Genomic DNA, 72,089 nt, shown 5'->3' on the forward strand with positions numbered 1-72,089 from the left:
GACAGACAGACAGGTAGGCAGGCAGGCAGGCAGACAGACAGACAGACAGACAGACAGACAGACAGATAAATAATAATAAAAACAATGAAATTAGAAAGAAATGGGAATATACAATAAACGTAAAAAATGGAAAAAAGATCAACACACGATAAACTTCTAAATGCACAAAGACATAGAAAGCATTGGCAATATACAATAAACCTAAAATTAAAAATTAAAAAAAACCTCTGTATCAACAATTCATCCATTAAAAGAAATATCAACAAAGAACATTTGGCAATGTGCAGCAGTACTCTATGTCCATATTTACTATTCCTTCTTAAAATCCTAATACAGATTTTTACCAGTTACCACCAGTCTAAACTCCAACCTTTTAAATCCTAATTCTGCAACATTTTGCCCTCCTTGCGGTTCCACTCCCTGTTGTGGTCGTGCTAATTGATTGTTCATTTACTAAGTGACGGAGGTGCCCTTAACATTTTCTCCGCCGCCCCCCTTCCCTCCCCCTCCAGTCGAGGAGATCACCGACTACCCGGACATCGTGAAGAGCAACGAGATCAGCGGCCCGGGCAACATGCTGAAGACGCTGGACCCCATCCTCATCACCATCATCGCCATGTCGGCCCTGGGCGTCTTCCTCGGCGCCATCTGCGGCGTGGTGCTCTACTGCGCCTGCTCGCACGGCGGCATGTCCGACCGGAACTTATCGGCCCTGGAGAACTATAACTTTGAGCTGGTGGACGGCGTCAAGCTAAAGAAGGACAAGCTCAGCAAGCTCAACGTACAGAACTCGTACTCCGAGGCGTGAGCGGCGGCAACGGAAGTGCGTTTTTGGTGTGGCAGGGTCACTCGGAGATGGGTGCGCACAAGACTGGAGGCAAATCCTCTCACTCTTATATATAGATGTTTATCTATATATATATCTATGTATGTAGATATATATATATGGTGGGCGGGTGAAAGGGACTGCCGGTGCGCTCGCTCGCAGACAGGTCGACGGACAGGTTCAGGAACCAATGGGAGGTTTGGACCGACCCCACGCTTTTCTCAGGAGCTGCAGTAACAATAACCTACCAGTAGGGGACACTGTGTACAAAATAAATACGGACAGAGAAAAAAAACAAACAAAAGAATATGTACAGATGATTTAGATGATATTTTAATTTTCTATTTTGATTTTCATCCACTTTTACAATCGTATGCTGGTGTTGAGACCAATTTATTATGATGTTTAAAGTATTTATCTTTTTTGTTTGTTTGTTTGTTTATGCGGGGAGGGGGAGGGGGGTGGTGGGGGACCCCGTTTTTTGTTTTTTTTTTGTTTTGTTTACGATCAATTCTTAGAAGCTGTGTTGTCTGTTTTCAACGCTTTTTCAAAGAGATGAGTCAAAATCCTATATGAACCATACAGAATTTGTGGAATAGCCCTAACCCCCATGAGCCTCTACAGTACACTCCTCCGCCGCTGACCCCTGACCCCTTCCCTCTTTCATCGCTTCCTTTTTTTTTTTTTTTTTGTCCAAAGCGAGGCTTCCATCCGCGGCAGTATATGGTTCTGACAGTGCCTTTAGTACATCTTTGTCGGCCGTTGCTTTAATTATTGTTTTCTATTTTCAACGTGTGCATCGTTTAAGTTATGAGGGAGAAAAAGAAAAGGAAAGAAGTTGTTGTTTTTTTTTTTCCCGGTGAGGATCTGGTCCAACATCCGACGTAGCGCTTTGCGTTCCTTTTCGTTCGGTCCGCTTTCATTTTGGTCCTTTCTGTCCAAACATACTGTAAATATGTTTTAATATATTTTATTGCCGTTGTTTTTTTTTTCTTTCGAAAAAGGAAAAAAACAGCTGCAGTTTCCCTTTTTTCCTGGGCTGTGTCTGTGTGCGTGCGTGTGTGTGTAAATACAATCATGTCGACTGTTTTCTCGTGGAAGGTGCAGTGTTAATGTTTTTTGTTTTTTTTTTTGCTTTACGAAGTTTAAGAAGACGGAAAATTGTCGATGGCTCTCTAATTTCGATTTTTCATTTTTAAAGAGCCGTCCCCCGCCGCCATCTATCATTTGAACCGGCCACTGGTCACAAAAACAAAAAAAAAAAAGGCAAAAGCACTACAGGACCATTGAGGTGAAAGAGGGGAGGAAAGAAAGAAAGAAGGAAAGAGAGAATTCCCACGATAACGAGCCCGTTGCAATCACACGCTCACACTCACACACACACACTCACACACTGATCCAAATGCATTTACGTAGCTGAGCTCATATCGTCCATCGATCAAAGAAATTTCGCGGTGAATAAACGGTAAAAACCAAAAAAAATAAAAATAACAAAACAAAGGAAAACAAACCCAATCGTCACTTCCTTGGCTTTACTGGGAGCGGCCGGTCGGTTTTCGGGTCGTCTCCAAACCTCACTGTGGATTGTTCGCTGAAATTTTAACAAAGAAAAAAATGAAAAAGGCAAAAAAAAAAAATGCTGATCTGCCGAGTCTCCTCATGGCGGGAGGAAGGGGGGATTAAAAACAAAAAAACAAACAAACAAACTGAAGAATGGTGCTATCATTAGACTGAGGACTACCCCGGTGTGTATTGTACGACATATGCTGTATTGTAGCTTTGCGGTCCGCTCGGAGCCTCAAATACCACTTCCCACCCTCGTTGTTCCCCCCGTGTAGCAGCCATAGCGTGGTGATGGTGTTGGTGGTGTTGGTGGTGGTGGTGGTGGTGGTGACGGCGGAGCCGAATCAGGTCGCCCTGGCCTATAGGCCGCGGCTTTAGCAAAGGACGGTCGCCAACCTCCTACACGTCCCGGAAATAAATAAATAAGCAGATGGATAAAAACAGGCCGCGCACGCACCCCACACGCCGGGACCGCCATCGAACCCGCACTCGAGCCCCCCACCGACAGCTTCACCGACGACTATTTTCTATCGCTCTGTAAATCCACCCCCCGGGGCCGCCCCCTTCCGCTCCTCCGACTTAATAGAAATAGAGATAAAAAACGTAAACGCGTCGATGCGGTAAAAACGTAAACGATAGGCGACGACTGTGGAAGAAGAAAAAAAATAAAATAATCGCCCACGGCCTGTTTTTATGTCTATTTTTAAGCTTGACAAAAAAAAAAAAAGCAAAAAAGATAAACAAAAACAAATAAATACAACCAAGCCCTCGCTTGGAGAGAGAGACCAGCGGAAGGAGGAGGAAGAAGAAGAAAAAAAACGACAAATTTTCCTCTCTTTTTTTTTTTGTTGTTGTTGTTTTGGAATAAAAGAGAAGAGAAAGGGCGTGTACCCCGCAGGACGCCTACGGAATGGGGGGGACACGGAGGGGCAGTTTGGACTCCAGAACTCTTGGGGGGGGCGGGAGGTTGTTTTCCTTTTGGAGGGGTTTTGTTTTCTTTTGAATTTTCTTTACACCACAACAATCATAGACTCTATCCCGAGAACGGAATCGTCCCTTTTATTTTATTTTATTTTTTTCTCCCTACGTCAATGTTCTCGGTTCGTCCGTGTGCCGTGGTGAACACACGCTGGATTGTTCATTTCAGGTTCTCGGCCCGACTCCCTGCGAAACCCTGACCCCCCAGCTGGCGCTTTCGGCTGTAGGAAGACTGTAGCTAAAAAATACAACCGTCTGCGAAACTAGAGAAAAAGAGGATACTGTAGCGTGGACTCGAAAAAGAAACTATGTTGCACTGATGAGTATATTAAAAAACAAAAACAAAAAAAAAAAAAAAGTTTATGTGTTTATAGCGTCCATTTGCAAAAAAAACGTGAAAAGGTTAAAAATACTTTAAAAACAAGTGTTCATTTCTCTTTGATCTTTTTTATATATAGTTTCAGATTATGTGCTATAATTCTGAAATGTACAAAAAAAAACAAAAAAAAAAAATGACTATTGAGATGTTTTTCATTATTGAAAAAGGCATAACACATTTTTCCTGCAGTAATGTCCCCACCCCGTCCCAATCCCCGTCCATTTATTGCTTTGTTTTGTACGGTCATTCCAATTTTTTGTGCAGATTTCTTTTTTTTTTTTTTTTTTTTTACAAGAACAAAAAAAAAAGACTTTTATTTTCAATACTGCTTCTGTAATTTTGCTGTTGTAGGGGAAAAAAAAATAAGATGAATAAACAGCAAACCCTTAAAAAAGTAAACAGAACGTGTGGTGTTGTGAGCCCCCGAAGCTAAAAAAAAAAAATCATAATTATCGATGAAGTACAACGAAATCCAAGGAAAAAAGTCTAAAGACTAAAGAATTCCATTTGATTCAAAAATGTCATATTTATCCTCATCTTATTGTAGGGGAATTTAAGGCCAGGGCAAACAGAAAGAAACCCGAAATCACCAACTCAGTGGACTTAGCATACTCAGGTATTAGAAAGGCTGTGTGGGAAGGAGGCAACGGTATCACAAAAGTTTATTTGTAATTTCAGTTCCTGAGGCAGTGTTTCCCAAAGTGTGACCCGCGGGCCCCCGGTAGGCCGTGAAGGTACTGCAAGTGGGCCGCAGAGACGTCATTTACAATAAGTCAATAAAAAGTTTTTATTTTACGATTTTGTAATTAAGTTTGAAAAACCATAAAATATTTAGAACTAATAAAACAAACCATGGTATTTAAATGACTTGTTATCCTTCATTTATCGGCCTTTTTTTCGATCGGGATTGTATCTTATGTCTCGTCGTCGGCCGGGAATCGCAGCTTTGGGTGGTTTGGGTGGGATTTCAAGTTGCGGCATCCTTACGTTTGGGAATGGCTGCTCTAAGGAAACATTCCAGTGCAAATTCTGCTCTGATGCTTCGGCGACAAAATCAAATGTCGCCATTTCTTTGAGCGAACACCTCTATGCTGATCATTTGACGATATTTTGGTCCCTGGCTATTGGTGCTTCCATAAGATATTTACACACAAGGAAAGAGTCAGGGAATAAGGTGCAGCCGGCCGGTGGTTATTGCAAAATAACCCCCCGACAGGGTGACCAGGGGGGTTACTTTGCCATAATGAACAGCCGGCTGAACATTATCCCTCTTATAAGACTCAGTAAATGAATGGATACATTGAGACGGAATATGATTTGAGAGGGTTTTAAAAACTTGTAACTCTAGTTCGGTTAAGACTAAGCTAAGTCCACAACGTAGCGTAAACTTCAGTAAAGTAGTGAACTATCGGCCCTACTTAACGTCTCCCTGCAAATGACTGTTACAAATGTGGAACTGGAAATGGCCTCCACCTCATGTTAGCATTAGCTATTGTATGAGTGCATGTGGTGAATCCAGGCGGAGAAGCGGTTGCCCGTGGCAACGGTAATTATTGACAGACCAGTGGCCGTTGTCTAGAAATAACTCGCCGTTGATTGCAGCTCTGGGCCAATCGGAATCGAGTATTCCACAGAGCTGCGCAGTCATTTTAAGTGACGACTATGATCAAGCTGATAGATCCATAGATAGACAGACAGACAGACAGACATAGATAGATAGATAGATAGATAGACAGACAGACAGACAGACAGACAGACAGATAGTTTTCGTGTAATCAGGTTGAGTTTCTTCACAAAAAACGATGGTGTGTGTGTGTGTGTGTGTGTTTGTGCATGTGTGTGTGCGTGCGGACGTGCATACTCCTGGCACACGTATGTATCAGGCAAAACAGAAGACAGCCCTATATGTTTAATAATAATAAATTAAATATATCAAGAATCCATAGACATGCATTATCAAACAAAAAAGCCGTTCAAAGCCACTCTCACTGTATAACTAACAGTGCACCCACTAGACCACACACACACACACACACACACACACACACAGACACACACACACACACACACACACAGCTGTGAAAAATCCAAAGTGCAATTTTTTTATCAACAACCAAAAAAGAAAAAAGTACAATAACAAAATATGTGCAATACGCTTCATTACTCTGATTCCAAATTTATGTTGTTTCTACTTAGGAATTTATTTTCTACATATTTTATATTGCATATAATGCTTACCTTGCTTCTTACTTACTTTTTGGTCACTACGACTCTTTATTGATGCTTGATTGATTTTCTGCTGTCACTTTCTGCTGCTGTAACCGTGCAAATTTCCCCGTTGTGGGACTAATAAAGGTTTATCTCTCATGCTCGTCTCGTGTGTCGTTAATTGTTCACTTTGCAATTCACACATTCAGCGTGTGAAATAATAACCATGAAATAATCCAGTCATTGGATTAAAAGACATTACATACAGGTTGTATACAGGTTGCTAAAAAGGCTCCCGACCACAATACGACTTCAAGCTGCCGGAATTGAAAGGAAAACGCAGCAGTTGGCGTTCCAAACAAACGGAGGGCTGGACTTCCACAGCCGGGCCCCTGATGCCACGCTGCCCGGCCCCGTGTCAGAACTGTGAGCGGGGACGGCGGCGCGTGGCCACAGGCGGGCGTCGACCACTAATGGGAAACCGGTGCGCTTCGGCTTCTTTCTACGTCAGCCTGTCATTAGGGCCAAATTAGAAATCGCTATTCATCGCTGTTCATTGCCACGGTTTTTATTTTATTTTTTTTCTCCCTTCGGGTCTGAGGGCCACATCTAAAAAGGAAAAGTGTCTCGCCTGTCGATGGCACGCCGCTCCCAAACCGCCGGAGGCAGGTCACTAGGTTTACACACTGGAGTCATGTCTGTGTGGAACAGGGAGCGTACCGTCAACTCATTGATTCCTATTGGATTATAAAGGATTTCTCAGAAGCACAACCCTCTACTAGTTAACAGTTTATTTAGGAGCAGCATGGATAAAGGGTACTGATAGACAGTTATGGACGGGATAGTTGAGGTGGTCCAGACTGTGTCAATGAGACATAGGGGACGGCTTGTGTCTTCTCCTTCTGTCGGCTGCTTCCGTTAGGGGTCGTCATAACAGATAATCTGTCTCCAATACCTTATGTTATGCACATCTTCGAAAAATGTCAAAGTACAGATGTTATGTTGAAGAACATTCAAAAACGACATACTTCACTATGACGAAAAACGTCAAAATATACGATGCTGGAAAACATTGAAAAACGACATACTATACTATGCCGAAAATGTCAAAATATACTATGTCGAAAATGTCAAAATATACTATGTCGAAAATGTCATAATATATAAAGCTAAAAAAAAGCCATACTTTACTATATTGAAAAATGTCAAAATGCACTATGCTGAACAACATTGAAAAACGATATACTATATACTATGTCGAAAATGACAAAAATTTACGAAGCTAAAAAAGCCATACCATACTATGTTGAAAAATGACGAAATATACAATGCTGAAAAACAATGAAAAACGACATTCTATACTATGTCGAAACTGTCAAAATATACTATGTTGAAAAACATTGAAAAAGGACATACTATACTATGTCTAAAATGTCAAAATATACTACGCTAAAAAAGCCATACTATACTATGTTGAAAAATGTCAAAATATACTATGTCGAAAAACATTGAAAAATGACATACTATACTATGTCGAAAATGTCAAAATATACTACGCTAAAAAAAGCCATACTATACTATGTCGAAAATGTCAAAATATACTATGTCGAAAAACATTGAGGAACGACATACTATACTATGTTAAAAATGTCAAAATATACTATGTTGAAAAACATTGAAAAAGGACATACTATACTATATTGAAAATGACAAAAATATACGACGCTAAAAAAGCCATACTATACTATGTCGAAAAATGTCAAAATATACTATGTCGAAAAACATTGAAAAAGGACATACTATACTATGTCGAAAATGTCAAAATATACGATGTCGAAAAACATTGAAAAAGGACATACTATACTATATTGAAAATGACAAAAATATACTATGTTGAAAAACATTGAAAAAGGACATACTATACTATGTCGAAAATGTCAAAATATACGATGTCGAAAAACATTGAGAAACGACATTATTATACAATGTCGAAAATGACAAGAATATACTACGCTAAAAAAGCCATACTATACAATGTTGAAAAATGCAAAATATACTTTGTCGAAAAAAAATGGAAAATGACATACTATACTATGTTGAAAATGACAAAAATATACTAAGCTAAAAAAAGCCATACTATATATACTATGTTGAAAAATGTCAAAATATACTATGTCGAAAAACATTGAAAAAATACATACTATACTATGTCGAAAATGTCAAAATATAGTATGTCGAAAAACATTGAAAAAGGACATACTATACTATGTCGAAAATGTCAAAATATACTATGTTGAAAAACATTGAAAAAGGACATATTATACTATATTGAAAATGACAAAAATATACTACGCTAAAAAAGCCATACTATACTATGTCGAAAATGTCAAAATATACTACACTAAAAAAAGCCATACTATATATACTATGTTAAAAAATGTCAAAATATAAGATGCTGAAAAACATTGAAAAACGACATACTATACTATGTCGAAAATGTCAAAATATACTACGCTAAAAAAGCCATACTATACAATGTCGAAAAATGCAAAATATACTATGTCAAAAAAAAATGGAAAATGACATTATTATACTATGTTGAAAATGACAAAAATATACTAAGCTAAAAAAAGCCATACTATATATACTATGTTGAAAAATGTCAAAATATACTATGTCGAAAAACATTGAAAAATTACATAGTATACTATGTCGAAAATGTCAAAATATACTAAGTCGAAAAACATTGAAAAAGGACATACTATACTATGCCGAAAATGTCAAAATATACAATGTCGAAAATGTCAAAATATACTATGTCGAAAAATGTCCAAATATACTATGTCAAAAAACATTGAAAAAGGACATAGTATACTATGTCGAAAATGACAAAATATACTATGTCGAAAATGTCATAATATACTATGTTGAAAAATGTCAAAATGCACTATGCTGAAAAACATTGAAAAACGACATACTATACTATGTCGAAAATGACAAAACATACTAAGTCGAAAAACATTGAAAAAGGACATATGGAATGGAAAATGACATACTATACTATGTCGAAAATGTCATAATATACTATGTCGAAAATGTCATAATATATAAAGCTAAAAAAAGCCAAACTTTACTATGTCGAAATTGTCAAAATATACTATGCTGAAAAACAATGAAAAACGACATACTGTATACTATGTCGAAATTGACAAAATATACTAAGTCGAAAAACATTGAAAAAGGACATACTATACTATGTCAAAAATGTCAAAATATACTATGTTGAAAAACATTGAAAAAGGACATACTATACTATATTGAAAATGACAAAAATATACGACGCTAAAAAAGCCATACTATACTATGTCGAAAATGTCAAAATATACGATGTCGAAAAACATTGAGAAACGACATTATTATACGATGTCGAAAATGACAAGAATATACTACGCTAAAAAAGCCATACTATACAATGTTGAAAAATGCAAAATATACTATGTCGAAAAAAAATGGAAAATGACATACTATACTAAGTCGAAAATGTCAAAATATACTACGCTAAAAAAAGCCATACCATACTATGTTGAAAAATGACAAAATATACAATGCTGAAAAACATTGAAAAAGGACATACTATACTATGTCGAAAATGTCAAAATATACTACGTTAAAACAGCCATACTATACTATGTCGAAAAATGTCAAAATATACTATGCCAAAAAACATTGAAAAATGACATAGTATACTATGTCGAAAATGTCAAAATATACTAAGTCGAAAAACATTGAAAAAGGACATACTATACTATGCCGAAAATGTCAAAATATACAATGTCGAAAATGTCAAAATATACTATGTCGAAAAATGTCAAAATATACTATGTCAAAAAACATTGAAAAAGGACATAGTATACTATGTCGAAAATGACAAAATATACTATGTCAAAAATGTCATAATATACTATGTTGAAAATGTCATAATATATAAAGCTAAAAAAAGCCAAACTTTACTATGTTGAAAAATGTCAAAATGCACTATGCTGAAAAACATTGAAAAACGACATACTATACTATGTCGAAATTGTCAAAATATACTATGCTGAAAAACATTGAAAAACGACATACTATACTATGTCGAAAAACATTGAAAAAGGACATAATATACTTTGCCGAAAATGTCTAAATATACTATGTCGAAAAACATTGCGAAACGACATACTATACTATGTCAAAAATGTCAAAATATACTATGTTGAAAAACATTGAAAAAGGACAATCTATACTATATTGAAAATGACAAAAATATACAACGCTAAAAAAGCCATACTATACTATGTCGAAAATGTCAAAATATACTATGTCGAAAAACATTGAGAAACGACATTATTATACGATGTCGAAAATGACAAGAATATACTACGCTAAAAAAGCCATACTATACAATGTTGAAAAATGCAAAATATACTATGTCGAAAAAAAATGGAAAATGACATACTATACTAAGTCGAAAATGTCAAAATATACTACGCTAAAAAAAGCCATACTATACTATGTCGAAAAATGTCAAAATATACTATGTCGAAAAACATTGAAAAAGGACATAGTATATACTATGTCGAAAATGTCAAAATATACTATGTCGAAAAACATTGAAAAAGGACGTACTATACTATGTCGAAAATTTCAAAATATACTATGTCGAAAAACATTGAAAAAGGACATACTATACTATGTCGAAAATGTCAAAATATACTACGCTAAAAAAAGCCATACTATATATACTATGTCGAAAAATGTCAAAATATACTATGTCGAAAAACATTGAAAAAGGACATAGTATACTATGTCGAAAATGACAAAATATACTATGTCGAAAAACATTGAAAAAGGACATACTATACTATGCCGAAAATGTCAAAATATACTACGCTAAAAAAAGCCATACTATACTATGTCGAAAAATGTCAAAATATACTATGTCGAAAAACATTGAAAAAGGACATACTATACTATGCCGAAAATGTCAAAATATACTATGTCGAAAATGTCATAATATACTATGTCGAAAATGTCATAATATATAAAGCTAAAAAAAGCCAAACTTTACTATGTTGAAAAATGTCAAAATGCACTATGCTGAAAAACATTGAAAAACAACATACTATACTATGTCGAAAATGACAAAATATACTAAGTCGAAAAACATTGAAAAAGGACATACTATACTATGCCGAGAATGTAAAAATATACAATGTCGAAAATGTCAAAATATACTATGTCGAAAAACATTGCGAAACGACATACTATACTATGTCGAAAAATGTCAAAATATACTATGTCGAAAAACATTGAAAAACGACATACTATACTATATTGAAAATGTCAAAAATATACGACGCTAAAAAAGCCATACTATACTATGTCGAAAATGTCAAAATATACTATGTCAAAAAACATTGAAAAAGGACATATTATACTATATTGAAAATGTCAAAAATATACGACGCTAAAAAAGCCATACTATACTATGCCGAAAATGTCAAAATATACTATGCCGAAAATGTCAAAATATACTATGTCGAAAAACATTGAGAAACGACATTATTATACTATGTCGAAAATGTCAAAATATACTACGCTAAAAAAAGCCATACTATACTATGTCGAAAAATGTCAAAATATAGTATGTCAAAAAACATTGAAAAAGGACATACTATACTCTGCCGAAAATGTCAAAATATACTATGTCGAAAATGTCAAAATATACTATGTCGAAAATGTCATAATATATAAAGCTAAAAAAAGCCAAACTTTACTATGCTGAAAAATGTCAAAATGCACTATGCTGAAAAACATTGAAAAACGACATACTATACTATGTCGAAATTGTCAAAATATACTATGCTGAACAACATTGAAAAACTATATACTATATACTATGTCGAAAATGACAAAAATATACGAAGCTAAAAAAGCCATACCATACTATGTTGAAAAATGACGAAATATACAATGCTGAAAAACAATGAAAAACGACATTCTATACTATGTCGAAACTGTCAAAATATACTATGTTGAAAAACATTGAAAAAGGACATACTATACTATGTCTAAAATGTCAAAATATACTACGCTAAAAAAGCCATACTATACTATGTTGAAAAATGTCAAAATATACTATGTCGAAAAACATTGAGAAATGACATTATTATACTATGTCGAAAATGACAAGAATATACTACGCTAAAAAAGCCATACTATACTATGTCGAAAATGTCAAAATATACTATGCTGAAAAACAATGAAAAACGACATTCTATACTATGTCGAAAATGTCAAAATATACTATGTCAAAAAACATTGAAAAATTACATAGTATACTATGTCGAAAATGTCAAAATATAGTATGTCAAAATATACTAAGTCGAAAAACATTGAAAAATGACATACTATACTATGTCGAAAATGTCAAAATATACTATGTCGAAAAACATTGAAAAAGGACATACTATACTATGTCGAAAATGACAAAAATATACTTCGCTAATAAAGCCATACTATACTATGTTGAAAAATGACGAAATATACTATGCTGAAAAACGACACTATACTATGTCGAAAATGACAAAAATATACTACGATAAAAAAGCCATACTATACTATGTCAAAAAATGTCAAAATATACTATGTCGAAAAACATTGAAAAATGACATAGTATACTATGTCGAAAATGTCAAAATATACTGTCGAAAAACATTGAGAAACGACATTATTATACTATGTCAAAAATGACAAGAATATACTACGCTAAAAAAGCCATACTATACAATGTTGAAAAATGTCAAAATATACTATGTCGAAAATGTCAAAATATACTACGCTAAAAAAAGCCATACTATACAATGTTGAAAAATGTCAAAATATACTATGTCGAAAAACATTGAAAAATGACATACTATACTATGTCGAAAATGTCAAAATATACTACGCTAAAAAAAGCCATACTATACTATGTCGAAAAATGTCAAAATATACTATGTCGAAAAACATTGAGAAATGACATTATTATACTATGTCGAAAATGACAAGAATATACTACGCTAAAAAAGCCATACTATACTATGTTGAAAAATGACAAAATATACTATGTCGAAAATGACAAGAATATACTACGCTAAAAAAGCCATACTATACTATGTTGAAAAATGACAAAATATACGATGCTGAAAAACAATGAAAAACGACATTCTATACTATGTCGAAAGATGTCAAAATATACTATGTTGAAAAACATTGAAAAAGGACATACTATACTATGTCGAAAGATGTCAAAATATATTATGTCAAAAAACATTGAAAAAGGACATACTATACTATGTCGAAAATGTCAAAATATACTATGTCGAAAAACATTGAAAAAGGACATACTATACTATGTCGAAAATGACAAAAATATACTTCGCTAATAAAGCCATACTATACTATGTTGAAAAATGACGAAATATACTATGCTGAAAAACGACACTATACTATGTCGAAAATGACAAAAATATACTAAGATAAAAAAGCCATACTATACTATGTCGAAAAATGTCAAAATATACTATGTCGAAAAACATTGAAAAATGACATAGTATACTATGTCGAAAATGTCAAAATATACTGTCGAAAAACATTGAGAAACGACATTATTATACTATGTTGAAAATGACAAGAATATACTACGCTAAAAAAGCCATACTATACAATGTTGAAAAATGTCAAAATATACTATGTCGAAAATGTCAAAATATACTACGCTAAAAAAAGCCATACTATACAATGTTGAAAAATGTCAAAATATACTATGTCGAAAAACATTGGAAGACGACATACTATACTATGTTGAAAGTGACAAAAATATACTATGTCGAAAAACATTGAAAAAGGACATACTATACTATGTCGAAAATGACAAAAATATACTTCACTAATAAAGCCATACTATACTATGTTGAAAAATGACAAAATATACTATGCTGAAAAACGATACTATGTCGAAAATGACAAAAATATACTACGCTAAAAAAGCCATACTATACTATGTCGAAAAACAACGAAAAACGACGTTCCATACTATTGTAACGGGTGTGGTTAGGACCCAATTGCAGCACAAAGACAGGCAGAGATATTTGGTAATGTCTTTTATTTGTAGAGCAGACGGAAGACAGGCAGGGAGCAGGCAGGGAGCACAGGTAGAACAGGCAGGGAGCACAGGTAGAACAGGCAGGGAGCAGGCAGGGAGCACAGGTAGAACAGGCAGGGAGCAGGCAGGGAGCACAGGTAGAACAGGCAGGGAGCAGGCAGGGAGCACAGGTAGAACAGGCAGGGAGCACAGGTAGAACAGGCAGGGAGCAGGCAGGGAGCACAGGTAGAACAGGCAGGGAGCAGGCAGGGAGCACAGGTAGAACAGGCAGGGAGCAGGCAGGGAGCACAGGTAGAACAGGCAGGGAGCAGGCAGGTTCCATAACGAGGAGTGCAGACCGAAGACAGGCGGCAGGGTAGGCAGGGTACTTGGTCGGAGCGAGGCAGAGTCGGTAGCCGGGAATCAGTGCGGAGAACGCTGGAGAGTCCGGTGCAAGCATCGAAGACAATCTGGCAATGGGTGACTGGAGAGAGAGGCTTCTATAGTGGTTGGGCAGCTCTGGAACAGCTGTGTGCGCAGGTGAATAGAGTTGGGCTAAAGGGACAGGTAAGGAGAGGGAGGGGAAGGTAGAAGAAGGCGGAGATCATGACAACTATGTCGAAAATGACAAAAATATACTACGCTAAAAAAGCCATACTATACTATGCCGAAAATGTCAAAATATACTATGCTGAAAAACATTGAAAAACGACATACTATACTTTGTCGAAAATGTCAAAATATACTCTGTCGAAGATGACAAAAATATACTACGCTAAAAAAGCCATACTATACTATGTTGAAAAATGTCAAAATATACTATGCTGAAAAACATTGAAAAACGACATACTATACTATGTCGAAAATGTCAAAATATACTATGTCGAAAATGTCAAAATATACCAGGCCGAAAAACATCCAAAAACGACATACTACATATGAAGTACTTTGTTCGAAATGTCAACATATACTACGCTAAAAAAAGGCTATATTATACTATTTTGAAAAAGTTAAAAATATATACTAAATGGACAAACATCCCAAAACGCCCTACTAGCTTCTTCTTCTTCTTCTTCTTCTTCTTCTTCTTCTTTCGGCTGCTTCCACTAGGGGTCGCCACAGAGGATCATCTGCCTCCAATACCTTCTGTGCTGCACGTCTTCAAAAAATGTCAAAATATTCCAGGGCGAAAAACATCCAAAAACGACATACTATATACTCTGTCGAAAATGTCAAAATATACAATGCTTGAATTCATTGAAGAACGACATACTTACACTACGTCAAAAATGTCAGAATATAAAATGCCGAAACCTTTGAAAGACGACATACAATGTTGAAAGAGTTAAAAATACGCGACGTGGAAAAACATCCCCAAACGACACACTATATATACTATGTTGAAAATGTTAAAATATGCTATGCTGAAAAACATAGAAAAAATGACACGTCCTTAAATATACGACTGAAGGACCTGTTCAACCCAAAGATACAATCCAACACAGCTGCCCCGAAGAAGTGGAATTTGGTTTTGCCGCACTGGAATGGCAAGAACCGTGCCACGTGACACTTCCATCGTTTTAGAATTATCATCGGCGGCCTAACGTTGACCCGGGGATCCTCGCGTTTAGTCATTTGGCCTTGGCCGAGAGGTGTCTGGGTAAGGTCGGGTGTGTGCGCACGTGTGAGTGCATCCGTCTTTGGACATGTACGTGCACATGCGCGTGTTTTTGTCGTTCCCCCTCCGCTGAAGGACACACACAAAGGATTCCCCCCCAATGGGCAGCAGGGCTCAGCGTGGGGGTACAACAGAAGCGACAGTTTCCCATTATCACCACAGGGTGACGCGGTTGAGTAGCGGAGATTGTGCCGCTTGTGAAAATACGTTTCCATTTTCGAACTGGGGCCCTACATTTAATTAAATGTATTTTAAAAAATAATAATGAATTGACTAAAACTAGAAACTCTGTTTCTATAAATACAAGTACTGAACTCACGTACAAAACAGGAAATCGGTATTTGTTTTACAAATATAGATTACAATATTATTATAATATAACGATAAGCTAAATGATTATAACGTACATACAAATATTACATTTTAACATACTCTATTATATATTCAATCTGGGATATTTATTATTTTACAATCAAAACAATAACATTTTCTCACTTATTCCACAGAACACACGCTCGTTCAAACATTTTCTCCGTTTCCCCGCACTGACCAACAACGACCACTAGATGACGCCATAACAGCAGAGTTGAACCTTTCTTTCCGACTCGCTCGTTCGGTATCTTCAAATACTTCTCATTTTTGGCCAAGATTATTTTGGGGGTTTCAGCCTTGGGCATAAGCAGCTCAAGCTGAATGTCCATTGTGTCGACATCAAAGTAAAAAAAAAAAAAACTCTGGGGGTGCACTTTGAAGCCTCGAGAAGAAATATCCAACCACGTGGAATAATGAGTTTACCTGGACAAGGGCCAGATCAGATGGGATCCATATTTCCTTGGAATGGGAATATCGTGCAGCAGCAATATGGATCACATTAGTATTCAATATTTTCCCCAAGGCCACAGATGTCAAGCATCTGTACGCACGTCGGCTGGAGTCGCTCTGCTACTTTATGATTTTCCTTCTGCGCTTTCATTTCCTCTGACCGGGTCACACCTCACCGTTGCTTTGGATTCGCTTGAACGTTATCACCATATATTGCGGGCGATTGTTTTCTCTTCAATCGATCTGACCTGGTGACCTCCCCCCAGAAGAGCCGTGTGCCTCGGGAATGCATTCCCGGGAGGAGACAAAAACAGGAAGCGATGTTTCCCTCTCTTCCCCCAAAACGTTAAAACTACCACCCATCCACCCAAGACTGTGGGGGACGATAACTGTCCTCCCGCTGAGTCGAATGCAAATAAACAGCGGCTTTCTTGTTATTTTTCCACTGCAACCGGAGAACCAGAGCCCAGCAAAGTACAACCGACACCGGCAGATGTTGCCAGGCATGGAAAGTCCTTGTAAATGTGAACATTGTATATTTTGGATCTCCATGCGCCACGACACCTTTAAAAAAAACAAAAAACGAATGATGTCATTCAAATATACACGGCCGTGGGACAAGGAAAACATCCATCCTTCATTGCCCAGAGTGACGGGGGGGATGGAGGAGGGGGGGGGGGGAAAAAAGAAAAAGAAAGGTCCTTTCTTTGGTGAAGCACAAGCGGGGTCTTTACTTTGGCTCTGCAGCCACAGCAGCCGGGCTCTGGCGGACGGCCACACCCTGAAAAAGCCTGCACGGAAACCTGTAATTGTAGTCCAACCTGAAGCTATTTTTGAAAAAAAAAAAATATATATATATATATATATATATATATATAATTAACCAGCGAGGCAGCAGGAGACATATGTAATTCTGCGTTTATTTCGGACGACTCCCAATATTTCAGATAGGTAAAATGGCGCCGACGTGTGCTTTTGTGGGGGGCCAGAGCGCGGCGAGTGGACTTTCTCGTGTCACTTCAGTCGAGGAAGGCTCATCTGGGTCGAATTAAGCGTTTATTAGGTTCTGCGGGTTCGGTGCGAGTTCCTTGCGCTCGGCCTCCAGCTTCTGTTTGCTCTGCTTTGTTGGCGTTCTCCGGTTACTGGAGCCACTTCGAGTGTCCCCAGGTCGACCTTGACCTCGGTCCGTCTGACTTGATGAACATCTGGCTCCAAGAGTCTGTTGTTCTTTGTTACTTCTGAGGAGTCGATTCCCTCAATATCTGTGCTATAACAACATATGTATTCCAGCGTGTGTTTAAACCATCACGTCTCAATGTGAACGCATGTTTGTGCGCATGCATGCTGAAAAGCGGCATTGTCAGCATCCGGGGCTGACCCTCGTCTCCAAGGTTTTCCTTCTTCCGATCGATTTGTTTGTTTCGTGTTCCCCCCCGGTCACTCGACTCGGTGGGGCGAGTTGCCGGGGCCGTCCTTGCCGGTGAATGTTCATCCATGTCGAGGGTTCAACCCCGACCACAGCTGGCTATGCCTCTCCGTCAAATTCACAACGGCTGGCCGCCCGCTTTTGGTGGCGGACCCCGCCGCCCACAATGGAAATCGCATTATAGAGAAGCGCAAATTGAATGATTGTCTATTATAAAGTGCCAGCTAAAAAGAGTATGAAATATGTGGGGCTTTTTTTTTTTGTTTGTTTTTTTTACAAAATAATCTCACGGATTACCACTTTAAACCGTTATAGCAGCGGGGGCAACGCGTTACACGCCTGCGACGTAGCGCGGTATCCACGGAGGGGCGGAGTCAAGAGACCGTGGAGTCAAGCTCCGCTCTGCAGGAGCCGCGGACACCGGACGGGAGGAGCGGAGGTCCGCACTATTTCTGGAGGAGGGTTCTGCAATGCACCGCTCGCCTTATTTTGGGTAATTCGTTTTGCCGTGCCTCTCGTGGGGGGAATGACGGGCTGAGGAGGACCCGGAGTGAGTTCTTCTCGGGGGAAGTGTCTGAGGACCGTCACTGGGATTTTTTTTCCTCTCTGGGACACTCTTCATGTTGCATGGGAAGTAACTCCTCCACGCCAAGGTAAAGATGTTCATTCCTGGAAAGGAATCACTTCAGATCAGTTAAAAATGCCAGTAAATGCCCCCCCACCCCCTCCCCTCCCAAAATGTTTAATCTGTGCAAACATACACAAATTTTTACCTCCTTCTGTCTTCATCTACAGTTGATTAATTGGGTTTTCCCTGAGGCTGCTTTTCCTTCTTTTTTTGTTGTTAATTCTCTGCACGCATGCAGATGCTTTCAAAGGTGAATTATCTCCCCTGTGCAGCACGTCGTATTTCATGACAAATGGAATGTGCTGCATAAATAAAGTGTTGCTTTGCTTCCCCAAATTGTTATGAAAACACACTCCATGGTCTTGATTATTTAGAGTGAGTGAGAGAGAGAGAGAGAGAGAGAGAGAGAGAGAGAGAGAGAAAACACTAGTTACTGGACATCTGTCCAAATTCTGGTGAACAAAGTGGATGTGTCACCTCTTGTGCTCATATCCCCCTTAACCATCAGTGTAAATACTGTGCTCATCAGCAGTGGATTGTGAGAATACAAATGCAATGCAGACACAGCAAACATAGCAATCTAATAATAATGCATTAAGGTTATTAAATGGAGGAGCATTGATTTATTTTTCTTATTTTTATCGTTTTCTATATTTAGCTACTTCCCGCCACAGGAAGTGAGTTCACCATTGACACAAATCCCATCACTGCCAATGTGCGACAGCCTCACACCTCCCACTCTCAAGCCTAAACCTTCAGAAAGCTCGGATGGAGAAATGGAACTTGTTGGGTGTCGGATAAGGACGCCGCGATGACTGAAAACACATTTACTGCCACAAGACGGGTTTAACGCTGTTGATTTCCCATCGATTCAACAAACAAACGACTCTTTTGCAGGAGTGACCCCCTCGACCGCTAAGTCACTTCACACATTGGTTCACGACGACCGAATCGTTTGCGAGTCGTGCATCACTCATTGATGATGTTTGTGCTCCGTCTTTTTGACCTTCACTTAACAGCCATTTTGAAAGGAGAAAATCCTCCCCTCGTGCCCCCCGGACCACCCTCGACCACCCTAGTAGTGCGGTGACCTCAACCCCCCCCCCCCCCCCCCCCCCCATGTCCAACATGTCTAACGTGGCCCAAACTGAGACTACCTCTTTCACCACGGACGCCAAGACCGAGGGAGAGGACGATGGCGGAGGGAGAGAGAGAGAGAGAGAGAGAGAGAGATGAAGACCACCCCCTAAACTTGTAAATGCAGCTCACCACACTCACGGCGGCCTCGGAATCCGCGGCTCGGTTTAATTAAGTAAGTGGAGGGAGGAGGACCGGAGGAGGAGGACGTTACATCAGGAGGAGAAGGAGAGAGCAGGGCTAATTGAGGGAGGGAGGCTTGGCAAGGACATACGAGGGGGAGGAGGAGGAGGAGGAGGAGGAGGAGGAGGAGGAGTGGGTGGAAGGGGTGGTTTGAAAGACAGTAAGGCGAGAGGGAGGGGGAGATGGGGGGGGGGATGTAATTGAGGAGGTGGAGGTGGACGTGTGGGAGACGGGAGCTGCAGGACGGTGGCCGCCACCAGCTGAATGGATGTGACCTCTAGCCCCCAGCTAACAGCTGCCAGAGCGGGCTGGTCGTTACCTGATTTACAACACACACACTGACGGACACACCCAGGCCTCTCTGCAGGAGGTGTGTGTGTGTGTGTGTGTGTGTGTGTGTGTGTGTGTGTGTGTGTGTGTGTGTTTTCGTGTCAGTGAGTGGGACACAGACCGTATGTGTCAACTTGTCCCCTTTTCAGACAGAAGTGATGAATGTGCACTCTGTGCGTGCGCGTGTGTGTGTGTGTGTGTGTGTGTGTGTGTGTGTGTGTGTGTGTGTGTGTGTGTGTGTGTGTGTGTGTGTGTGCGCGTGTGTGTGTGTGTGCGTATGTGTGTGTGTGTGTGAAGGTGATAAATGTGCTGATAACTGCTCTGTGGTATAGAGGGAAATCTAATTTAGGAGGCTACAGTGCCATTACTGCTACAGTACACATATACATATACTATTGCCTACACACACCCATACCCCCCACCCCCGACTTCCTCTATGTTCTCTCCGCCCTAAAACTCGGGAGGCAGCGCCGGGATTTTTAAGGGCTGAGCAAAGTTTGCGACGGGCCGGTGGAAATCGGGCTGAAATTGTCAGTAAATGAGGAGAGAAGTTCAGCAGCCTCCTCAAGATGTTTATTATTGTGCCGAGTTGACGGTCCAATGGGGTGTGTTGAGCCAACGCCTGCTGGGCTCATTTGGATGGAAAAAAAAAATAAAAAACGTGGCTAGGAATGTGGAATTACTCGCTGATACGAGCGCTTCTGACACTCGCACGCCTGAACCTGACAAGTTCCGAGAATGACGCCAATGAGAGCTTTAAGCAGATTATTTGCGTTGATATGTGGAATGTGTTGATTTCCTTCTTGACGAGAAAATCTTTTTATTTTATTTTTCTAAAATATGTCGTTTTCCTGGACAAATGTCGTGTTTTAGCATCCTATCAAAACAAAAAAAAAGCATTTTGTTGTAATAGCTGTTTGAAATTCGTAATAACATCATCATGAACTGGCAGACGAGGAAGGCTTGGCTTGGACCTGTTGAACCATTAGAGACCCCTTTAGTGGTACCAAACAGCTTCTATCTTCTTTTTTTGGAGAATTCCAGAAGATAATTCATAAGTCCTTTTATGATCCTATGGGAATTTCATGTATTGTTGAAATAGTCATATTCAACTTAACTGAATATGCATGTATGTTTAGGGTGAAGTTATGTGGGCAGTTCATTAATAAAGCAATTATTCCTTTTTATGTAGCCTCATATGTCCCAGAGAATGAGGGACATTTTTTACTCAAAAGTTTATTTCAGGACATTGCATTTGACATTGTAAAAAAAAAAAACGGAATGTTCCCTTGAATTTAAGATTTATTTGGTTGAAATCCTTCCTAGTATGGTCCTACTGTGAGGTGGATCTACTGCCAGGCTGCTGTATACCTAGGCTCTTTTCATCAACTCATTTTTCACAAATATCCATCTCAGAGGCGGCGGAGAACAGGACTGTTGAGTTGTGGAAACTCCATGCCCTCCAAAGTACGCTCTGAGAATGGAACAGGACAGATATTCCTCCACCGTTCCCGAAAGGAAGTACATGCAGCTAAAGAGTGCTCAGTGTTTAAGGTCTGCATAAGTTCTCCCTGTCCCATGGTAGCGGAAAGGGAAGCCTTCATGGTTCAAGTGCTGCAGAGCCTGGAGCCCTAATGAAAGCCATCTGACCTCCATCAACATGCCTGTTTTTTTGGCATTAGAGCCTCAGCACCCTGGACGCCGTAAATCATCTGATGTCCAGGGAAATGGAGCTTTCTGGGGTTTTTAATCCCATTAGAGCCTCAGCGGAGGAATGATGCGAAGGTGTCCACAGCTGGTTTCAGGGCGCTACCGGGCATGGGATTAAAATCAGAATAAAGGTCCTTTTGACAAAAGTTTCTATATTCGGGGTGAAAAAGAGCTTCTGTTCATACACTTTGAGTATTCTGACAACGGCCACAAGCTGCCATCCAAGGTCATTTAGAGAGACAACGACATCGATGCTGCAAGGTGTCCATGCAGGCGTTGATGGATTTCTTTTTTTTAAATGCATGTTTATGTGCATTACTGTATCAAATCCCTTTGCCCTTGCACACACATCACCTTGTGTTTTGTTTTGTTAAAGCACTTTTTTTTGTCTTTGGCAGTCGGACTAGTGTCGAAGGTTTGTGGACTTCTTCCAGCAAACAAACCTTTGGGATCGTGCAGAGATTCACCGCAGCGATTTCTTACATATAATTTCAGCACCTGCAAGCTGTTGATCCATTTCTCTCTCACCCTTAAATATTCACGACTCACAGGGCGACCTCTCTTTTCTCCGGCCGTCTGAGTGACTGATGAGTTTGTTGATGTCTGGTAATTTTTCATGTCTTTTTTGAAAGAATAAGGATGACCTAGCTAGGTTTCTGGCAAAGGCGGAGGCAATATCCAAGCTCTGAGATACTAATTGCCTGGATTTTGGTCTCTGCATCAGACACAGGTTGATTGACAAAGACACCGTTTCGGCATCACGCCACATTTCGACCCCTTCGCAACAAGGCTGCCTTATCCTCTTTCTGCCCATCTGACTGTAAATTACTTCTCTATCTCCCTCGGCATCTCTTTTTCCTGCCGACTTTCAGTCTCTCTCTCTCGCCTGTTTTCTTCATTGAGCTGGTGAAATCTCATCTTCGTGCCCCGGGCTTCAAGGGGACCATCTGGCTGTTGGCCAGGCGACCGGCCATGGTCTTCCTGTGTGCTCGGGGTTGGAGCTTCCTGGATTCCACCCAAGGGAAAGGCCTGACTCGGCGAGGTCAGGAGGAGGCCCGGTCTTCAGCGGGTCCCGGATCAGCAGGCCGATTCCTGGGCTCACGCCAACCGCAAAGCCAAGTGAGCATCTACTTGCAACGCTGGGTTAGGGTTGCCGCTCAAGTGACTGGCAGTGCAGCGTTAGAGCAGCGGGCCCCAACCTTTCTTTGCTCAGAGTCCCACTGAATCAAACCTGATTCAATCTGAAAGCCGCTTACACACATGCACTGCAACCCTGAAATTATCTGGACATTACCCGGATGAGCTGCCTGTGTGAACACAAATGTCCGAATCATTTGACCCGGACAGTACCCGGACTCGGCGAGCGAGTGGGCGTGTCGCGTGTTGATGACGTCTCTATCATGCGCCAGTTATTTACCTTCGTGCGGATCTTCACGCGCGGAGCGATAGCTGCTTCGCACTGCTTTCTGCTTTCTTCATTATTCCTTTCCGCTCTCTCGTTTCTATTGCGGATACGTCCAAATACGCGGAGTATCAACGCAAAAATAAGCCCAAGTACTGAGAAGCCTCGTCCGCCATCTTGGGTGTGCTGTAAAACTCTGCTGCGTCATTGCGTCACGTCCTGTTTCCTGCACTCCTGCACACCAAACACAAACACTACACCAAACAAAGTATTTCCAGGTAGTGTAAATGCGTCACAGACACGGACAGTTTGTGTTTTTTTGCTCCATGTGTGAAAGGGCAACTCCGTGGGCAACAATGATCGGATCGTCACATCCGGATATTATCCGAATATTGTCCGAAGTGCATGTGTGAAAGCAGCTTGTGACATCTGACATGTAGTCATGGATTTTATGTTAACTAATATTTGAACAGACATTTATATGGATTTTTGAACCACATAGGAAACATGTCATCCAAAGCCTTGCGACCCCCTTTGCGATCTTTCCAGACCCTGTTTGGGGTCCCAAGTACAGGTTGGTTCACTGCATTAGAGGATCTCTGCACTGCTCTGGTATCATTTTGAGCAGATCACTTGAACTGTAAAAGTTGATGCCTCAGTGAAAATAACTCTTAACGGGTCCATCAGAATAGCCAAGTCAAACTCGGCTCTAGTGCTCCGAAGATTGACTGTCAGGGGCTGCTGCTTTATTTGAAACATATGTTTTTCTTTCTTTCTCCCAAGAAGTCTAAAGAAAAAAAAACCTATTGCTCGGCCTTAGCTTATCTTCTCTGTCCGCCGTGTTGTGACTGCACGCAAAATCCATTAGGATTAGATTCAGAGGGCCAGGTGCACAGGATGAGTTTGGAAGCAGCTTGTCGTTCCAACCCAGCTATTTTCACCTGAGACATGGCGCCTAGCAATAGTGATTCCCTCCTCTGGCCCTCCTCCAAAGATCCCCTGTCCCTCTTGTACCCCAATTGTGAGTCTGATTGTTGTGGGAGTCTCTTCCCACAGGTACAGGTTTAGGGAGGGAGACGGAGTCTTTACTGCACTGGGTCGCCAACGTGGCAGGAGTTTTTATTAAAGAGAGAACAGAAAACGCTCACTGGCCAAAAGGATAAATAATAAACACGAATAATGATCAGTCTGGGCGCAGGAGCAAGGACGCTTCGCTGTGGCTCCTGGACGGCCGATGTTCCCCGTGCGCCGTTCCCCCTCTGCAAGACGGACAAACATAAAAAAAACTCCCTGCCCCGGATAGGACCAATCAGCGCCACGAGGGCGCTGATTCGGCCGATTCGAGGCAGCTGTGCGGCCCCGGGAACTAAGCCATGCTGCCCTCTGCAGCCACGGCTTAACCAAGCCCCTTGATCCGCCATAATTGTTTTTTCTTTGGGGGGGGGTTGCAAGGGAGGGCAGGTAAATACTGCAATGAGTATGCAAAGCCCTTTCAAAATAAATGTATTTTTAGGAGTGCAAGAGAAACCACTCGGCTCAAACGCTATCGATTCCCTTTCTGGAACGTTTCCTTGCATTCCACTAGAAGGCTATATTTACACCCTTTTTCCCACACATCTGGCCTGAAGCCACCGTAATGTGACCGTGTACTTTGTGTGAGCAAGTGGGACCAGCATTTTGGGACCAGCTATATGCTGCTTTTTGACATAGGCCAAGTATTTTCCTACAGTATCAGATCATGATAATTACGTAATTGTATGGGCTGCCGGACTATTACCCTATTGTAATTGTATGGCAGCCCCTTATTGTTATTGGAAGAGGAAAAAGAACCAAACATTCTTGGAATTTTGAAGCCTAAAACTATCTGGAAAACCAACTTCCGCATAACACATGGACATGGTTTGTGTCTTGTTTGCACCGCACTGTGACAAAGACCTTGTGGTTGAAGTTTCATCCAAATCGATCCAAATACGGAGCAGATATTAAGACCGATTTTAAGACCGACGTGCCAGTACGCCAGTCCGAAAAATGTCCAACCCGGCTAAAACTATCTGGAAGACATACTTCGACATGAGCTAGAAACACGCGAACATGGTTTATGTGTTGTTTGAACCGCGCTGTCACAAAGACCTCATGGTTTAAATTGAATCCAAATCGATCCAAATCGAAATACCGAACAAATTTGGCCCAAAATATTCAGTTGCTCTGGTTAACCGATACGTCACACGAGATGAGATTTACAGTAAGATGCTTGATGATGTCATTATATTATTTACTATAAATGTACAGATTCCGACGGAGAATGTCGAGTTGGACCGTGTCCAGGCAGGGAGTGGCCCAAGTCATTCTTTACTTGTTCGACGTTAGCAAACTATCGATTCACGTGTATATTTATGTAGCTTGACCTGGCAGATATCAGTAGATCTGTTCATAGACAGACAGACGGATATATATATATATATATATATATATATATATATATATATATATATATGTGTGTGTGTATGTGTGAGTATATATACATACTGTATATATATATATAGAGAGAGAGAGAGAGAGAGATAGATAGACAGATATATATGTGTGTATGTGTGTGTCTGTGTGTATAAACAGTATATATGTGTCTATAAGGTAAGTATATATATATATATATATATATACATACATACATACATATATACATATACTGTATATATATATATATATATATATAGTACATGTATATATAAATGAATATATGTATGTATATATATATATATATTATATATACACATATATATGTATAAATGTATGTATATATGTATACATATGTATATACTGTATATATGTATGTCTATATGTATAGATATATTTATAGTATATTTATGTATATATATGTATATATACAGTATATGTGTGTGTATATATATATATGTGTATATATATGTATATATATATATATATGTAATGTAATAAATGTAATGTAATGTAATGTAATGTAAATGTAATATATATATCATCCTCTTCCTTGTATCCTTTCATTTGGCCTCACAGTCGGTTGCTTGAGTCACTGCTTTTGTCTGCCATGTGTAGGTTCTCCAGATTCGGGGGGAAATCAGGGACACCGGCGGACACTGTTTGGTATTCTCCTCCAACTCCCTATTCATCTCTGAAGGGTAAGGGATGGGATGTCACGGGGGAGGGAGGAGGCATCGGTCCCACTTGGCTTGCAGAGGAGGGAGGGAAGTGTGTGGTTGTGTGGGTGTTACGAAAAAGTGGAGGAGTAAGAGAGGGTGAAGGAAAAAGGAAAAAAGAAGGGAGGAGGAGAAGCCAAGCAAATACCACAAACTGCTCCCATGTGATAAGCAGGGGAAGGGCGGGAGAGAGAGAGAGAGAGAGAGAGAGCCGGAAAGAGGGAGTGATGGAAGGAGATGGAGCAAGGGAGAGGGAGAAGAGATGGGGTCAGAGAGGAGAGGGGGAGATGGAGAAGAAAGTGAGGGACAAGGGGTGGGATGGAGAGAGGCCTGAGAGAAGAAGAGGGCGACGGAGAAGGGAGTGACGGAAAGCGAAGGGGGTGGAGAAGGGAGTCGTGGGGGCTCAGTGGAGGAAAGGTTGTTTGTGTCCTTTATGGATTTGAGGCAGCCGACTCCCTTTTCTCCTATGGACTGCCCTTTCCTATTTCTGCTTCTTTTCCATTCCTCCGTTCCCTTTTCCTTGGCTGAAGAGCGTCAAAGGAACCGTACCCGTGTCAATATGAGTTCCAGCCCACGCATTTTACATTATCCCTGAACCTAGTCTTTTAAATGGTAAATAGGGTGCATTGATGTGGCGCAGAGCAAGGCGGCGGCGGCGGCGGCGGCGGCGGCGGCGGCACACCAGCTCAACGAGAGCAGTTAAATATCTCGCTCAAGGCCACTTCAGTACGCTACCAGGATCAATCCGGCAACCTTCCGATCACTAGACGACGACCCGCTATACCGCCTGAGCTACTGCCCCCGTAACGGTACAACAATATCATAAAATGGCAGTGGAAATCAGCGTTCAGTGTTTTCTGGATAATCACCACTGTCTATCAATAGTGCCCTGGTCACGGGCAACAGCAGCCTGGTTTCACATCCCTTAAATCCCCCTTACAAAGTGACACAAAGGGCTTATTTTACGATAATGACCGGCTGGCTGCAATTTATCCCTTTACGTAAAGCAATGGCCCTTCTGCCTCTTCTAATTGACTAACAAATACGGCAACATTTTAAAATGAGAGCTATCAGGAAAAGGGTCAGGGGTGATGTAATATGTGTGATGAACAGTAAACAATATAAAAGGCAATCCGATGGCGTCATGGTGGCTTCATCCCGGGCCTTCTCCTGCAGCTTAGTGAGGCTGATCCATCATGGATTGACTCTGTCATACTCTGTTGTGGCCTCCCTTCATTTTGTGCTCCGTCTGTCGGTCTATCCGTCTCTCTCTCTCTCTCTCTCTCTCTCCCTCTCTCCCTCCCTGTCTTTCATTTTATTTTACCCTTTCCCCCCCCCATCAGCATTTTCGTGCAGATCCTGTCTTTTGGCCTCCTCTCGTCTCAAAAGGAGATGGAGCTTTGAGAGGCGCCGCTTAGTTCCTCCCCTGCGTCATGGCTGTCCTGGCTAACATTTCCCAAAAATGCAGCCCCATCGCCTCAGGTCCCAAATTTACCGTGCCGCCTGTATCCGTGAGGAATGCCTGAGAGGGACGCTCCCCTTTTAGTCCTGCACCTCCTGTCAAGCATCACCTTTCCTTCACCGCTATAGGAGAGGCTGTAACATACCATACTTACTTAGACACACCTAATGTGGGTGTGTGTGTGTGTGTGTGTATGTGTGTGTGTGTGTGTGTGTGTGTGTGTGTGTGTGTGTGTGTGTGTGTGTGAGACATGTTTTATACAGTATCTTGAGAGGTACTGCTATATAGAGGCACTGCTATATATATATATACTGTGTATATATATATATATATATATATATATATATGTGTGTGTGTGTGTACACAGAATATACTGTATATGATAAGAGGATATATATATATATATCAAGAGTCAAGATTCTTGATATATCTATATATATGTGACATGTTTTATACAGTATCTTGAGAGGCACTGCTATATATATATATATATATATATATATATATATATATATATATATATATATATGTGTGTGTGTGTGTGTGTGTGTGTGTGTTTATATAATGATAAGAGGATATATATTTCAAGATTCTTGATATATACTGTATAGTTATATATATATATAGTAAACTATATTTTATACAATTTAAAAAAGTATATTTATATATAATATTTTTCTTATTATTTCCATCTTTGAGACCATCGTGTACTATTTTTCTCTTTTTATGGAAAATAAATATATATACAGCATAATATATATGTAAGACATTTTAAGATAAGATATAAAACACATAATTCCAGTTATGGCCTAATATAAACCCTTAAAAGTGGAATAAATACATAGACATGAATACCATCTATCCACTCCGGCGGGTTATCTTCCAAAAAAACAGGAGCCTTTCTGTGTGGAGTTTGCATGTTCTCCCCGTGTTCACATGGGGTTTCCTCCACCTCACGTCAGTAAGGACCCCCACCAAAAACATGCACCCATCATCGTCTGACCAGCGATGGACACTTATCACCTGGTCCCCGGGCGCGTCCACATATGCTGCCCACTGCTCCTGGCTGTGCCCCCGGAGGAAGGACAAGCCAGGATGGGTCAAAAGCAGAGGAGCCATTTCACCGGCCACCATCAAGCATGTGCATGTGTGTGTGTGTGCAAGCATGTGTTGTGGAGTGTCGTGTGACAATTAAAGACTGTTTCTTCTTCTTCTTCTGAGTACCGCAAAAAAAATCACAAGTCACGATGGCAAACTAATACTGTCAGGCAACATCTTCAGTGTCCCTCCTCTGAAGTACTACATTCATTTTAGATGCAATCAATTGAATATCCTTAAAAATTGAATTGCTTCTTTATTTTTTGCTAATTTTTCCAATTAATTTGATTCATCACTTTCCCAGATGTTTTCACAACCTTGTGGACTGGTGGGAGCAATTCAAGCAGTCCTTTTTCATCCACGCCACTGTTTCTGGAATTTGCACTTTTCAAACAAAACAAAGCAAAGTCATTCTTGGCCGTGTTAAATTAGAGGGTTTTATTCCACCACTTTTTGGCATCGTCCCACTTGTCCAAACAAAGTAGAGCGGAGACGTCTGTTCTGGGAAGCGCTCAAAGTTCTGCTCTGCCTGGCTGACTTTTCTTTTTCTTATGCATTATTCTACCATTAATATTTTTTTAACTCGACACCATATCCATACTTGGATGATTTTCTTGGAGTGCCAAACAGAAGCTCTCTTGTCCATTTATTATTATTTTTTTTTGATATGAGGACAAATATCTTTCCCGTGCCTGTCAGCGCAGGGTTCACAATTTGTTTTGGAGCCCTCGCAGAATATGCCTTCTGATATGGCTGCTTTTACACGCTTTTTTGTACATTTTTTTTAACATTTATTGTATATGACCTTTTGAGTGATTATTAAATGTTTTTACAATTTATTTTTGTTTATTTTATATGTACACATATCTTTTTTTTTTTTGGTAAATTTTACTTTATTTTATATTGCCAATTTTTCTATCCATCTATCTATCTATCTATCTATCGATTTGTCTGTCTCTCTGTCTGTCTGTCCATCTATCTGAGTTGATACAGAGGTTTAATATTCATTCACACATTGCAGTTATTTGCGATTTTTATTTAATTTCTCTACGTTACGTGTTGTGCGACCAGCTTCATCACATAAACCTAAGCTTTTATAAATTAGTGAAGTTCATTAACCGTGCACAGTAGCAACAGTGTTGTTTATCTAGTCCACTGCCGCATAGTGAGGCCTGAAACATCTGATTTAATCTCGGGGGTTTGCAGATGGGCTCTCTGCCCTGTTGTGTCTGTATAAACGGACATACAAGCACACACGCACACGCACACACGCACACACGCACACACACACACACACACACACACACACACACACACACACACACACACACACACACACACACACACACACACACACACACGCCCTAAGTAGTTGTAATGCTTTGCTCAACACCACCACACACACTGAACCTTAGTGCTTCCCTTTCCGCGGTTTGAGGGAATGCTTTACACGCTTTTTATGGAGCTCCTATTCATAGCCGCTGACAGCCATTGGTCAAGCAGGGATACTGAAATCTTCGCTTTTACCCCAATTTTTGCTTTCATTTAATCTTCCGAGCAAGTGATTCCTGCTGAGGCAGAAAATTGATTGCAAACTGCATATGATAATTTGATTTGTCTCAAGCAAAGCCCCGGCTGTCTAGACCACCATTATGCTGCTTTTAAGCAGAACGATTGATTTGATAGAAACATATCCCAGTATTCTCTCATTATTACTGCTCATGAATGGCGGCCAGATTAACAAAGCCATATGAGCAACTTATACTCGTCTTTAGGCAGCGGGGAATTCATATCTTTTATCGAGGTTGGTAATGGTTCAGGGCCGGGCACTATTGAGAAGTGGTTAGTATGTGCCTCAGCTGCTGGTTGCCAACACAGACAAGTCGCTGAATGGGAATGATCGTTTAATTGAGAGCCAATGATCGGAACCAAATTCCGGTCGTTCGGGGCGACCCGGGCAGCCGTTATCGTCAGGCCCTGTGGTTATGAGAAACCTTCTATGGCTCCCCGAGAACCTTAAATGTACGCTTCTCTGGTTTCCCGCGACAGAAAACATTATGCACTGTATTGACAATAAAGCCATTACTGTAAATACAATCTGGTCTTCGCTGTATTTCTGTTTGTCCTAATGGCCCATTTGGCCCGGAGAGGCCCTTTCGCGTTGCTTTGTCATCAGTACATCGTGAGCGTAGAAATAGGGGATGATGCATTAACATGGCTGACTGTGACCGAGGGACCCACAGGGAGACGGGGGGAGCAAGAGACCAGGAGCCGAGGCTATTTCAGTAAAGGGGAAATGTCGGAGGGGGCGGGTGGAAAATATATTTGTATTTATCTGTGTATTTGCCAGAGAGGTTTCATTGAATCAGGCCTCCCTGTTACCCAATGATCGATTGAGAACGGCAAAGCCCCTGAGACCGGCTATACTTTATGACCTGCAATTATAATCCCCTCGAACGTTTTACAGATTTGATCCGTCATCCGTTGGCGACGCCGCCTATAGCAGGTCTCATTTTGTTCAGGAAATGAACATATTCGGGTTGCCATGCGGACGGACCAACACGTGAGAATTATCATGACATGGGACACACAGCTCACTAAGGTTCAATGAAGGTGCATTCTGTCCGTCACGCCTCAACCTCCCCTTCCACGCGTTGAAAAACGCTGAGATGGAATGCATTTGCCGGAACAGAACATCTCTTGACTTATTTTTTACTTTTCCATATTTTGCGGTCTGCATATCCACTTGCGGCATGTTTCTCCATGTTCAAATTGAGGTTATTGTTCGGTTTTACCTCATTCCTGGCTTCCTGGTTAATTGGCTGCTTCACAAAAACCCAATACGATCCAATACATCGATGAAAATAAAAGCTCTCGTCATTTGCTGTGTTTCCAGATGGACCTCAAGCTGCTTTTGGTAACCACCCTGCTTGGAAGCTTTTGCTACAGTAGCGCACAGAAAGGTACGATTTCGCCTCCAACATCCCACATGCTCACCCAAACCGGCCATGCTCAGCTGAAGCACAAATTCTGATTGATGACGAAGGTTGTTTCGGTTGCACAATGATGTCATTATGGCCAGAATTGGAGCTCCACCTTGGCAGAAAGGGCCTGAAAGACCTGAAAGGACTCAATGTCCGGCCTCTGTCATCCAGTTACTGCGGAGTCCAGGCTGCGTTCCAGATGAGTCGACGTCTATACCGAGACAGGCTGCACGGCCCTTCATCATCATCATCCCTGTTCTCTCTCTCTTTGTTATTCTCTTGTCCAGAGGGGAACGAGTGCATCAACGCCAACGCCAGATACTGTGGGAAGTGCATCCAGGCAGGAGCCAAATGTGGCTGGTGCACGGACCCAGTAAGTGGATTGTGGCGCATGACACACATTGCATTGTATAGAACATTTCATACACAATGTCAATTAAAAGCTTCACATAAGGAGTAAAATACATGATATAAAAGCAAAGAAGAATAAAAGTATGTACATAAAAATTGCTGTGTCAAACAGGCCTACACACTTAAACATGGCAGGACTCGAACCCGCAGCCACTTTGGTTGTCGAGACTACACACTTAGTATTAAAAAATATATATATTTTATGAGAGAGTTTTATGCTTTGATCCAAGGCTTGGAAATACCTGCATGGCCATGCATGCAGAATTGTCTATGGGAAGAAAAACAAATGGGATCACCCTATCCACTCTCCCACTCCCACTAGGACTTCCTGAAGCAGGGCGAGATGGTGTCCACCCGCTGTGACGAGCTGGAGTCCCTGAGGAAAAGGGGCTGCGACGAGGCCAAGATCGAGAACCCCCGCGGCGGACAGAGGGTCCTCAAGAACAAAATGGTGACCAACCGGAGGAAGGGAGCGGAGAAGCTGAAGCCGGAGGACATCACTCAGATCCAGCCCCAGAAACTCAGCGTCGTCCTCAGATCCGGTGAGTAGCAGGGAGATAGAGAAACAAGGGAGAAAGGGCTGGGCCTCCACACCGTTATAATGGATTTGATGGGTGATGGTTACAATTATTTAAGATTAAGATTTTTTACCCTTTTTTATCCTTTTTTTTTTTTCTCTGACTCCTTGTTTTTTCCTTGGAGTGCAGGCGAGCCCCAGTCTTTCAACCTGAAGTTCAAGCGGGCGGAGGACTACCCCATCGACCTCTACTACCTGATGGACCTGTCCTACTCCATGAAGGACGACCTGGAGAACGTCAAGAACCTGGGAACCAGCCTGATGCTGGAAATGTCCAAGATCACGTCTGACTTCAGGATAGGTGAGAAGCTGCTTCCTTCCCGGGTCTTAAAACTGTTTAACAGGATAACTTATTAAACTAGTTGTTTGACTACAATTAAAATGCATCCCACCGACTCCTTCCATTGGTCAAAGTTGTTGAGGATTTTACTATTGCTGCAGCACTATCAAGTAAATGTATTTATTTTTATTTATTACACAATTATTATGTATTTATTATTATAACAATCAAATATATGACTATTTGCACATTTTATCTCTTTGGATGTGCTGCTGGCCTGTTGCAATCATTGTAAATACTGTTTAATAATAGAACCTACTTAGTGTATAATTTTTTATTTACATTTTGCTTTCCATCTTCTACTTATTTTTGGATTTTACTGTATAGTTTGTACAAAACTGAGAGTCACCGATAAGCAAAGTCAAATTCCTTGTGTGTGTAAGCATACTTGGCCACTAGTATGGCCACTAATTCTGAAATGCATCAGTTTTCTCCTTTGATTCATTTTATTATTTTTTCAAGGTTTCGGCTCCTTCGTGGAGAAGACGGTGATGCCCTACATCAGCACCACGCCGGCCAAGCTGCTCAACCCCTGCACGGTGGAGCAGAACTGCACCAGCCCCTTCAGCTACAAGAACGTGTTGAAGCTCACCAGCGACGGCAAGAAGTTCAACACCCTGGTGGGCCAGCAGAGGATCTCCGGGAACCTGGACTCTCCGGAGGGCGGCTTCGATGCCATCATGCAGGTCGCCGTGTGCGGGGTATGTGAGAAAAACAAAACAAACACCCGACCCTGCAGGGGAGAAGAACACGCACGTTTCCTATGGTGTGGTTTGAGCAGCCACACCTGTCCTGGGTCTAGGTAATTGGGGCCCAGGATCAGTGTGGCTCTTGGTTGAGCCTTGGCTCTTGCTCGTTGGTTTAAGCAGCCATACCTGTCCTGGGTCTAGGTAATTGGGGCCCAGGATCAGTGTGGCTCTTGGTTGGCTCTTGCTCGCTGGTTTGATCAGCCACACCTGTCCTGGGTCTAAGTAATTGGGGCCCCGGATCAGTGCGGCTCTTGGTTGGCTCTTGGCTCTTGCTCGCTGGTTTGATCAGCCACATCTGTCCTGGGTCTAGGTAATTGGGGCCCAGGATCAGTGTGGCTCTTGGTTTGCCCTTGGCTCTTGCTCGTTGGTTTAAGCAGCCACACTTGTCCTGGGTCTAGGTAATTGGGGCCCAGGATCAGTGCGGCTCTTGGTTGGGCCTTGGCTCTTGCTCGTTGGTTTAAGCAGCCACACCTGTCCTGGGTCTAGGTAATTGGGGCCTAGGATCAGTGTGGCTCTTGGCTCTTGCTCGTTGGTTGTGTTGTTAGTACACAGGGATTAACATCTTGCTCACAACCCGAAAGGTGTTAATTGTGGTTTTTGTAGTCATATCTCTGTCCTCATTTTTCCCTTAGGATCAGATCGGCTGGAGGAACGTCACCCGTCTGATGGTGTTTTCCACGGACGCCGGCTTCCATTTCGCCGGAGACGGCAAACTGGGCGGCATTGTGCTGCCCAACGACGGGAAATGCCACCTGGAGAACAACGAGTACACTATGAGTCACTACTACGTGAGTCCTGCAGTGGGCCCGCCTTTGGCTCTGTGGCAACTTTCGACTGCAATTACTGCAATCTAAATCTGACTTTTTTCTCTCCCCCTATTTGAAACGAAGGACTATCCATCCATCGCTCACCTGGTTCAGAAGCTGAGCGACAACAACATCCAGACCATCTTCGCCGTCACGGAAGAGTTCCAGCCCGTGTACAAGGTCGGTCCTCTCTCGTTCTCGTGCGTTGTCCTTCCCCCATTCCCAGAGGTGGACGATCCCTGCTCCAGAAAGTCAAAAATCCTGCCATGTTTCACTCCAGCCGCGCACTGATCCGGCTGATTCCGCTCATTGCGTGGACTCGATTGGTTGTTGCCAATCGGCAAATCCAGGCGGTGGACTAAAAATGCCGGAATGGAGTTTAACTTTCTGGACCCGGATTTTGCCCATTCTTAGCCCATACAGAAACAGAGCATTCTGAAGCGCTCACCTGCTGACGTCCAGAAGCATCGGCTCCTAGTTAGGTCATGGCAGCGTATCTTTCCAGTGAAGTCCGGCGGCTTCTTTTCAAACCCAAGCCCATCTCGGAGTTTGATTTGACCCCCTTTGTTGTCTGCGCAGACACACACACACACACACACACACACACACACACACACACACACACACACACACACACACACACACACACACACACACACACACACACACACACACACACACACACACACACACACACACACACACACACAGATGTGCTGTATCTGTCATACAGAGCATAAAAATCTCATTAACTTACTTTAAAAGTCCATTCTGAGTCTGTCAGGAGGAAGCAAAGCTTGAAACATTAAAAGCTGTTTTTCCGTCTTGGCCCTTAGTCTGATGCTATTTATCTATGTACCACAGTTGGAATTTAAGGGTGACTATTAAAGTTAAGGACAAACCTATTTTCTATTATGCCGGCTGTTGTTTGGGTGCCAGAAACAAGTTGTTTTTTTTTGTTGTTTTTCCACGAAGGAGCTGAAAAATCTGATCCCAAAGTCCGCAGTAGGTACGCTGTCCGCCAACTCCAGCAACGTGATCAACTTGATCATCGACGCCTACAATGTAAGCGGAGGTGGTTTCCTATGCTTGATTTTTTTTTATGTGCGTCCATGTCGACTGCATTACAGGGCAGACATTCATTGCATTACGTTCTATTTTTTTAAAACGCATATCCTCTTTGTACGCACAGCCGAGCCTTATTTGGCAGAGCGACGCCAGCCCAAAATTCCACTGAGGAACTGTAGTCAACATTCTTGGTGTTTTTCGACAGTCGCTCTCGTCCGAGGTGATCCTGGAGAACAGCAAGCTGCCGGAGGGAGTGACCATAGCCTACACCTCGCGCTGTAAGAACGGGGCGGTCGGCGAGGGGGAGAACGGGCGCAAGTGCTCCAACATCTCCATAGGAGACGAGGTGGGAGCTCTGTTTTTTTTATTCAAAATGGGATGTAGTGATTCCGAACGGTCTATCCATCCATCTATTCATCCATCTAGTGTATCTATCCGTCTACTCATCCATCTATCCATCTATTCATCCATCCATGCATCCATCTCTTCATCCATCTATCTATCCATCTATTCATCCATCTATCTATCCATCTATTCATCCATCTATTCATCCATCTATCCTCTCCTAGTATCATGTAGCGTTCCATAAGCCAACCTCTTTAGCAGTTCTGTCATTGCCTGATGTGAGTCAGTCAGTTTTCTTCAATTTGGGGAATTTTGACCCCAATACACAACAATAGGAAGAACTACCAGGGTTTGAAAATTGGTTATTAGTTAAATGTCATGCTCACTATCATTTTTGGGTTTCCGTCTGAAGAGCGCAGCGAGAACTTAACTCACCACCTTACAACTCTGATGTAGCAGAGCGGTAAGTTTCTCAACAGTGAAGTGTCACAGTGGTGTAACATTTGAATAAGACCTGGGTTGAAACACAGCGAACCTGCCTTTTAAATATGCAGTTGTTTGCACATTATAATTGGTTGGGAATTATTATTTTTTTGACTGTGTATATCAATTTCACTGAGCGCGTTTTCCTGGGTTCACTAGGTGACGTTCACCATCAGCCTGATGGCCACCGCTTGTCCCAAGGACGGAAAACCCGAGACGGTGAAGATCAAGCCGCTGGGCTTCACGGAGGAGGTGGAGATCACGCTGCACTTCATCTGCGAGTGCGAGTGCCATAAGGAGGGCGTCACCAGCAGCGACCGCTGCCACTTCGGCAACGGGACGTACGAATGCGGGGCCTGCAAGTGAGTCGTTTAATCCTATTTAGACACTTGGACAACTCCGGCTTCTACAACCTTTTTTTTTTTGTTTTTTGGCCTATGTCCCAAGCAACGGGACTGATAAGAAACTGTACTTTTAAAGCTGTGGTTCAAAAGTAGATTGCTGATCAGAGTGTGCATATTCCACCTTACATTTTAGGAAAAACAAATATATTCATATATTAGGCATTATATCATAAAGTATTGGTCCTCAATGTGGTGTCCGGGGACCTCCAGGGGGTCCTTCAAGAGTTGCCAGGGGGTCCCCAGTAAAATTTTTGAAAGTTAAACTTCACCATGAGATCATTTACAATAACGACTGTTTGGATTATAGTTTCACCGTTATAGACAAGTATGGAAGTTTGGAGTAAATCATATTTAACACTAGAAATCTGTTAAATATGATTAAATCAGATTGTGGGTCCAAGAGACAAAATCTTCAAATGGGATCTGTGGATCCTTATGCGTTTCAAATTGAGGGTCCCTGGATATGAAAAAAGGTTGCGAATCACCGTCTTGGAGCACGGAGGGGGCTTCAAATGTATCAGTACATCAAATAAACCAATCAAATCTGTAAATATATCTGCCATCATAGTGTTAGAAATGTCCCGACTACCACCACCCGCCTGCCCCCCTCAGGTGCAACCCGGGGCGCGTGGGCCGGCAGTGCGAGTGCGGCATCAACGAGGTGGCCACGGAGGACATGGACCAGACGTGCCGCAAGGACAACGGCACGGACATCTGCAGCAACAACGGAGACTGCATCTGCGGCACGTGCGAGTGCAAGAAGCGGGACAACCCCGAGGAGCGCTACAGCGGGCGGTACTGCGAGTGCGACAACTTCAACTGCGACCGCTCCGGAAACAGGCTGTGCGGAGGTGAGGACGGGTGGTCCGACCAGATGGATGAAGTCGACGAGATTTATTAGTATAAAGGTCATAGTCAAAAATCGTAGGTAGGTAGGTAGGTAGGTCGTGCCTCACATCAAGAAAGTAGGCAATGATAATGTCATAGTAATATGAATAGAAATGACCCTAAAAAAAAAAATTTGACAATATGCAGTTCAATATACTACAAACCTAAAGATTTAACAAATATTTGAAACGTTTTGCAATATACAATGAACGTAAAAATTGACCTAAAAATGAACAAACAATTGTAAACAAAATAAACTGACAAGAAAAAAAATAAAAATGAACAATAACCAATAATATATTTATATATATATATATATATATATATATATATATATATATATATATATATATATATACATACATATATATATATATATATACATACATATATATACACACACAATAACCTTAACGGGGGGGTTAGTTAGAGTTGAATTAGTATAAAGGTCATAGTCAAAAATTGTAGGTAGGTAGGCAGGAAGGTAGTAGGTCGTGGCTCACATCAAGAAAATAGGCGATGATTATGTAATAGAAATATGAATAGAAATAAAATAATAATTTGACAATATGCAGAACACCTAACAATTATTTAGAAAAGTGGAAATTTGACAATATACTATAAAGCTAAAGATTTAACAAATATTTGAAATGTTTCGCAATATACAATGAACTTAAAAATGGACCTAAAAATGAACAAACAATTGTAAACAAAATAAACCTACAAGGAAAAAAACCAATAACCAATAAAAAAATATATTATATAGACAATAAACCTTACAGAGGGGGTTAGTTAGAGTTAGGAATGTGGCTCCAGCCAAGAATCTCTAAAATATGGCATTGTTACCGTTTGATGTATTATAGAACAAATTATTTCCACCAGTTCCATTACTGGAGTCATGAGATTTGAGTTGAGGTGCATAATTAGATCAAATCTATTTCTTTGAATCCTTTTTGTTGTTTTCTCAAATTCAACCGGGAGCAGCGCGCTGGCATTTTTCACGTGACTTTTGATGTTTTGTCTTTCCTCTCGTGCAACTCTTCCGTTTCGTTTTCTCCCAGGCCACGGGCGCTGCGAGTGCCGGGTGTGCGTGTGCGAGCCCGCGTGGACGGGCAGCGCCTGCGACTGCTCGCTGGACACCGGCACCTGCCTGGCCAGCAACGAGCAGATCTGCAACGGCAGGGGAACCTGCGAGTGCGGCACCTGCAAATGCACCGACCCCAAGTTCCAGGGAGCCACCTGCGAGACCTGCCCCACCTGCCCCGGGGTGTGCGCCGAGCACAAGTACGACCAATAGTCATTTGACAATATATATTTTACACTCTATGTGTGTATGGCATGGATAGCGGATAGGGCTGGGTGATATAACCACCTTCCTGCGTCACGCTGAAGGGGGTTATTTGGGGTTTTTTTGAGATAGTGACTTGCTGGCTGCACTATGCCCCACATACAGTATGACATGTAGGGCATATGACAGTATGACAACCTTTCTACTGTTATTAATGTGTAATGAAAAATTTTATACAGCATCTATGTCAGGAAAATGTTGCGTTTTTTTTTTTTTAGTTTTGCCAAAAATCAACCCCTCCACACCCACTCCACAGGGACTGCGTGCAGTGCCGGGCGTTCGCCACCGGCGACAAGGCGGAGCAGTGCGAGGCGGAGTGCGGCTACTTCCGCCTGGTGAAGGTGACGGAGCGCAGCAAGCTGCCGCAGCCCAACGACGCCGCCTTCCCCGTGGTGCACTGCAAGGAGCGCGACGCCAACGACTGCTGGTTCTACTACACCTACGCCATCAACAACAACACCGAGAAGGAGGTGCACGTCGTCGACAAGCTCGGTAAAACAAAAACTGCGGGTGAAAGAACAAACAGGGTGGCGGGCTGCACAACTTCACTTTTGGTATTTAAAAAAGAAATAATTTAAAAACCCCAGCGTGGAGGAATTGCAGGGTAGAGTAAGAGGAGGTTCCTGTGGCGGGAAGGCGCTGGAAATAGATCCTTTGTATTTGAAAGTGGGGTGCAATGTTTTTTTTTTTGGTGTTTTTTTTTTTTTACTTTTTTCTTAAAAACAGGAGTAATTTGCATTTACAATAAACTAAAAAATATGTTTTTTTATCTAAATTAAATTATTAAGTTAGTAAAAATATTATTTATTGTTCATTTCTATTGTTAGGTTTTATTGTTGCATATTGCCAATTAATTTTGTTTATTGTTTATTTTGGGATTGTTTTTCTAACTATTGCTTATTTTTAAGTTTATTTTTGTGTTTGTTTTCATTATGTACTGTCTATTTATTCCTTCCTTCCTTGTCAGACTGCCCAGCCGGTCCGGACATCACCCCCATCCTGGCGGGCGTGGTGGCGGGCATCGTGCTGATCGGCTCGGCGCTGCTGCTCATCTGGAAGCTGATCATGATCATCCACGACCGCAGGGAGTTCGCCAAGTTCGAGAAGGAAAAGATGAACGCCAAGTGGGACACGGTGAGAAGGACGTAGTAGCAGACACGCCAAGAAGGTTCTCAAGAGGAATGTAGATATGAAAAACAGGTGTTGAGGCAGACGGAGGAAGCCCCCACGCACACGCACGCACGCGCGCGCACACACACACACACACACACACACACACACACACACACACACACACACACACACACACACACACACACACACACACACACACACACACACACACACACACACACACACACACACACACACACACACACACACACACACACACACACACACACAGTCTCTCCCTCTCTCTCTGTCTCTCATCGGCATTCTTGATTCTACAGAAATAGATATGATGTTTTCCTTTTTGTTTTTCCGGACTTTTTGGGGGAATGTTATGCGACTGACCCCTTGTGGTCGGTGGACCATTTCCTGGGCGTGGCCTCGAATCGCCCTCACGCTCTGTATTCCAACTTTCTCTCCCACTCCAGGGGTCACGTCCAAAATCAACACGAGAACCAGCCGGTTCAGCGGAACAGTATTTATGGTGGTGTGGCGCCACCTAGTGTTGTATTTTGGCAATACCATCATTTATAATACAATAATTATACTAGTTATTATAATCATTACAGTTATAATTATAATACAACCATTTTACGGATAATTGTACAGTATGGTTTAACAATAGTCGTACAATATTGTTTTAACAGTAAATGTACTTTATTTTTTACAAGCATTACAGTTACCATTATAATACAATAATTATAGGATAAATGTACTTATTTTTTTACAATAATTATTACTTTTTTTCTGGAAATTAGGTGACAAGTCATATCTTATCGGCTCGACTTATTTAACATGACTGTATATTTCATATATTATAATATGTAGTCGGGGTGAGGGTGAACTGCCATTAAACTTTGTTTGTAGACAACTAAAACAGATTTGTGCCACTTTTATCTGCAGTCTGACTGTAGATTTACAGAGGATTAAAAACTTAAATTAAATTATAAAATTACACAATCCAGTTGTAGCACATATCTGTGTTGAATATGTAATTTAAGATTACTTTGAACAAGGTGTGTCGCAAAAAAGGCAGAAAGAGAAACCTTCTCTTTATATGATACACAACGTAAAACTTTTTTCTTTGATTTGCATATCTATGTTTCCCCCATTTCTATCTCAAATTGGATTTTGTTTGCGCTTTATTTTGTCCTTTCCATATCCTGCTCGTTCCGTTCCTTTGTGCTCTCCGCGCTGAAACCCGCTCTGTCCCCATTTCTCTTTCCCGAAGCAAGAGAACCCCATTTACAGGAGTCCCATCAATAACTTCCAGAACCCAAACTATGGCCGCAAAGCTGCCGCCATCTGAGTCTGTATTCCTTTTCCCCTTCCCTCGCATGTTTTTATTTTTATTTGGATGTGTGTGTGTTTTGTTTGTTGCTGCTTAACTCAACCTTCCTTCTTCAAGATTTGTTTTTTGAACTGACGGAAGGGGGCTTCATTTCGCGAGGTTTTTTTTTTACAAACTGCATGGGTGTGTGGCCATTTTGTTTATTTTTCATGCATTTATTATATTTATTATTATTACCAAACCTTTATTTAACCAGAAGTTACCTTGACATTAAAATCTCTTTTCAGAGAGCAACTCAGAGACCTCAATTAACGTGTTGAACCAATATGATAAAGCAAATCATAAATAAATTATTCATAAAAAATAAATATTAAAAAGAAAGATTTGATTTTATTTATGATTTTTTTTTTTCTTTTTTTTTTAAGGGGACCTTTTATGCTCCTTTTTGCACAAGTTAATATAGGTCTGTGAGGTCCCCAAAACCTGTCTTTTGAAGTTTGTTGCTGAATATAGCACTCAGATTTTGCATTTGAGCCGTTCTAACGTGCCTTTATAACCGCCCTGTTCCAAAACAGGCTGTTTAAGTGGGAGGAGCCACCCTCCCGACACCTCGAGCTCTGTGAGCCAATAGGGTTTGAGCACAAGTTCCGGGTTCTGTGAGCCAGTGGGGTTTGAGCGTGGGTTCCGGCTTTCGTTGTATTTACCCCGTAACTTTCACTGTTTTTACCTTCGCAGTCCATCAAAGTCTGTTTCTGAACAAATTTGGGGCAAGAAGCAAGTAATCCAGTCGCTGAATCTTCATATCGCTCACATTACATCTTCAAGGCCTCATTTAAAAGGCTGTTTTGACTTTCGTTGCCGTGCCCCAAGCTTGTGGGACACGGGCATCTACAATAAAAACAAACTATTTTCACTGGTCTTGTTTGGAGGAAACGCACAGCGGGTCCGATGGAGGGGGATGACCATATAAAGAAATCCGTGATGAGCTGATGTCAGCTCGTGCGGAGAGTAGAAAAAAACCTTTGAAAACCGAGCATTCGGCTTTGGTTACTTTGTCCAGCGATGACTTTATCAGTACTTTGCCCCATTATTTGACACTTTGGCCATGTCCAATATGAACATCCCACACTGTAACGTTATATATATGACAGGAAATAAGGAAAAGCATAATAGGTCCCCTTGAATGCATTCTGAATAAATCTGAATTTCTTCATCATCCGTTGGCGGGCCGCGCCACAGGGGGTCTACGGGCCACATGCGGGCTCTCGGGCCGCAGGTTGGCCACCACTGGTCGAGAGCGAATATTTATATAAGTAACCTCGCTGTGGCACGATTGCTCTGACTCGCGTTGAAAATGTTGAGTGGAATCCCCCCCGTGTGTAACTTTCCAAAGTGGCATGTTGTTAAGATCAAACTTTATTGTTCCACTGCATCGAATGACACTTAAATGCACCTCCAACAACAAACAACGTATGAATTGTTTAAATGTTTCCTTGTTGAGCCCAACTGGTAATCCAGGTGTTGCCGTGCGTTTTTCCCTAATACTCGCATGAATTATTGTCATTTCTTTACATTCTTTTCAGTTTGCCAGATGCAATTCACTCCATTCACCTTAATTTTCGTTCCTTCCAGGGTGAAAACCCCATCTACAAGAGCGCCGTCACCACCGTGGTCAATCCCAAATACGAAGGAAAATAACGACGGGTTTCCGACAAGCACTGAAATCTGTAGTGTACATTTTTGCGCCATGAGTGGAATACATGGTCGTCGTTTTTTGGTTTTTTTTTGTTTGTTTGTTTTATTTTGCTTCGTTGTGGCTGCGGCAGATGAAACATTTTTTTATGTCTTTTTTTTGATGTACAGTACTGTGTATATACTTCAAATTGCAAATTTGCAAAGGAAACATTCTTTGAAGGCATTTTTTTTTATTTCCTGCCACGGGACTGGTATGGTACGGGCAAACGTTTTTCGCAACAACAAAATCCAACATTAAAAAAAAATTGATGTACAGTTGGATTAATCTAGGCACAAGCACCTCCCTCTCCGTCTTTCTTTGCTTATTTCCTGCTTCCGTCTCTGCACTGCTGTCTCGTCTGTTTTTTTCTTGAAGAGAAAACCTGAGTTTAAAACTTGTGTAAATTAAAAATGTGTAAATCTACAATTGAAAGAGCTAAATAGTATTCATTTGGATTCATTATAAGGAGTAATTGTTAATGTGTTGGAAATAAAACCTTTCAAAGTGACAACTGGCTAATTCCGGCTTCACACCGAATCCAAAAAACGCATCCCACAGTCGGATTCTCCCCCTAGTGGCCGCCGGGATGAATTGCCTCTAGGTTTTGCATCACAAAATACTGTAGTTTGTATAGTTATGGTGTTTGCAAAGTGCGGAAAAAAAACCCCCACACAATTCACTTATATAAAAGGAGATTGATTGATAGTGAATATAATGACATCTCTATCATGAAGGAGTTCCAGTTTGTTTTTGCCGTTTCTCGGATTCGGTGTGAAACAGGTTTTTAGAGTTTTGAATGTTATTCCTATTGGTATAGAGGTTAAAAACACTGATTTATGGATTGCTGGTAAGTTAATTTTAACACGTGTCTTAAATGTCTTGAGTGCAGCGATGTTGAACGATGGAGGGCTTTGGTTACAACTAATATCAAGTGATATATATATATTTTTTTTGCCATCTCTTCGAGTTCATCTTGGCTCTCACCTGTACTGTATGTCCTCTCCTGTTTTGGTATAGATCAACACAAATTGCGACCGTTTTTCTTTATTCGCTTCTCTCAACTCGCGCTGGTCAAAAGAAAATCATCTGTGGATCAGCTCTGAAGATCACCAAATGCTGCCTCTCTGTGCAAAAGGCGCAGGCCTGTGCAGCTTTGTGTTGTTGTTGAAGTGCCTGTTATTTTAATACTATGTTCTCTCACGATGCTGTGTATAAATGTATTTATTAAATAAAAGAGGAAATGCGTGGTGTGTTTTTTTTCTCTCAATCTAATCCAGTGAAAAAATACTAACAAAAAAGATCCTCAGTTGTACATGTAGTAAAATGTCCATAATTGTACTGTATGGGTAAAGTGTATGAGTTCACATTAACATAAAAAAATATATGCTGAGAAACAAATTTGTTATTTTTAATTTATTTTATAAATGTTTATTTTCCAAATCATAATATGTATGTATGTCTGTTTATTTTTGTATTTTGACTTTTTTGAAAAAATAAATGTAGACACTATAACTTTTCAGGGCTTCTAAAATAAGGGAAAAAAAAAAAGTAGAAGTTGGATAGAAATTAATTTATTTACGCTTTTGTTATTTTTCTTTCTAGGCTTCCGTACTAATGTCTCGTATATATCGTTTACATTTGATGCAAGTGTTGACCCCGCCCCCCACCACACACACTGCTTACGTCACCAGCACTTTTACGCTGAACGTCATAGAGTTAAAGTCGTTGATTTTGTGGAAATTACCCCAGAATTGTATTTGGCCCACTGGATCCCCTATTGATATTGTTTAGGGAAAATTCCCAGATTTTTATAACAGAAAAGTATTTGAAACAGAAGAACGGCAACAGCTACAAACACGGTTCACGTCTTGTTTGAACCGGTACGTCACAAGCATCTCGTTGTTTAAGTTCCATTCCAATCGATCCACATGTGGAGCAGAAATTAGTGAAGACTTTGACCCCAAATATTCAGCTGGCCGTGCTTGACTGACGCCGCTATTCGTAAACAAAATGAACCAGATGAGATTTACAGTCGGACGCTATATGATGTCATCATATTTATTTATTATAAATGTACAGATGCTGATTCAGAATGGATGTTTGGACCATGTCCAGTTTGTAGTGCAGACTCCGTCGTTGTGTAGTGGTTAAATATAACAAACTATGCGTTTACGTGTGTATTTATGTACCTTCTCACCTGGTAGAAGCCTGCGGATCCACGCAAAAAACTCGTAACAGAATCGAGTCCACTTGAATGTACGACTTAGTGATGCGTTCAAGATCCAGCGATCCGTCTGAAAAACAGAAGCCGACAATGGTAATTACTCACAGAAATACCAAAACGTTTTTCGCATTTGATGGAAAAGTGGGTAATTGAAAATGTAATCCACAAATATTACACAAGTTCGATTTACTATCATAAATCTCCGTAAATATGTCATCATTGACGTGACGCGACACGAGACACCTACCGTCACTCAGACTGCACATGTACTTACACACAAGGTGAGTTATAACAATGACAAGGTTTGGTTTAAAGTAAAAATCAACCTTTTTTTTTTTTTTTTTTTTCTTTTAAAGAAACATCATGTATAAATAGTTTCCTACAGCTTAAAGTAGCAGATTTAAATGAAAAGACGGAAAGTGTTAAGTATTGACGAGTTCTCCCTTAATAATTCCAATGCCAAATGAATGTTAAAGTTCCATAAATGTTGTCTGTATTACAATAACAGACAAGTAATCTATTATTCCGAATTTTCACAAATTGTAGATTCATAACGGGGAAAAAAATACAGCGAAGTACTAATTAAAACTAACATTTATTTATTGAGCTCATGAAATGACCTGTGTTTATCTTTCTTGTTATGTCAAGTAATGACAAAGATTGTTTTTGTTATTGTCCCAGATGCCAAAAAATAGCCGAAGGTCGGCGTTGGCGTGTTTGGAGAAAACACAACAAGTGGTTATAAGGATGCAGAATTTAACAATGAATGGAATAATCCTCTTTCCAAAATTGAAGATCCAAAAAAAAAAAAACACACACAAACAACAATAATGAATATAATGTGCATTGACAATATTGAAAATGCAGATTTAAGGTCAGAAGATGAAAATTTGATTGGCTGGTTGATTGATGAAACATCAACTGATAAACAACAACATGGGATGTTTATGGAACAACCAGTTGATATTGTGCACGCGTATTAGAGCAGCACGTCGATGACGTTGTGTCTGCAGCACCGGCAGAAGGGAACGAACCTGCACCATGACGGGGAGACGAAACCAATGACGCCAAACGCTTCCCAGTTCTTTTCCCAAACGACGGCGGGAACGTTTCATAGGTGGGGTTTGATGCGCACCGATCTAATAAAAGTGTACAAACTCACCGAAAGTCGGAGAACATTGGCGTTACATTGAGAACACAGTCACTTTGTGACATCATAAACCAACGCTCTTTAAATCCAGCGTATTGCTGCTTGCAGCTATTGTGGTTTTATGTATATTATTGTTGATATCAAAAGCCTAAAATAACGGTTTTGAAATGTGGGGTATGGTATGCTGCATTGCATTAAACACGGAAATCGGTCATTCCGAGCTAAATGTCAAGTTCTACCGGCACTGTCCCGAAAAACAAGGACGCCCGCAGCAAATGTGCGCGTATTGGGCAAGCCCCCAAAACGAATACGTAACAACTTAACACGGAAACTGGGCGGCGCTTTCTCGTAAGAAGCCATTCACAGCGAACCGCGTTCGCCGTCCAAACGGCGCGTCACGTCACATCGCTGTGACGTCGAAATCCGTAACCTCGGCAAACTGGAAACCTCAAATCGCTCGAACGGCCGTTCCTTTGCGCCATTCCCGGTCGGGGGCGGTGTCGGTCGCGGCTTTCGGGCCTCTCGGGAATGCGGCGCCAAACGTTTGACGCTGCGGCCGCGACACATCTCACGACTGTTATTTCAGGCCAACACAACGTGCGCGTCGTTGCTCATCCCGAAGCACCGACACGACGGGTCTGACGTAGAGCGTCTCGGAGGGCGGCGTTCCGGCTACCCGGAAGTGCGGTGAGCCTCACCGGAAGTGCCCTCGCTGGATGTCAAAACACGCCCGCTGCAGGCTGTGGGCAGACACCGACGGCCGCCCGCAGCGCTCGTATCATTGGTTTTTCGGCTCCACACCGACCTCGAGCGGAAGGCGAGATGGACGACGACGTGTTGACAACGCTGAAGATACTGATAATCGGGGAAAGCGGCGTCGGCAAGTCCAGGTGAGGTGACGTTTGGAGGTTGACGCCGTGGCCGTTGTGAGTTAGGTCCAGGAAAAAAAACGTTCGGTGTCTCGGCGCCGACGTCGCGTCTCCTTCGGCCGCGACAGCCACGTCGTGTTTCCTTCGCTGACACGGTCGTCGTGTTAGCCAACCAGCTAACTATAGCTCGCGGGTCCTGGCGGGCGGGCGGGGGGGGGGGCACCTGTGACGTCATCTTCAGTGTGACGCCATCTCTCCGCGTCCCGAGACGGCGGAGTTGGTGACAGACGTCGCACGACTTGTGTAAAGCAGAGATTCTACGTCTATGTTGATTATAGATTTTGCTTATACTCTTCCCTCGTTGTTTTTCTGGTTGAGATTCGTTGGCGTTTTCGGTCACTCTACCAAATATGCATGACGAAGTATCTTGAGATACACCCAGTGGAAGGTCCGCGCCTCTGACATCTTATAAAGGGAATAGCAAATGGGTTGTTCTAGAAGATCTGTCAGAACAAATGAACCCAAATAGCCCATAATATGGGCCATGCCTATATTATGGGCAATGCTATACAATGTCAGAATCTGTTTTTTGGACCAAGTACATCTTTAAATACAAGGAATTCGTTTTTCTTGGTAATAGTAGTCGGTACATTTTAGTGCCGATAGGACAGTCAAAAACAATGCACTATACATACAGAGTATACAAAATGTCAGAATCTCAATCAGTTGTATTCCCCTGGTACATTTAGGTGTACGTACTTGGAATTTCTTCTGGTTAGATTTGGTGTGTTTCTCCACAGACAATTAGCGTTAAACAAAGCTGGAAGCAGTCCGGAAAGAAAATGGAGAATAGAATAGAAGAGAGTGAAATTTAAATATATTGTCAAATATGTACAAATAGCACAAAAACAGAAAACAAAATAGTCATATCAGTCATAATAGTAGTCACACACATATATAGAGCACAGTTGGAGAGCTATTCTGATCCAATGTTGGCGTGTGCTCCTATGTCGTCCATCTGGCAACTTCCCACACACAAAGAAGGTCCATGTTATAACCACAAACCAGACTAGCGTGATGTAAAGAGGAATTTAGTGTCCAGCCAGTCCCTTGTTTACGTCGCTGCCAGGCACAGAAACGAGTCTGGTTTGTTGGTCTCTCTCTAATATCCCCAAGCTGTGGTGTAGACTGCATGAAAGAATGCTGCTAGCCAGCCCGAGCCTTGAACCCATCACATTTCAGACTATGTTATACGAGTCCGCCATGCCTTTAAATAATCACTGTGCAGCCCAAACACCAATGCTTATTTTCACAGCAGCACAGTATGTGTGGATAATGGACAGTATGTGTACAGCATTTCGGAACCGCCTGGTGGAGTGAAAGGCCCCAGGGAAATAAGTACAGTTGATTCAGCTGACCTCGTTTTTTTTGAAAATGTAGTATTAGTAATGCATATATTTCAGGCCATGTACAAACATTTTAAATGAAACATACGAAGAATGTAGACTCAAAAAATCACCTCTGGCCGTCATTCGTGATTGAGACGTCAGAGCCTAGAAACGTTTTGCCATTATTGTCGAATAGACGTTTGTTTGATAAAACACATTTTTGGGTATGATCAAATTCCATCGGTGTTGCAGCAATAATATGGGGCATCACATAAGCAGCCATCTTATTTTATCTAATTTTGCTTCTTGTTCGGCGATCCGCAGAGGCCTTAGAATCATAGAAAAGCTAATCTATCTGGCAGGAAATCTGCAGGTTTCATTTACCAACAAAAAAAAACAAAAAAACATGCCGTAATGATGCAAAAATGCACTCTAATTTGACCGCCTCACAACATAGCTTACTAAATATGCCGACTTCATACAATAAAAAACTCATCGCCCCGGCATCCTGCTCCCGCTCAGTCGGCCCTGTAGGAAAATAAGTGCGTGATGCCAGTTGGTTTGGTCCGGGAGGGAAATGAGTAGGCTAATCCACATCATCAGTGCCGTGATTAAGACCTTTGCACTTGATTAGTCAGAGTGAGCAAGTGAACCCTGTCCTCTCAACGTGTGTGTGTGTGTGTGTGTGTGTGTGTGTGTGTGTGTGTGTGTGTGTGTGTGTGTGTGTGTGTGTGTGTGTGTGTGTGTGTGTGTGTGTGTGTGTGTGTGTGTGTGTGTGTGTGTGCTACAGAACAAGCTAGATCTGGTGCCTCAAGGCAGAACAACCTTTATAAAGCGTCTGAGAGCAGGAAATACAATTTATTTTAGCCTTTATCTGTAATAAAGGTAAAGAAAAAAAAATACCTTAACATTTTTAAGGTATTTTTAACACTACAATATTTCATAAAACGTGATGTCATTCCCTCTCAAAAGAGTCAAAGGCAAAAGTTCTACTCCCCGCTGAGTGTAGGAAGCTTCATAACTAACTCTTAATGTGCTACTCCTTTTTACTCCCAGTCAAACTTTAGATGGATTCTCAGAAGCTTTACACCATTTCTTTGAGTCTGACACTGTTTTCTTTATACACCAATCTCAATCGTATTTACCTTTTTCCCTTTTGTTATTTTCCTTCAAACAGCCTCCTTTTAAGATTCACAGATGACACATTTGATCCAGATCAAGCAGCGACAATAGGTAAGTAACAGAACTGAACTCCCTATGTCAACATTTAGGAGAACTGTGCTGACGGACCATGGGGGGGGGGGGTCTACTTGGAGCAGGCCAAGCTTCAAAATGTAGACGAGTTCCCACATGAAACAACCGTAAGCCACATCGTATTCCCTCCTCTAGTCCGTAGGGTCTGATTTGCTTGAAGTTATTAGCGAAAAACTTTGTACAAAGTGTCTTTTTCACTGGTCAGAATGGCCTCTAAACTTGACATCTATGGTGAGCCTCTTCCCGCACAGCATTTAAAATGGAAATGAAGCGGGTCTGCGCCGTTGTGGGACCTGCGTGACCTTCTGCGTCCCGTAGGGGGTGACTCGTGTCGTCGCACCGGGCTGTCTGGGAACCTGTTCTCTGGCGCTCTCAGTGCGCAGGGTGCTCGTTGCTGGGGGGCCGGGCTGTGGGTGGGGGGGGCGTCTGCCGACCTCTGTTCTGTGGTCCGCATGCCTGACAGTTGGGGGCTGGTCAGGGGCCTGATGGGGGCGCCGAGCTGCCCGGCATGGCGGAGGCGCATGGCGGGTGGCTCTGCGCCCGTGGCTGGTTGCTGTGGGTTGGATGCCTCAACTCATACTCAGTTCATACACCACACAATAGGCCTAGGGTTTGCGGGAAGGGTGGGGTGCGATCTATGTGGGTAGGGATGTGGCAGGCGGCTGGGATGTGGCAGGCGGCTGCGATCTTGCCCGTCACGCTCCTGCCCCGATGGCTTCTTGTCCGTCCTAAAATTTCCGCACACAAATCTGACTCAAACATCACTCCACCAGACCAGGGTCTGGGGAACAGTAGGGGTTCGACTTGCTTGGAGGACTTGCACCCCCACACCCCGCAATTTTAACTGGAATTGCCAACAGCACACATTGAGCACTGGGGGTTTCTGGGGTGGCGGGGCGCTGATGGGTTGGTGTGGTTGGCCGGGGGGCGACCAGGTGGGGGCTAGGGGGGTCTTCTGTGGCTGCAGGGCGGCGTGCTCGGGGCTTTCCTGCGGCCGTGGGGTGTCTATACGGCCGTGGGCTTCAGCGGTGGCTTCGGTGCCTTTTACGCTTCTTGGAGGCTACGATATAATACAGACCTTATCCCTAACGGGAGCAGCGGAAAGGAGAAGAAGAAGATAATCCAGAACCAATTGGGACAAGTCCCGAACACTCACCGGTGCACACTTCACACACACACACACACACACACACACACACACACACACACACACACACACACACACACACACACACACACACACACACACACACACACACACACCACCAGCACCTGCTTTGAACACACCCCAGCACCCTCCTGGTAACAACCTCCCGGGGGGGGATTTGTGGCGGTTCTGTGTAAAAAAACAAAACAAAACAAAAAACAAACAAACAAAACAAAAAAAAACAGTTAAGTTTAGTAACAACAACTTGTTATCCCACAGGTCATCCACAGGACAGAGTTATTGTAGCCGTTCTTGATGATTCAAGAATTTTAAAAAGAGTTGCAGTTTGAGAACTTGAACTCCACTTGCAGACTTATTCTGTCCTGGATGCAGTCGCATACAAATACTCTGTGTTGTTGCCCAGCATGCTGACGACACAGGTAGAAATTGTTTTATATGTATACATATGGTGAAAAGGCCGCCCGATGGGTCTTCCTCACGGAGACGACACACGTTCTACTTGGCGAGCCGCGACCGGACGTCACCGCGTGTTCACACAGCCGCCAAGCTTTTTGATTTACTCGATATTAAATGTGGAGTGTGAAAAAAGTCAAGCCGATCCAGGCTATGAATCTGCTCCGGTGAAATAGTGACCTTGGCAGGACACGGTTTTTGGCAAGAAACAGGGTTCCTCTCAGATCTTGGGGGGGGCGGGAGTCTGTGAATGATATCATTTTATTTTATTTTGATTTTAAACCTTGTCAAAGGTTTGGTTTCAACAACCATGCCTTTGACTTTTTTTTTTTTAAGCTGCTTGGCGGAGCTGTTGCATCCCTTGAGTGGTAATGTTAAATGAAAACATTCAACGCCTTTAGATTAATGGTTGTATTGACACATAGGGAGGAAAAGATGTACACCACCGCCGTTCCCCCTAATGCAGTTTTCGTGCTGAGCTTCGAGCTCACAATGTCGTCTTTGTTGGACCAGTCAAATCCAGGGGAACTTGTATCAGGGCTGTTTAAAAAAAATTATATATTTATTTATTTATTTATATTTTCAAGCACGCAATGTCTTTGTAGAATTTGAATCTCCACTCGTGATAATTTCCAACACGGCTTCACTGTAAAATCAGCCCGGGCTTCTATCGCTGCATTGGCACCTCAGTGCCAGCCAAGAGGCGCCAATGAGTCGGATGTCAGTTGGAATACTGAAAAGTCAATGGAATTTATCATTCTCGTCAATGACCCTCTCTTCGATATGAGATCAAAATGCGACTGTCCGTCCCAAAACATGGTCTTTGGATAGGGAGAGAGAGGCGTCCAGAGAATGGCCCCTTGTTGTCCATACCTCTCCAACAACTCCCAGTGACTGTGTTTGTTGCAGTCAATGACTCCTGGTCGTAGCCTTTCTCTTCCCCTGTACTGGATCTGTGCCGAGACCCATTTCTTTTTTTTTTTTTTTTTTCTATTTTTTTAACCAGATGTAAAAACAGTCCCATCCCGACGTACGTACACGTCCCTGCTAAATCTTTCAGTGCTTGTTAAAAATTAGGGGCCGACGTGTCGTCCAAAAGACTTCACGGTCTGCACACTGAGCGAGAGGCAGCAGAGGTCATCATCCTGTCACAGAGCACGGAGGACGTCGCTGTTATTCTTATGTTAATGCGTCTGCGCTTAAACCGTGAATCATGGCCATCCCCGTCTGCCATGTCGCGCCGGTGGTTTGTTTATTTATTTAAAATTTGATTCACGGAGGCTTGGCGCGCCGCGGCCCCTATTAGCATATGAAACCGCACAGCCCGGACGCAAAATGCGGATTCAATTCGAAGCTATGATTCAAATACGGGACACGGGGTTTGAACGCCAGTGTGGGTCAGTGGAAGTTGAGGGAACATTGTGTGGCATGTATGTTTTGACAATCCATCACAGGTGATTATGGTCTGTCGTCATGACAGCGTATTCTTGGCCACCCTCTCTTCCCCAACCTGTAAGAGTCATCAGGTTTAAAGCCTTATAGGGTGAGGTCATCACGACAGTGGCAGGGTGACCAATTGACCCGTCCCCACTGTCTTCATTTTAATTGAGTTGTTTAACGTTGTCATTTTCTAGGTGTGGACTTTAAAGTGAAGACGCTCAGCGTGGACGGTAACAAAGCAAAGTTAGCAATATGGGTGAGTTTCAGCCTCATTTCGAACCCATGTGTCAGTCAACCGTCCCGTCTGTTGATCATGTCATTTGTGTGAGTCACCACTAGATGAAGCTCAAGTAACGCTCAAGTTATTTTTTATTCTCTTCCTTCAGCCCTGCCTTTTTTTCCTTGCTGTTGCAGGCACTAGTTGTTTGTGTTTTTGTTTTTTTCCTCCCTGACCCGGTTGTGTTTTGCAGGACACGGCGGGCCAGGAGCGCTTCCGCACCCTGACACCCAGCTACTACAGAGGAGCCCAGGGAGTCATCCTGGGTAAGAAAACCACCATATGTGTGTCATTGTGTGTATGTGTGTGAATTTACCCACCCAAAATGCACTAGAATCCGAATCTGACATGGCCCGGTCCCTGACTTGTAAAGAGGATGATGGTTTTTCATCCTGTGTCCCCTACATGCACGTTCCCTATTTCTCTGGAAGTCAGTTTATACCACTCTGCTCAAATCCCCTTTAATGGATGGACACACACACACACACACACACACACACACACACACACACACACCCCAAGTGGAAGCTGTTCCTACTAAAGCAGACATCCTCTACAGCCCACAGAGTGTGACCGCGCACCAGATAGCGGACGACACGAGAGCTCCTGTTAGTGGGCAGTGGTCAAGTAATAAAATAAAAAAACTCAGTTTTCTTTTTTCCTTCTTTTATTTCGTTCACTGCCGGTTGTTATTCGATACTGCAATATTGAGTTCCTCGGGGGGGGGGGTGTTAAAACTAATTCAAGGTGGAGGAAAAAAAAAAGTCCTTTTAATGCAAAAATCTAAGTCAAGTTAAAAAAAAAAATGCATCCAATACATGTCCTTTCAATTCAAACTTGACTTTTTTTTTTTCTTAACTTTTTTTTTAAACTTTTTTCACATTATTTTAGTTCTTTTTCTTTTTTTTTCTTTTACAATCAGCCATCCTCAACTATTATTTAAATTGACAATATTCTTCCGTTTCTGCATTTCAGCGTTGTGTTCCTCTAGCCTTAAGATTAATAATCTCAAGAGTGTGTGTGTGTGTGTGTGTGTGTGTGTGTGTGCGTGTGCGTGTGCGCGCTTGCTGCCACGTACCTCTGAGCTCAGCCCTCTCCTCTTGTCGTACGCAGTGTACGACGTCACGCGGCGCGAGACGTTCGCCAAGCTGGACAACTGGCTGAACGAGCTGGAAACGTACTGTACGAGGAACGACCTCGTCAAGATGCTGGTGGGAAACAAAATAGATAAGGTGCGTCGGGCGAGCTCCGTGGGTTTTTAGACCTTGACTCGTTGATTTGCATTTGTGGCAATCTACATCCAAACATTAAGGGAAAAAAAAAAAAAAAAACACGAAAAAAAAGAACATCTTGTACCAAGAAACAAGTTGACCCACAGTAATGACTTCGCTAACATAGATTTGGTCTCTATTTTTCCTGTCGCAGTACAGTCCCACATGACATAAAATGACGTAAACAGGCTCGTTTGTGGCTCAGTGCAAAGTAGTAGAAGAGCGACAGCGGGTTGTTTAGGGTGAAAATGCCATTGAATACATTTTGATGAAGGTTGTTTTATGTTTCCCTTCTCAACAACCAAGTCGCAGTGCGGCGATAGCGATAATGCCCCGCTTTTTAAGGAGAAAAATATTTCTCGTCAAAGTTTAGATTAACTGCACAAATATCATGCGATTCAGTGTTGTGTGTTGGATGTCTCTCAGAGCTCTGACAGGTTTTACATCATCACTTTATTGTAGGTTTTCGAGCAGGTCTTTATGTAAAATGGTGAAATTCCACAATAACGTTTCCATCTAAATTTAAGGGGGTTTTCAAAACAACGTTAGAAATGTCACCATGAATAGAATGTGAATTAAAGTGCATTTCCCTCAGATTGGTTGACGTAAATGAACTGTTTTCCCAATATATCCTTTTCCAATCTTCAAACCCAATAAATCTCTCCTCTGCAATAGCTACACATGTATTTTAACAAGTTGCCTTTTTTTATGCCACTTATGGCGGACCCTGTTAATATAGACCAATTTTGTTTTCAATCGGGGTAAAGTCTCGACAGGAAAGTGTTGCTCCTTTATTTTAATCACATAAAACTCAGTTCTTGTTGGACTCCTTCCTCCCGTTGCAGAGAAGTTTTAAATACTGCGCTCTGTTTTATCTCCATCCTGATGGCTCTGCTAGAAATGACCTCTCGCGCGCGTGTGTGTGTGTGTGTGTGTGTGTGTGTGTGTGTGTGTGTGTGTGTGTGTGTGTGTGTGTGTGTGTGTGTGTGTGTGTGTGTGTGTGTGTGTGTGTGTGTGTGTGTGTGTGTGTGTGTGTGTGTGTGTGTTAGGAAAACCACGAGCTAGACAGGACCGAAGGGCTGAAGTTTGCGAGAAAACATTCCATGCTTTTTATAGGTAAGTCTGTAGGATTTCCCTCACTCGGAAAACAACAAAAAAAAAAAGAGAGAGAGGCAAAGGAACCTGGCGGGCAGCGACTCGCAGCGGACTACTTTGAAATAACCATCATACCTTGCCGCTCAGAAATGCAGTTTGGACCTTTCCTCGAGCATCTTCTATGAGTTTCGTCGCTTTTTATCCCTGCGTCCAAACAGTTTGGATTTGCCAGGAAAAGAGCTCTCCAGGGCACTCCCGATTAGGACGGCGCAGATTTTTATCCGCCCCGAGTACGCAATCTTTCTTTTTCGGTGAGATTTTCTTTTTTTTTTTCTTTTTTTTTTTTTTTTTTTTTTTTGAAAATTGGAACCGGGGGTAATCGAGCTCCGATCTCTCCAAAACCCTTCTGAGCCGTTTCATAACGTCTGATTCCCGAGCGAGATTTCCCGAGTCGTGCGGCTGCGTCTTTCAGAGAAGGCCCCCCCTGTTTGGGGCGTTTTCACACCCGGGTCATTTTAAGTGGACTGGATGGATCCGACGGAGCCAAAATGTGTGCCATGTGTGAATGCTCCAAACAACCTCGAAGCTTTTTGAGTCGCGAGTCCACTCTTGAGGCGCTGTGAACACAAAGCCCACTCTGGTTTCTGGCCTCCAAGGCTCATCACCAATGCCTGACGTCACAAGTGCTCTCATTGTGTAATATATAATAACCATATACTGTATATTGACCATAATATAAAATCTTTTTACTATCAAATAGCAGAGGGAGGCGCAAACTTTGAGTGGACTGAGTTTGGTTCTTTTAAAGTGGGCTGTCTATGAAAACACATTATTTGGACATTTTCCACCGCCGCACTAACCGTCGTCGTGCTCTCTCTCTCTCTCTCTCTCTCTCTCTCTCTCGCCCACCACCCCTGTCATTCGTGCCTCCCCCCTCCTCTTGTTGTAACCCCCGACCAGAGGCCAGCGCAAAGACCCGCGACGGCGTGCAGTGCGCCTTCGAGGAGCTGGTGGAGAAGATCATCCAGACGCCCGGCCTGTGGCAGAGCGAGAGCCACGGCCGGGGCGTCCAGCTCTCGGACGAGGACGCTGGGGGAGGGAGCTGCGGCGGCTACTGCTCCCTGGTCTAGACACGCACGCACACACACACACACACACACACACACGCACACGCACGCACACGCAAGCATGTGTTCATTCATAAAGATGTGAATACCGCATACAATGCCATCTGTGGACACACGTTGTAGACACCATGGGAACACGCACATTAAAGAATCTCCCAGCGTCCCCCCGTGTGTGTCGTCCCTCCTCAGACATTAAAGGCTCAGACTGTCGCTCCTTTTTCCTGAGAGCTGTAAGAGTTCCACCTCGTACGCTCGCCAGCTGTGCTCATACAGACTCTGCTTTTTGCACAACGTGGGATATCAAGGCTGTGCTAAAACTCTGCCAAGGTTCAGCCCTCCTGCTTTTGGCATGAGCCTTTTTTTTTTTTTTTTTTTCATTCTTAAAAAAAATAAAATAAATTGGGAGGGAAAGGGAGCTTCTCTTTCAACTTTCCAAGGTTTGAGATTTTTTTTTTTTTTTTTTTTTTTTTCGTTCCAACGCAAGACTATGGTCAAAAAAATGGGAGTTTGTTATGTTAATGCTCTGCAGTGTAACTACCGTACAATGTTCCTTGGTTCATATCCGGGCTTACCTCATTTGTCACGACCGGGCGAGGGAACTATTTTTGACCAAAAGTCTTCATCGTTGCAAAGCATGTGCGCTTTCTACGGTGCATCTTCCCCCTTCGCACGCAGGCTTGTGCCAACTCGACGGGCCTTCCTCCGGGGTTCTCCCCAGAGTTTGCCCTCATCTCCCTCCGTCCTGCATGCTCACGCCTTGCCCACCCGCGCTCCCTCACCCGCCACATGTCCCTCCCCCTCTATGTCTGTGGTTCACTCATTTGCCTCCGTTGCTCGGAACAAAACAAGAGTTCCCACGTCGGAAGGAGAGTTGACAACCGCTCGACTTGAACTGTGACGTGCTGTTTGAAGGCTAAACTAATCGAAATAAAACAAAACACGATTGTGCTTGAAGAAAGAGGAGACTACGTAAATTGCACACCTTGTTCTTCAACTAGTTGCTTTAATGGGGGGCTGCCCTCAAATTGATATCAATAATATTGCTAACGTATACTATATTGTCTTATTTTTTTTAAATATATCTATATATAAATACATGGAGCCCTCCGAACTGGTCTGAGACAAAGGGAAAAGTGTTTAATATTATTCATGATAGTGAGTCATCGGGGTGTTTCCATCGCAGTTTTTTGGGGGGGAAAAAAATAAGAGACATAAATGCCCTGTGCACCGCTAATGGATTTAGCAGCGTCCATCGTTACAGAGGCAGATACAAATGTGCTGTACCCCTCACCCACGGCTGTGTTGGGAGTGTTTGAGTTCTGCAGTGTGTTTGGAAATTCCAGGAAATGTCGTTTTTTTTTCGAGAGCCTCGCCTCACTTGGTGATGACACCAGTTGCCTTGTCCTTCTGGTTAAAAATAGACACTTTTTTTCTTTGTTTTTTGTTTTCATAATCATATGGAAATAAATGATTGCTGTTTGTGTCATGCTGCCATGTTTGTTTCTTCTTTCAATTATTTACAGAGAAGTATAAAACTCTTAACACTAAGGTTTACGTATAAGAAACCCTGCGACCATGTTTAGATTTTTATGTTGTCTACCCAAAGTAGATATATACTTCAGTAATCGCCTTGTATGTATTTCTTCTGACCTTGTTTATAATTCATATGCGAAAGCTTGTGAATGCTTTGTAAATTAATACGTATTTGAGGGAATTTCTGACAATTGTTTTAACTGTCAAGCTGAACATATTCAACTATAAACTGCCCAATGTATTAAATTGAATAAAGTGCTTTTTCAAAAGGTTTACTTTTTATGTTAATTCCTATTCCAAACTGTGTTGAGGACACCTTGACGGTTGTAACCCAGAGAGCCAAAGCCAAAAAAATAACTAATGGAGGGCCTTGCAGCCTCATTCAGTTCATTTCACAACCAACAGCTCTGCTGCCGTGGTTACCATATTGGAAATGTTGCTGCTAGGTGAGGGGTTTTTCACTCCGCCACCCTCGCATTCCTCGGCCTTCAGAGGAGCCGTGTGTTCAAACAGTGTCCGAGGAATCCTCAGACCCCCAGACCTGTGAGCAATCTAAATCATCCTCCTGGCAGCTTTCTCAGGAAACGGCACCGCGGCCGTAACTCTCTCTGCCGAGCGCTTTAACCAGAATGCGCATAATTCCTGCGTGATTATGAAAGGGGCCGAGCTGGCCGAGAGCTCGCAGGCGCTTAAAACCTAGTTGCGTATCGTATCCCTCATCCCCTGCCACGGCCTGGGCAGTTGTCTGGAAATATGTCTCAGTCAAACACCATCGGAGTCACTGGGAGTATTGATGCCTTCACTGCTGTCCAACAATGCGCTGCTGCCATTTCCTCAGGTCCACACTGAAAAACATCAGCTTTTCAAAAGCCCCATTTGAACCAAACAGCTTATATGCTTTTTTTTAAACGTGGTCTGACAAATGCATTTTACCGGTCATTTGTCTGTACATTATCCGTACAAAAGATATTTGTACAGAAAGTCGGAAATCGCCCGCCTAAATGTGATTGATCGCGTTGGCCTTCTGGGTAGGATTTACTCTACAATTTGTTGATTTCAAATGGAGTGAATGGATGGTCTTGTGTGGTTCTTCAGTCTTTAATGACCTGTGACCACTCTGAAAAACTGGCAAGCTGCAATAAGCAAGGTTGGCATCAAAGTGAAGACGGGCTGAGATGTAGATGTGCAACGTGCCAAACTCCTTAACCATATTCCTCTGCCAAGACCTGTTTCCTCAGAGTCCAGTTTCAAGCAGCTGCCTGATGGTCTGCTGTCTTTTCTCCTTTGTCTGCAGCGTCCGTCCAACCACAGAGCGAGCGAGCGGCAGGTCTGGTTCCAATTTACACTCTTGTCTTTCTGCTCGTCTTTAGCTGCGGCGGTGGGGCGTATGGGTTTTGGGTTAGCGCTCAGGACGAGCCCCTCAGGAGAGCAGTCATGCTGTCATGTGTAAAAACGTTACGAGACGTCGGGCATCGTTTCATGAGGTGTTCGATTCCCGGACGTCACTCAATTTGTCATGCTCATTGCCGCTTGCTATCAGTTAATTGTTTTGCCATGCTGACTGACTCATTGCATGGAAGACAGTGAAGCGAAGATTCAGAGATTCATGTACTGTGGCAACCTCATGAGGGGAACCTGTCTATTGTTGAACATAATATCTTGTTTTGTAACGTGATACAAACAAGGCCGTGGTCCCACAGAACAACATCTGGCCTCTTCTACTGTGGTTTGAGACCTTCAGCGTCTCTGGGATCTTCCCTACAGATAAGATAGGGTTTATTGTTCTTGCCCAAAAGCCTCACTTGTGGGCGTTTGTGGGCCTTTTGGCAGCTCACTGCTTACATCCAGGAATGAAGTGGGGTTAAATTAAAAAAAACGCAAAAAACCTGCTTAGTGCCTGCTTTCTCCTTCCTCTGAAGTCAGCCAAAGCCGGGTTCTGGTCTCTCTTAGGTTCCATCCCCCAGCATCAGAAGACCGTGAGGTAATGGCACGCCAGCCAGAACTGATGGCTCTGTCAGCACAGGTGGAAACACTTTGATTATGCAGAACGTCGTGTTTACATTGTTGCACCGCTTACACTTAAGCGCTGACATTTTATCGGGGGAAAAAGCAGCATCCCGTTTCAGGACCAACCTTCTGCAATTTTGTGACTCTGCCTTATTGACCTCTCGGGTTAAGGAGCTGTTAGACAACGTTTTTGTCGACTTGTTTTTGTCCACCTCCTATCATGAACAAATACTGACGCTGTTATCAGAGCAGATTTCATTCTCTGAAGCAGACGGCCTACATCTGCCTATCAATCATGCCGAGGTCCCTCCTAATTTAATAAGAGCCGGCCCTGGGTAAGCAGGAAACCTCTACCCTTGTTTGGTGTGAACCTCTGGCCCCCTGATCCATGTAAGTCAATTCAACTTGTAATTTGGCTGTAATTGAGTTTCCTCATATTTGAAACTCTGTCAATCTAATTTATACCTAAATGATTGTGTTGTAACCCACACGTGTTATTCTCAAAAACATGGAGCCCTATGTAACGGCACTAAAGAAAGCAGTGGATGGGGGCTCCACGCCCTGGAAGAGGAAACTCCTCTCGCCGTGGGGGTTGCTTTCATCCTGGCCTCGAGTTACTGTGGCAATAAGCACATGGGCCCAGGACAGGACAGGAGCAGGCACCCCCAGCCTATGGAAACAAAATGGAAGGATGAGTGGCTCCATTCATCATCCAACCACCTCTAATTCCCCCTGTTGATGCTCCTGTGTGGCGTATCTCTGCCGCCCACCCCCCTTTACTTTGATTCAATGGACGCCATGTCATTCACTGCCGTACAGATTGCCCTCCCGATCCCATTCATGCTACAACCTGGAAGCGAATACTCATGTACTGAGGCCATCGGCTTCTATAATAAACTAATCACTTTGTATCAACACGGGGCTGTAAGCTTTCCACATGCCCGAGACACATTTCCATGGAAAGGACGCATGTTTTACTGCTGCCTTTCAAGAAAAAAACGGTATTATTAAACCCCCCTTCAGGCGAAATGATTGGCATGTATAGAAACAAATTCATTATTTTGTATAAATAATCTGTCCCCCAGTGTTATAATTACATGGCTTATTTTCCTTTGCCAATCTGATCTGGTTTTTGGGGTCGGACCAGCGAATGCACTCCCCGATTTCATCCACTTTGAAGAGCCACATAGGTCTGCGAGCCCGTGGAAGAGCCGGTGGCGCTTGATAAAAGCATGCTCTTCACTCGTCTCAAGCCAGGGCCTAGCGCCTCAAAGAAAGGCTCTCGGCTTCATATCCAGAAGTTAAAATCCTTTTGCCCCCTTTTTTCCCCCCCGATGTTCGCGCAATGTCGTACAGCTTTGACCTAACCTCATTACGGGCCCCGCGACTCAATGGTTTTTCCATCTCCATCATTTGCAGCCGTCCTGTGCGCCTCGGATGTAACCTGAGGTTAGCTTTATTACTCCGAGCCACAGGAAGCTCGTGCTCCGCAAATGTATAGCAGACAATTGAATTTGAAGACACAAAGCCAAAGCTATAGTTCTCCCAGCCTCCCACCAGCAAGCTTAAGTCAAACGAAGCCTTCGCCATGGAAACTGTACCGGGTTCAGACAAACACGAGGCACTTAAAACATATGTGGGTTTCGGGTAATCCGGACCGTCTGTGTCCACTGCCTGCTTGTCCGTGGGTTGTTTTTCATTCGGATTATGAAGGATAACAAAGGTGTGACACGTATTGTGTGGCTAGCTTGAGGGAGTCATTTGATGGGCGTCAAGAACTATTACCACTACTGTCGCTCTAATGGCCCGGGCGCAGACGCTGTTTGATCTCTGGTTTCTCCAAACCCCAGCAGCTAAGGAAGTTCAGACTATAATCCATGTGAAAGCGCTTCGATGCCCACTGAAATTCACTTACAAAGTCATTCGAAACGCTGAGCCGGAGAGAAAGGAAAACGACAGAAAAGCCGCCAGAGAAATTGAATGGAAGTTGTTTTTTTGCGTGACATTTTAGAAAAAAACTAAATAGTGACGCGGATTTATAATATCGAAACATTGCGTGTTGTCACCATTCAAAAGAGTTTCTAAAGATATCACTGTGCTGTTGTTTGAGCAGCCACACCTGCCTTGGGTCTATGTAATTGGGCCCAGGATCAGGTGGCTGTACGCCTGTTGCTCATTAGAGTAATCAACGAGCAAGAGGTAAATCCCCCATCCCCACACACACACACACGGGGAGAGGCTCTGTCATGATACGTGTCCACCTGCTCCCGGCTTGTTCCGTCTTGCCCACTCCCTACAATAAACTGGTGTATTTTCAACCTCATCGCCTGTGTCTCTGTGTCAGGGGGGCTGTGATAATCCCACTCAGGTGGCCCGGGGCAGGCGAGACTGCCACAATCCCATACAGACACATACACATACAGGCAAAATGTATATCAAAAAATACACCAGATCACAGTTTACATTCTGAAACCCACTGTAGTTCAACTACATCTAAATGTTATACATACATATTAATTATTATCATAGCAAAAATTTGGCGTTTTCGAGCTGCATCGACGCGAAATACATCAGATCGTGCGGCTCTACCGGGGAAAAAAACGTTTTTTCTTTTCTTTTTTTTGTTCGTGTGAATGTCCGCCGAGAGGTTTCTTACGTGGAAAAAAAAGAGTGGAGGAGAGAAAAATCCGCCATGGAGCATTTCTATCATGCGACAGCTCTCAAAGTTTTGCATGCACATGCATAAATTATACAATTTAGGGCAATACGTGGGTATTTGCAAACAGCGTATTTTTTCCTACTCCTTCGCAAAGAACAAATCTTCAAAAGAAAATTCATAAAACTAGACACTAGATCACTAGACAAGATAAACTGGATTCCTGGGGAAATTGTGAAACGTGAGCAGGCACTTGTGTTTATGTATTATTATATTCAAATATAAATATTACTGCCAGAGGAGATTAATATACAGAGAGATTCCTGTCTGCCTCCCCCCACCCCTAGATTTTAACATGAATAGTGCGAGGAGATGAACAGTTCGCTTCATTTGTCCAAATTGAGTAAGAATTGAGCACCTCACGCTCTATTTTAGTCCATATTGTATGTACAGTATGCATGTATGCATACAATTATATGTTGTTGGCATGTTGTTCAGTGGTTCTGTACAGTCGGGGCTGTTGCTATACATCAAGCAGGTTCTGGTCCAATACCCACTGAATCTTCTGTGTGGAGTTCACAGGTTCAGTTTCCACTTTTTTCCCCAACATAAAGACGGGGAGCAACGGCAACACTACAGTACAGTGAGGTTTCAGACCCAGAACCTTCTTGTCAGTGAGAACGCAGTACTAACCACTGAGCCACTGACATGAAATCAAACCGATATAATCACATTCATACACATCAACACAGTCGTTTTTTAAGCTCCCCAGTACACCTAAACAGGCATACATGACGTCAGTGTCTACGGTTTTAGAAGGCTTGGGCTGATTTAATATCAATCTCACAAGAAAAAATATGTCAAATATTGTTTCATAAAATTCACTTAATTAGTGAATTTTGCGCAAAAATAAATAAATAAAACAACATACAATAATTAAAGGAACAATAATGACAAATAAAGAAATATATAATAAATAATAAATAGTCATTTTGCTGCAGACTCCCCACAATTCCATCATGGCCCCCTAGGCAGCTGCGGACCCAAGACCATGTTCAGACCTCTGTTACCTCTGGAGCTGCAGGGCAGCGCGGCCCCTTGTAGGCATCTCGGGTTTTCGAGGGCTGGGGCTGATGTAATATCCATCTCACTGCCTTTTCTAAAGGCAAAGCATCAAAGTTGGACAAAAGCATCTGCTCATTGAATACATGTAAATGTAAAAAATGCAATGCGAGAAATTAGCTGCAGACCCATCGGCATTTTGTGGATATTTGTGTTGATATTCTCCGTCGGTTTGCCAATCATCGCTCGAATGCTCCGTTTGCCCCGGCGCGTTTGTGAAACATTTCTCGGGGGAAGCTCGCACCTACGGACTTCGACTTCGACTCGCTCGCCAGATGTCGGCGTGAGAGTGTGTTATGTGACTTTTCGGCCGCATTCCTTTCCGCCTCCCTGAGCCCAGGTCTCTGTGTACATGTTGTGTAATGTAATGATAACACCGCCCTGGCGAGGCAGCGGGGCGCGGGGGGGGTTTCTGGGTTCAGCTATTTTGTCTACACTTCGCCACCTCGAGCTGTAATATGGGCCGCATTACGGCCCCGCTGGGCTCCAGCCGTGGCCTAATGCAGAGTGGCACTGGCGCTATAAGACCCCTCTGTATTCCGGCTTCGCATACGTTTTTTTTACAAACGCGACACCCCAAGAGGCTTCATAATAAAAGGCCCCCGGCCCTCCCAGGGCCGTCGGGAGATACAGGGAGATACAGTAACAGCGGTGGCGTGCGGGTGTACGGCGGGGGCAAGGCTTCCTCCTCGGGGGCCCCAAGCACGGCTCCTCTCTCATGAAGCCCCGAGCGGCTCTCAAACTCATTTATGGAGCTGGACGCCTTGGCGTGTCTTCACAGCGGGCGATGTTGCCACTCTCAAATATTTACATTCATCCAATCAGGCAGCAGACAGTAGCACTTATACAGTTCAGTGAGGTCATGGGCCCCGCATTGCAAGCTTGAGTGAGAACAGATCCGGCACCTCCTGATGTCCCCAGAATGGACCGAAGGAGCCCCAGCAGCAGAATGATTTACAGAAGACCTTTTGTTTCCTTATGTCGGTCATTTCAGTGATCTGCTCCTTGCAACTCTTCAAGTTGTCCCACCGAATCACTTGCGCTGAAAAATAATCCGAACGATGTCTCTGAGCCATGGCCACGCACGTCCCTCACAAGTCGAACTTCTGTAAAGTGTTGCTCCAGCTGCAGTCCTGCAGTGGCAGGATCGTCAACGCCTGAGGCCCCGCGTGGCCGCCCCCACCGTTGAAATGGCCCCCGCAGTCACGCAGCCGGCTATAAATTGTCTCCGTACACCGTCGCCGACGCCTCTTCCTCCGGCGCAAATCGGCCGCGGGCGACCGCGGGTTCCGAGCGGAGCGAGGCGGCGGGGGGGGGGGGGCGGAAAAAGCGATGTCGAACGGCGCTCTCAAAATCCCTGCGCTGGCCGGGACTCCCTTTCGGGGGGTCGACCATTTTTAAACGTGACGCCAGATCCCCTCCGCCAACGTTCTGACTGAAGGAAACGACGGAGTGCAGCGTACAAATGTAACGTTCCCCAACCCTAATTCGCGCAGGAATACTGGCGGCTTAACCTTTACGGTCCATCTATCTCCTGCACCTCCGTTTGGGTAGCCCGCATCTGGGACCCGAGTCGTTGAATTTCATGTACGTACCTGCATGGGCTGAGGGGATTCATCATTCATGAATCCGAGACGCCGAACATGTGTATATATTTATCGGACGGGAGAGGTGGAAAAATATAATCGATAAAAAGCTCCGTGACCCGACATCTGGAGGAATGGTGCTCCCGAGCGAGGCGGAGTGTGTGCCCGTTTGATTCCAGATTTATGGTAACATTACGGCGTTGGCCGAGACCGAGCTGCTGGAGCAAAATGTGCAGCTTATTTATTTGCCGCCCGCCCCCCCCCCCAAACCCCAAAAAACTGGCTGCAACAGTAGTGCCATGCCGCCTGCCAGGTCTGCATGGTCGCACTCTCTCTCTCTTCCCCTCAACCCTCCAGACATCACCTCCCTTTGTATTTAATATCAATCTTTTTAATGACGGCGAGATGTGTGTGTGTGTGTGTGCGTGCGCCCGAGGTGTGTTTTTACCTCTTTCGGCCAGGTCTTCACCGAACGGACCGAGGAGGGTGTTTCTGTGGGTCCCGAGACTTCTTCAGTTCTTGGGGACGGGACGCCGACCCCTGCAACAGGGGGGGGCCCAGGAGTGCGATGGAAGCCCACCCTGTCTGTCAACAACGTGCGCTTGTCTTCCCAAAACACAAAGTGTTAACGTGAGCGGGCCTTCCAGTTTCCCCCGCAGGCACCGTCCGCTGCCAGACCGCATTCCACCGGCAGCTGCCATTTCTTACATCTGTTGCGTTGACGTGGTTTCACTCGACTGAAGTGTGGAATTTATTTAGTTTTTCTGTGATGAAATATTACGCAGAGATGCCGGGGCCCTCTGTGTCTTATTTGTGATCCCACCCCACCCCACCCCTCACACACACACACACACACACACACACACACACACACACACACACACACACACACACACACACACACACACACACACACACACACACACACACACACACACACACACACACACACACACACACGGCTGTCATTATGTTACGAGTGGTTGCGGCTTCTGTTCGGCTTCTCCCGCGGACGCCCTCGCGGCACATGCCTCCTCCACCGCCGAGCAATACTTTCCAGCCTCTCCGCACTTGAAAACGCGTGTCATAATATGGACTTGGAAAAGGGCCCGACGTTGTTTAAAATGGGTCTCGGGAGGGAACTTGTCACCTTTTTTTGCTGAAGCGAAAACTGCGGGGGGATGCAGCGGTGGACTGATAATCTGGCGTACGGGGTATTTTCCCGGTGGGCCGGCGCACCATGGGGGCCAAGGAATTTTTTTATGAAAAAAAAAAAATTATAATAATTATCACTGTCCACGACCATAAGCCGAGGACACATTTTCTATACTGACGCTGGGCTGTCTCAGTCACATTTCTTACGAGGCCCTGCCCCTATGTCCTCTGTTCGTCAGACGCCGTGGCTCAGAGCTCCGCAGCGCCATCGGGGTGATTTTTAACGGGGAGACGTCGTCACGTCGCCCGTCTGGGCCGAAAATGCAGAGTCCAATGTTTTCAGTCCCGGCCCAGCCCTCGGGAGGTAGAACCGGCCGCTCCGTCTGTGATAATTGCAATCCCCCGATCTCAGGTCTAAACAACCAAAAGCCCGCGTTTTTGAGCGCCTGCACGAAAACCCGGCGGGGGGGGACGCACCGTGAAAGTTAACCGTCCTCCCCCGTTTCTGAGGAGCAAAGCGGTTCTGTTGGGGGGGGGGGGGGGTAGGCCACAGAATTTGGGAAAAACAGCAATCATGCAATCATGGGGCGCGCGGCTATTTTTGAGTTTTGCCATCTCAGCCGCTCGCACCGCTCGCACCCCCCCGCTAACTCGATCCACCCCGCAAAGATAGAACTCGCAGCCGTTTTCGATGAGGGAGGTTCGCCCGAGTTCAATCGCCTCAAGTGTTGCAAGGATTACTCGTGACACCGCGTGTTTGTGGCCAGGACTAGGAATTTGCCGAAAGGGGACTTGCGAGGCGGTTTCGAGATGGAGAGTTACCAGGATCTGGGAGCTTTGGAGATGGCCCCGAGGAGCTCGAAGCTCATCTACGACTGTTTCTGCTTTTGTCTGAGCGCGAATGACTCCACCTGCGCGGGAGAGACTCTTCACCAGACCGAGACATGGCATCCTGTGGGGGAAATTCACATGGATATTCCTCCGGTAAACAACCGTCGACATCCAGGAAGGCCCAGCTACGGCGTTGTTCTCAAGAGTTTGCGAACGCCTGCTGCGTCTGGGCTGCCGGACGGTCCAAAACCCCGGGCGCGGGGTATGCAAGGCAGAAACGTCCCGCCTCGTCCCCCCACTCCGCCCCGGCCGCCCTCGCTCCGTTACACGAAAAAAAAAAAAAAAAACCCCGGCTCTCCCCGTTCTCGGCGAACAGTTTACTCTGGCAACTGGTCCGAGGAGCGCGAGTCGTCTCCCCCGTCCATTCTTCCCCCCAAAATTTTCTCAAGAAAGACCAATGTGCATGCCTCTGCAGTCGGATCTTACGAGTGTTGACCTTTTTTTTTTTTCTTTTTTTTTTTTATGCTTTAATGCTGGTGTGCACCGCCCCCCCCCCCCTCCCGTTTTCACAAAAAAACAAAATGGAGATTATGTCCATCTGGAATAACACCCAACACCGTCCTCACTTGGCCAGAGAGGCAGAGAGCATTTTCTTGCAGGCGCAGAGAACCTGCGCGCGCTCACACACACACACACACACACACACACACACACACACACACACACACACACACACACACACACACACACACACACACACACACACACACACACACACACACACACACACACACACACACACACTCTAGTTCTGGGGGAGTTCTGAGGAAGTTTATAATGAGAAATGAAGACAGACGGCCTCATGTAAGGAGTAGTTCCACCACACACACACACACACACACACACACACAGACACACACAAAAAATAAAAATAAACTCACAGCACCACAGAATCCAGAAGAGCTTTACAAATATGGTTTTAATACAATAATGAGATCAACAACGGCCGACTGCGCCAGCATTCATCTCCCATGTTGGGAGCAGCATGAACTATCATGAGGAGATAATCCATTTGGAAAAAGAAAAAAAACCCTCAGACTCAAACAAATAGTGTTCAAATCACGGTAATAATATGAAATTGAAATCTTATTTGAAACAGCTTGTATCAACAGGTTCCCTCACTATTTGGATACACCGGTGGACCAGTAAGTCAAAGAAAGTTGAATTCGAAATTGTTGAGAAAGTCGTAAAAGCGACACGTCCCCCCCATTGCAAACACTTTGTATTAGAGTCATTCATTGAATAAATACCCTTTTGATATAATGCTATGTGTGACCCATTCTGGGTCTATCCCGTGGTCCCTACCGCACCATTACCGACATGCACACGCAAATCGATGTGTTTGCATGCCCCGAAGAGAAAAGTTCAATTGCAGGGGTCACACAGAAGTCCATTCAACAGTGAGATATATAAGAATTGAAGTGCCTCGATGAAAAGGCAGAGCCACACAGCGGCAGGATTGGAAACAACGCGCTGAGGTTCCAATTTGCTCTTGCTTGCTTCGCTTTGGCGGTGCCATGTAAAACTAAGGGTGATCGATAAAAGGGCAGTCACAAATCATCATTAAAAATCCAGAAAATGATTCGCTCAATGCTCACCGCTGCCCCCTGGCTGCAGAGCTCCTGAGCTGCAATGGCAGTCGGCCAAGAACATTGCCGTGATCGGCCCGTTGTAGGAAGAAACTGAAGCTTTTCTCTCAATACCGGATCAATTCGATGCCGGTGTTCGGAAAATAAGGATTAGAAAATACTTGATTTCTTCTTGAATGTTACCCAGGTAGGGATTTATCTGCAGCTCCTGACAACGTCTGCCAGACCCATAAAAGGTGAAAATGACGCACGCACCGAACAGACTCATCTGAGGACGTGCTCGTCCGAGGAACACGGCAATTTTTAGGGAATGATTTGTCCGCGTTATGCAAAAAAAACAAAAAAAAAAAAACTGTCCTGTGACCCCACGGCTCCCATGTGATTAGCTTTGGTCCATAACGGTGTCGGGGATCCGATCTCCTCCCCCGGAGATGGCCGCCAGGTTACAGCTGATCCAAAACAGCCCCGCAGGTCTTGAAAGGCTCGCGAGGCTGGAGTGAAGTTTAATCAGTCGATTGTTTCAGGAATTTAACAATTAGGTCTCAGTCATTTTTTTTTCCCTCTTCTTCCAAGGGCAGGGATAAGCAAAAAAAAAACAAAAAAAGAAGACAAAAGTTCTGGCTCTAATGAACCGGCCCTCTTCGGAGCATCCTTCACGGCAAGGTAACTAATTACTTCAGCATGCCACGGGAGTCATATTTCCTCATCAAATGGGAAATGATTTTCAAGTGCGTCTGCGTTCTTGGATTTCATTCCGTGCGGTTTTCGGCCCGCTGACGGTAAAGTGGAGTTCCTGGCCGGCTAAATAGCCAAGGTGAAGTCTGGAATCTGTCAAGCGGCGGGCCGTGCCAAATGAGAATCTCTACTTGTCCCTCTGCCGCGCCGAGATAGCCGCGCACTTCCACCGGTCCTCTCGAAACTTTTCAGCAGAGAAAGCGGCATGGGGCGAAAAAAGAAAAAGAAATGGCGAGTGAGAAGCCCCAACGCCTGGAATATCACTTAAGCTTTCTTCAATGGAAAATGTAGCTCAGTGAAAGTTCGGGGGCTAAGGCCGGGGGAAGAGGAAGAGGGAGGCCGGGGGTCAAACCACCTGATCGGATTAAGTCGGGGAAGTGTCATGGCGGCGGTATCTCGGCGGGGCGGGTTCGAGGTTCCAGTTGGCTCCGGCAGAACCAGAGGAACCGCAGGAACCCCGGCGGCCGTCGCACTCGGAAAGCTCCGTCCTGATTGGCTGTGACTGACGTGGAGCTGGCCGCCCGTTGCCCACAGCGTTTTGCAGCTGTCTCCCATTTCCACTCCCCCCCCCCCCTGCTCCCCCGCTCCCCTCCGTCCTTCCCTCCCTTGCGCTCTTGCCCGGCGCGAGAGGGACCCTGGCCGAGCTCAGGTGTGGGAGGAGGAGTGGGGGGGGGGGGGGGGGCATGGTAGAGCCATTAATGGAGGGGAAGGATGAAGAAGGGGTTGAGGGGACCGGGCCCCGACCACGGGAGCCCCGGGGACACGGGCGCGCATAGGGAGTGTGAAAGCCTAAATTCACCACCACCAACATCCAACACCCCCCCCTCCCCCAAAAAAAAAACAAACAAACAAAAAAAAAAAAAAAACAGGCATCGGACACAATGGCTCCGTTGTCTATAGACGCCAACGCGCAGAGTTCAACCTCTAGATGGAGAGTTCCCGGATCTGCGCGCTCGGGTCCCACCAGCGGATGGAGACTTGGGGGCGGGGGGGGGGGGGGGGGGTGGTGGTGTTTGGGGTTCTTAAAGACATGTCGAGGCATCATGTGGTTACCCCCCCGCCACACTTGTTTTTTTTTTTTTTTCTTCCCTAAAAAGAGATTTCTATCTGGATTCGGATCAAACAAAAAGCCCAAAATTCCTGACGTCCGACCGAAGGTAGCACAAATACACAAGAGATAGAAGAGCCAGCGCCGGGGCCCAAACCACTAATGCGCGGCGATGTGCGGCGCTGTATATACATTGAGCCGTTCCAAAAAGGCTTTTTTCCCGCCGTGATTAGTTTGTTTAGCTCTGGGAAACCGCCCCATCTCGCGTTCTGTAAATAAAAAATT

At 43.4% G+C, this 72,089-nt stretch overlaps 3 protein-coding genes across 5 annotated transcripts in view; all 3 read left to right on the forward strand.

Annotated features, from left to right (window-relative positions):
* nrp1a (neuropilin 1a) overlaps window positions 1-1,176 on the forward strand; it is a 62,027-nt gene extending 60,851 nt beyond the window's left edge. For both annotated transcript variants that reach the window (XM_080019972.1, XM_080019971.1), the window contains exon 17: window positions 513-1,176. In XM_080019972.1, coding sequence (XP_079876098.1) covers window positions 513-808 — 296 coding nt within the window. In that variant the 3' untranslated portion in view covers window positions 809-1,176. The remainder of the gene's footprint in view (window positions 1-512) is intronic.
* A 17,207-nt stretch (window positions 1,177-18,383) lies between these two features.
* Window positions 18,384-45,207, forward strand: itgb1a (integrin, beta 1a). 2 transcript variants are annotated; one of them, XM_080020493.1, is made up of 16 exons: window positions 18,384-18,697; window positions 32,064-32,130; window positions 32,439-32,524; window positions 32,885-33,104; window positions 33,270-33,440; window positions 33,942-34,180; window positions 34,861-35,016; window positions 35,119-35,214; window positions 36,010-36,099; window positions 36,308-36,448; window positions 37,090-37,292; window positions 37,947-38,185; window positions 39,284-39,506; window positions 39,827-40,062; window positions 40,538-40,704; window positions 43,664-45,207. In XM_080020493.1, exons 2-16 carry the CDS (start codon window positions 32,064-32,066, stop codon window positions 43,727-43,729), a joined length of 2,400 nt encoding a protein of 799 aa, XP_079876619.1. In that variant the 5' UTR covers window positions 18,384-18,697; the 3' UTR covers window positions 43,730-45,207. The 2 variants fall into 2 exon arrangements, with proteins under 2 accessions (XP_079876619.1, XP_079876620.1); XM_080020494.1 differs by lacking the exon at window positions 18,384-18,697 and adding an exon at window positions 26,558-26,589.
* Window positions 45,208-47,850: 2,643 nt separating this feature from the next.
* LOC307244710 (ras-related protein Rab-18) lies at window positions 47,851-59,286 on the forward strand. Its single transcript, XM_080019985.1, has 7 exons — window positions 47,851-48,030; window positions 50,575-50,630; window positions 53,907-53,968; window positions 54,183-54,255; window positions 55,103-55,221; window positions 56,310-56,376; window positions 57,316-59,286. The coding sequence occupies exons 1-7, from the start codon at window positions 47,963-47,965 to the stop codon at window positions 57,483-57,485; spliced, it is 615 nt and encodes a 204-aa protein (XP_079876111.1). The 5' UTR covers window positions 47,851-47,962; the 3' UTR covers window positions 57,486-59,286.
* The last annotated feature ends 12,803 nt before the right edge of the window (window positions 59,287-72,089 follow it).

Source organism: Zeus faber (assembly GCF_960531495.2).
Source record: "Zeus faber genome assembly, chromosome: 19".
NCBI classification, from domain to species: Eukaryota; Metazoa; Chordata; class Actinopteri; order Zeiformes; family Zeidae; genus Zeus; species Zeus faber.

What these genes read in the sequence shown, in the direction of transcription:
- itgb1a (XM_080020493.1), top strand. Translation starts at nt 32,064, where the DNA reads ATGGACCTCAAGCTGCTTTTGGTAACCACCCTGCTTGGAAGCTTTTGC. An exon ending in ACACTATGAGTCACTACTAC is followed by an intron (nt 35,017 to 35,118) that starts GTGAGTCCTGCA and finishes TTTGAAACGAAG; the next exon opens with GACTATCCATCCATCGCTCA. An exon ending in TGAACGCCAAGTGGGACACG is followed by an intron (nt 40,705 to 43,663) that starts GTGAGAAGGACG and finishes CGTTCCTTCCAG; the next exon opens with GGTGAAAACCCCATCTACAA.
- LOC307244710 (XM_080019985.1), top strand. Translation starts at nt 47,963, where the DNA reads ATGGACGACGACGTGTTGACAACGCTGAAGATACTGATAATCGGGGAA. An exon ending in AGCGGCGTCGGCAAGTCCAG is followed by an intron (nt 48,031 to 50,574) that starts GTGAGGTGACGT and finishes TCCTTCAAACAG; the next exon opens with CCTCCTTTTAAGATTCACAG. An exon ending in TGGGAAACAAAATAGATAAG is followed by an intron (nt 55,222 to 56,309) that starts GTGCGTCGGGCG and finishes TGTGTGTGTTAG; the next exon opens with GAAAACCACGAGCTAGACAG.